The 71049-nt window shown below is 48.6% G+C and overlaps 1 long non-coding RNA gene across 1 annotated transcript; it reads left to right on the top strand.

Annotated features, from left to right (window-relative positions):
- Window positions 1-17225: 17225 nt before the first annotated feature.
- LOC144806224 (uncharacterized) lies at window positions 17226-49771 on the top strand. The gene is made up of 3 exons (XR_013605730.1): window positions 17226-17326; window positions 44954-45064; window positions 49669-49771. It is a non-coding gene; the product is annotated as an uncharacterized LOC144806224 (long non-coding RNA).
- Window positions 49772-71049: the final 21278 nt, after the last annotated feature.

Genomic DNA, 71049 nt, shown 5'->3' with positions numbered 1-71049 from the left:
ATGCACCCACCGAACAGCTCCACCGATGCACCCACCACACAGCTCCACCGAGGCACCCACCACACAGCTCCACCGATGCAGCCACCACACAGCTCCACCGACACAGCTCCAGCTATGCACCCACCACACAGCTCCATCGATGCACCCACCACACAGCTCCACCGAGGTACCCACCACACAGCTCCACCGATGCACCCACCCCACAGCTCCACCGACACAGCTCCACCGATGCACCCACCACCCAGCTCCACCGATGCACCCACCACACAGCTCCACCGATGCACCCACCACACAGCTCCACCGACACAGCTCCACCGATGCACCCACCACCCAGCTCCACCGATGCACCCACCACACAGGTCCACCGATGCACCCACCACACAGCTCCACCGATGCAGCCACCACTCAGCTCCACCGATACAGCTCCACTGATGCACCCACCACCCAGCTCCACCGATGCACCCACCACACAGCTCCACCGACACAGCTCCACCGATGCACCCACCACACAGCTCCACCGATGCACCCACCACACAGCTCCACCGAGGCACCCACCATACAGCTCCACCAAGGCACCCACCACACAGCTCCACCAATGCACCCACCACCACCACACAGCTCCACCGAGGCACCCACCACACAGCTCCACTGATGCACCCACCAGACAGCTCCACAAAGGCACCCACCACACAGCTCCACCGATACATCCACCACACAGCTCCACCGAGGCACCCACCACAGAGCTCCACAGATGCACCCACCACACAGCTCCACAAATGCACCCACCACACAGCTCCACCGAAGCACCCACCACACAGCTCCACCGATGCACCAACCGCTCTGCCGAGGCACCCACCACACAGCTCCACAGATGCACCCACCACACAGCTCCACAGATGCACCCACCACACAGCTCCACAGATGCACCCACCACCCAGCTCCACCGATGCACCCACCGCACAGCTCCACAGATGCACCCACCACACAGCTCCACTGATGCACCCACCACCCAGCTCCAACGATGCACCCATCACACAGCTCCACCGACACAGCTCCACCGATGCACCCACCACAGAGCTCCACAGATGCCCCCACCACACAGCTCCACCAATGCACCCAGCACACAGCTCCACTGAGGCACCCACCACACAGCTCCACCGAGGCACCTACCACACAGCTCCACCAATGCACCCACAACAGAGCTCCACCTATGCACCCACCACACAGCTCCACCAAGGCACCCACCACACAGCTCAAAAGATGCACCCACCACACAGCTCCACAGAGGCACCCACCACACAGCTCCACAGATGCACCCACCACACAGCTCAACCGAAGAACCCACCACACAGCTCCACTGATGCACCCACCACACAGCTCCACCGATGCACCCACCACACAGCTCCACCGATGCACCCAACACACAGCTCCACCGATGCACCCACCACACAGCTCCACCGAGGCACCCACCACACAGCTCCACCGATGCAGCCACCACACAGCTCCACCGACACAGCTCCACCGATGTACCCACCACCCAGCTCCACCGATGCACCCACCACACAACTCCACCGACACAGCACCACCGATGCACCCACCACACAGCTCCACCGATGCACCCACCACACAGCTCCACCGAGGCACCCACCACACAGCTCCACCTACACAGCTCCACCGATGCACCCACCACACAGCTCCACCGATGCACCCACCACACAGCTCCACCGAGGCACCCACCACACAGCTCCACCGATGCACCCACCACACAGCTCCACCGAGGCACCCACCACACAGCTCCACCGATGCGCCCACCACACAGCTCCACCGATGCACCCACCCCACAGCTCCACCGATTCAGCCACCACACAGCTCCACCGACACAGCTCCACCGATACATCCACCAAACAGCTCCACCGATGCACCCACCACATAATTCCACTGAGGCACCCACCATACAGCTCCACCGATGCAACCACCACACAGCTCCACCGATGCACCACCACACAGCTCCACCGAGGCACCCACCACACAGCTCCAAAGATGCACCCACCACACAGCTCCACAGATGCACCCACCACACAGCTCTACCGATGCACCCACCACAAAGCTCCACCGATGCACCCACAACACAGCTCCGCCGAGTCACCCACCACACAGCTCAACCGATGCACCCACCACACAGCTCTACCGATGCACCCACCACACAGCTCCACCGATGCACCAACTAAGCTCCACCGATGCACCCACCACACAGCTCCACCAATGCACCCACTAAGCTCCACGGATGCACCCACCACACAGCTCCACTGATGCACCCACCACCCAGCTCCACCGATGCACCCACCACACAGCTCCACCTACACAGCTCCACCGATGCACCCACCACCCAGCTCCACCGATGCAACCACCACACAGCTCCACCGACATAGCTCCACCGATGCACCCACCACACAGCTCCACTGATGCACCCACCACACAGCTCCACCGATGCACTCACCACACAGCTCCACCGATGCACCCACCACCCAGCTCTGCAGATGCACCCACCACCCAGCTCCACCGAAGCACCCACCACACAGCTCCACAGATACCACAGATGCACCCACCACACAGCCCCACAGATGCACCCACCACACAGCTCCACAGATACACCCACCACCCAGCTCCACTGATGCAACCACCACACAGCTCCACCGACACTGCTCCACCGATGCACCCACCACAGAGCTCCACAGATGCCCTCACCACACAGCTCCACCGATGCACCCACCACACAGCTCCACCGAGGCACCCACCACACAGCTCCACCGAGGCACCTACCACACAGCTCCACAGATGCAACCACCACACAGCTTCACCGACACAGCTCCACCGATGCACCCAGCTCCACTGATGCAACCACCACACAGCTCCATCGATGCACCCACCACCCAGCTCCACTGATGCAACCACCACACAGCTCCACCGACACTGCTCCACCGATGCACCCACCACAGAGCTCCACAGATGCCCTCACCACACAGCTCCACCGATGCACCCACCACACAGCTCCACCGAGGCACCCACCACACAGCTCCACCGAGGCACCTACCACACAGCTCCACCGATGCACCCACCACACAGCTCCACCTATGCACCCACCACACAGCTCCACCGAGGCACCCACCACACAGCTCAACAGATGCACCCACCACACAGCTCCACAGAGGCACCCACCACATAGCTCCACGGATGCACCCACCAAACAGCTCCACGGAAGCACCCACCACACAGCTCCACCGATGGACCCACCACACAGCTCCTCCGATGCACCCACCACATAGCTCCACCGAGGCACCCACCACACAGCTCCACCGATGCACCCACCACACAGCTCCACCATTGCACCCATCACACAGATCCACCGATGCAGCCACCACACAGCTCCGCCGACACAGCTCCACCGATGCACCTACCGCCCGGCTCCACCGATGCACCCACCACACAGCTCCGCCGACACAGCTCCACCGATGCACCCCCCACTCAGCTCCACCGATGCACCCACCACACATTTCCACCGAGGCACCCACCATACAGCTCCACCAAGGCACCCACTACACAGCTCCACCGATGCACCCACCACTCAGCTCCACCCAGGCACCCACCACACAGCTCCACAGATGCACCCACCACACAGCTCCACAGAGGCACCCACCACACAGCTCCACCGAAGCACCCACCACACAGATCCACCGAAGCACCCACCGCACAGCTCCACCAGTGCACCCACCACACAGCTCCACCGATGCACCCACCACACAGCTCCACCGAGGCACCGACCACACAGCTCCACCGATGCACCCACCACACAGCTCCACCGACACAGCTCCACCGATGCAACCACCACCCAGCTCCACCGATGTACCCACCACACAGCTCCACCGATGCACCCACCACACAGCTCCACCGAGGCACCCACCACACAGCTCCACCGATACAGCCACTACACAGCTCCACCGACACAGCTCCACCGATGCACCCACCACACAGCTCCATCGATGCACCCACCACACAGCTCCACCGCGGCACCCACCACACAGCTCCAACGATGCACGCACCACACAGCTCCACCGTTGCACCCACCACCCAGCTCCACCGATGCACCCACCACACAGCTCCACCGATGCACCCACCACTCAGCTCCACCGAGGCACCCACCACACAGCTCCACCGATGCAGCCACCACTCAGCTCCACCGACACAGCTCCACTGATGCACCCACCACCCAGCTCCACCAATGCATCCACCACACAGCTCCACCGACACAGCTCCACCGATGCACCCACCACACAGCTCCACCGATGCACCCACCACACAGCTCCACCGAGGCACCCACCATACAGCTCCACCAAGGCATCCACCACACAGCTCCACCGAGGCACCCACCACACAGCTCCACCGATGCAGCCACCACACAGCTCCACAGAGGCACCCACCCCACAGCTCCACCGATGCACCCACCACACAGCTCCACCGATGCAGTTACCACACAGCTCCACAGAGGCACCCACCACACAGCTCCACCGATGCACCCACCACACAGCTCCACCGAGGCACCAACCACACAGCTCCACAGATGCACCCACCACACAGCTCCACATATGCACCCACCACACAGCTCCACAGATGCACCCACCACACAGCTCCACCGAAGCACCCACCACACAGCTCCACCGATGCACCCACCGCTCTGCCGAGGCACCCACCACACAGCTGCACAGATGCACCCACCACACAGCTCCACAGATGCACCCACCACACAGCTCCACAGATGCACCCACCACCCAGCTCCACCGATGCACCCACCACACAGCTCCACAGATGCACCCACCACACAGCTCCACAGATGCACCCACCACCCAACTCCACCGATGCACCCACCACACAGCTCCACTGATGCACCCACCACCCAGCTCCAACGATGCACCCACCACACAGCTCCACCGATGCACCCACCACAGAGCTCCACAGATGCCCCCACCACACAGCTCCACCGATGCACCCACCACACAGCTCCACCTATGCACCCACCACACAGCTCCACCAAGGCACCCACCACACAGCTCAAAAGATGCACCCACCACACAGCTCCACAGAGGCACCCACCACACAGCTCCACAGATGCACCCACCACACAGCTCAACCGAAGCACCCACCACACAGCTCCACCGATGCACCCACCACACAGCTCCACCGATGCACCCACCACACAGCTCCACCGAGGCACCCACCACGCAGCTCCACCGATGCAACCACCACACAGCTCCACCGACACAGCTCCACCGATGCACCCACAACCCAGCTCCACCGATGCACCCATCACACAGCTCCACCGATGCACCCACCACACAGCTCCACCAAGGCACCCACCACACAGCTCCACCGATGCAGCCACCACACAGCTCCACCGACACAGCTCCACCGATGTACCCACCACCCAGCTCCACCGATGCACCCACCACACAACTCCACCGACACAGCTCCACCGATCCACCCACCACACAGCTCCACCAAGGCACCCACCACACAGCTCAAAAAATGCACCCACCACACAGCTCCACAGAGGCACCCACCACACAGCTCCACCGAAGCACCCACCAAACAGATCCACCGAAGCACCCACCGCACAGCTCCACCAGTGCACCCACCACACAGCTCCACCGATGCACCCACCACACAGCTCCACCGAGGCACCGACCACACAGCTCCACCGATGCACCCACCACACAGCTCCACCGACACAGCTCCACCGATGCAACCACCACCCAGCTCCACCGATGTACCCACCACACAGCTCCACCGATGCACCCACCACACAGCTCCACCGAGGCACCCACCACACAGCTCCACCGATACAGCCACTACACAGCTCCACCGACACAGCTCCACCGATGCACCCACCACACAGCTCCATCGATGCACCCACCACACAGCTCCACCGAGGCACCCACCACACAGCTCCACCGATGCACGCACCACACAGCTCCACCGATGCACCCACCACCCAGCTCCACCGATGCACCCACCACACAGCTCCACCAATGCACCCACCACTCAGCTCCACCGAGGCACCCACCACACAGCTCCACCGATGCAGCCACCACTCAGCTCCACCGACACAGCTCCACTGATGCACCCACCACCCAGCTCCACCAATGCACCCACCACACAGCTCCACCGACACAGCTCCACCGATGCACCCACCACACAGCTCCACCGATGCACCCACCACACAGCTCCACCGAGGCACCCACCATACAGCTCCACCAAGGCATCCACCACACAGCTCCACCGAGGCACCCACCACACAGCTCCACCGATGCAGCCACCACACAGCTCCACAGAGGCACCCACCCCACAGCTCCACCGATGCACCCACCACACAGCTCCACCGATGCAGTTACCACACAGCTCCACAGAGGCACCCACCACACAGCTCCACCGATGCACCCACCACACAGCTCCAACGAGGCACCAACCACACAGCTCCACAGATGCACCCACCACACAGCTCCACAGATGCACCCACCACACAGCTCCACAGATGCACCCACCACACAGCTCCACCGAAGCACCCACCACACAGCTCCACCGATGCACCCACCGCTCTGCCGAGGCACCCACCACACAGCTGCACAGATGCACCCACCACACAGCTCCACAGATGCACCCACCACACAGCTCCACAGATGCACCCACCACCCAGCTCCACCGATGCACCCACCACACAGCTCCACAGATGCACCCACCACACAGCTCCACAGATGCACCCACCACCCAACTCCACCGATGCACCCACCACACAGCTCCACTGATGCACCCACCACCCAGCTCCAACGATGCACCCACCACACAGCTCTACCGATGCACCCACCACAGAGCTCCACAGATGCCCCCACCACACAGCTCCACCGATGCACCAGGCACACATCTCCACTGAGGCACCCACCACACAGCTCCACCGAGGCACCTACCACACAGCTCCACCGATGCACCCACCACACAGCTCCACCTATGCACCCACCACACAGCTCCACCAAGGCACCCACCACACAGCTCAAAAGATGCACCCACCACACAGCTCCACAGAGGCACCCACCACACAGCTCCACAGATGCACCCACCACACAGCTCAACCGAAGCACCCACCACACAGCTCCACCGATGCACCCACCACACAGCTCCACCGATGCACCCACCACACAGCTCCACCGAGGCACCCACCACGCAGCTCCACCGATGCAACCACCACACAGCTCCACCGACACAGCTCCACCGATGCACCCACAACCCAGCTCCACCGATGCACCCATCACACAGCTCCACCGATGCACCCACCACACAGCTCCACCGAGGCACCCACCACACAGCTCCACCGATGCAGCCACCACACAGCTCCACCGACACAGCTCCACCGATGTACCCACCACCCAGCTCCACCGATGCACCCACCACACAACTCCACCGACACAGCTCCACCGATGCACCCACCACACAGCTCCACCGATGCACCCAACACACAGCTCCACCGAGACACCCACCATACAGCTCCACCAAGGCACCCACCACACAGCTCCACCGATGCCCCCACCACACAGCTCCACCGAGGCATCCACCACACAGCTCCACCGAGGCACCCACCACACAGCTCCACCGATGCAGCCACCACACAGCTCCACAGAGGCACCCACCCCACAGCTCCACCGATGCACCCACCACACAGCTCCACCGATGCAGTTACCACACAGCTCCACAGAGGCACCCACCACACAGCTCCACCGATGCACCCACCACACAGCTCCAACGAGGCACCAACCACACAGCTCCACAGATGCACCCACCACACAGCTCCACAGATGCACCCACCACACAGCTCCACAGATGCACCCACCACACAGCTCCACCGAAGCACCCACCACACAGCTCCACCGATGCACCCACCGCTCTGCCGAGGCACCCACCACACAGCTGCACAGATGCACCCACCACACAGCTCCACAGATGCACCCACCACACAGCTCCACAGATGCACCCACCACCCAGCTCCACCGATGCACCCACCACACAGCTCCACAGATGCACCCACCACACAGCTCCACAGATGCACCCACCACCCAACTCCACCGATGCACCCACCACACAGCTCCACTGATGCACCCACCACCCAGCTCCAACGATGCACCCACCACACAGCTCCACCGATGCACCCACCACAGAGCTCCACAGATGCCCCCACCACACAGCTCCACCGATGCACCAGGCACACATCTCCACTGAGGCACCCACCACACAGCTCCACCGAGGCACCTACCACACAGCTCCACCGATGCACCCACCACACAGCTCCACCTATGCACCCACCACACAGCTCCACCAAGGCACCCACCACACAGCTCAAAAGATGCACCCACCACACAGCTCCACAGAGGCACCCACCACACAGCTCCACAGATGCACCCACCACACAGCTCAACCGAAGCACCCACCACACAGCTCCACCGATGCACCCACCACACAGCTCCACCGATGCACCCACCACACAGCTCCACCGAGGCACCCACCACGCAGCTCCACCGATGCAACCACCACACAGCTCCACCGACACAGCTCCACCGATGCACCCACAACCCAGCTCCACCGATGCACCCATCACACAGCTCCACCGATGCACCCACCACACAGCTCCACCGAGGCACCCACCACACAGCTCCACCGATGCAGCCACCACACAGCTCCACCGACACAGCTCCACCGATGTACCCACCACCCAGCTCCACCGATGCACCCACCACACAACTCCACCGACACAGCTCCACCGATGCACCCACCACACAGCTCCACCGATGCACCCACCACACAGCTCCACCGAGACACCCACCATACAGCTCCACCAAGGCACCCACCACACAGCTCCACCGATGCCCCCACCACACAGCTCCACCGAGGCACCCACCACACAGCTCCACAGATGCACCCACCACACAGCTCCACAGATGCACCCACCACACAGCTCCACAGATGCACCCACCACACAGCTCCACCGAAGCACCCACCACACAGCTCCACCGATGCACCCACCACACAGCTCTGCCGATGCACCCACCACACAGCTCCGCCGGGGCACCCACCACACACCTCCACCGATGCTCCAACTAAGCTCCACCAATGCACCCACCACACAGCTCCACCAATGCACCCACTAAGCTCCACCGATGCACCTACCACACAGCTTCACCGATGCACCCACCACAGAGCTCCACCGAGACACCCACCACACAGCTCCACCGATGCACCCACCACACAGCTCCACCAATGCACCCACCACACAGCGCCACCGATGCACCCACCACACAGCTCCACCTACACAGCTCCACCGATGCACCCACCACACAGCTCCACCGATGCACCCACCACACAGCTCCACCGAGGCACCCACCACACAGCTCCACCGATGCACCCACCACACAGCTCCACCGATGCACCCACCACACAGCTCCACCGATTCAGCCACCACACAGCTCCACCGACACAGCTCCACCGATGCACCCACCACACAGCTCCACCAATGCACCCACCACACAGTTCCACTGAGGCACCCACCATACAGCTCCACCGATGCAACCACCACACAGCTCCACCGATGCACCACCACACAGCTCCACCGAGGCACCCACCACACAGCTCCAAAGATGCACCCACCACACAGCTCCACAGATGCACCCAACACACAGCTCTACCGATGCACCCACCACACAGCTCCACTGGTGCACCCACCACAAGTCAAGTCAAGTCAAGTCAAGTAGATTTATATAGCGCGCTACATACCCATAGGGTCTCAAGGCGCTTGAGGAAGGGTGAGGAGTTACTTGTCAAATAACCACGTTTTGAGTTGCTTTCTGAATGCTAGGTGGTTCTGAGTAAGGCGAAGGTCATTGGGAAGTGAGTTCCAGGTTTTAGCTGCCAGGTAGGAGAAGGATCTACCTCCCATGGTGGTTTTGTTGATGCGAGGTACAGTGGCAAGGGCTTGGTTGGAGGATCGTAGCTGGCGGGAGGGGGTGTAGAAGGAAAGTCGTGTGTTGAGGCATTCGGGTCCGATTTCGTAGAGTGCTTTGTGTGCGTGGGTTAGGAGCCGGAAAGTAATCCTCTTATTGATGGGGAGCCAGTGGAGGTTTTTCAGGTGACCAGAGATGTGTTCTTTACGCGGGATGTCTAATATGAGCCTGGCTGAGGCGTTCTGGATGCGTTGGAGTTTATTCTGGAGTTTTGCGGTGGTACCGGCGTAGAGGGTGTTTCCGTAGTCCAGTCGGCTCGTGACCAAAGCGTGGGTGACTGTTTTTCTAGTTTCGGTGGGGATCCAGCGAAATGTTTTTTTGAGCATGCGAAGGATGTTGAAGCAAGATGAAGAGACGGCGTTGACTTGTCTGTTCATCGAGAGTGAGGAATCCAGGATGATGCCCAGGTTCCGTGCGTGGTCCGTTGGAATGGGTGCTTTTCCGAGGGCCTCTGGCCACCAAGAGTCATCCCAGGCGGAGGGGGAGGTGCCTAGGATGAGGACTTCTGTTTTGTCTGAGTTCAGTTTCAGACGGCTGTGCTTCATCCATTCGGCTACTTCTTTCATTCCTTCATGCAGGTTGGTTTTGGCAGTGTTAGGGTCTCTGGTGAGTGATAGGATCAGTTGAGTGTCGTCGGCGTAGTAGATGATGTTGAGGTTGTGTTGGCGTGCAATGACCGCGAGGGGGCTCATGTATACGTTGAAGAGGGTGGGGCTGAGTGAAGATCCTTGTGGTACGCCGCAGATGACTTCAGTGGCTTCTGACTTGAATGGTGGAAGGCGGACTCTCTGGGTTCTTCCGGTGAGGAACGAGGTGATCCATTCCAGTGCTTTTCCTTGGATTCCGATGTTTCTGAGGCGTTGTAAAAGGGTGCTATGACAGACCGTGTCGAAGGCTGCGGAGAGGTCGAGGAGGATGAGGGCGACTGTGTCTCCATTGTCCAGAAGAGTTCGAATGTCGTCTGTTGCTGCGATGAGGGCGGTTTCAGTGCTGTACTTGGCTCGGAAGCCGGATTGTGAGGAGTCGAGGGATTTGTTGGTTTCGAGGAATGCGGCGAGCTGGTTATTGATCGCTTTCTCTATGACTTTGGCCGGGAATGGAAGGAGTGAGATAGGGCGGTAGTTTTTGAGTTCGGTGGGGTCAGCTGTGGGTTTCTTCAGGAGGGCGCTGAGTTCGGCATGTTTCCAGCTTTCTGGGAAGATTGCGGAGTTGAGGGAACAGTTGATGACGTCTCGGAGGTGCGGTGCAATAATGGAGTCTGCTTTGTTAAAGATGTGGTGAGGGCATGGGTCTGTGGGGGATCCTGAGTGGATAGAGTTCATCAGACGGATGGTGTCCTCAGTGGAGATTGGCTTCCAGTCATTGAGGATGTTCAGGGGGGTGGGGGTCCTGCAGGGGGTTGGGAGGGTTGGTCTTCGGGTCGGTTGTCGAAGCTGTTGTGGATGTCTGCAATTTTGTTGTGGAAGAATGAGGCTAGGGAGTCGCAGAGGGCTTGAGAGGGGGTGATGTCGTTGGAGTTGGCTGAAGGGTATGTAAATTCCTTGACGATGTTGAATAATTCCTTGCTGTTGTGGGTGTTGTTATCCAGTCTGTCCTTGAAAGCGGCTTTCTTGGCATTCCGAATTAGTTGGTGGTGTATGCGGGTGGCGTTTTTGAAGGCGTCCTTGGTGCTGGTGGTTGGGTCTTTTTTCCAGGCCTTCTCAAGGGAGCGACAGAGTTTCTTGGATTTCTTAAGGTCATCGTTGAACCAGGAGGCCTTCTTGCTGCTTACTTTGATTTGTCGTTTTTTCAGTGGTGCTAGGATGTCGGCGCTGTTGGATAGCCATTGGGTGAAGTTGGTGGCTGCTTGGTCTGGGTTTGAGGAGTGGGCTGGGGGGTTTTGAAGAAGCGAAGAGGAGATCTGGTCGATGGTGATTTTGTTCCAGTTTCTTTGCAGAGTAGGTTGAGGATGGTTGTTGGATGTGGGCTTGTTGTAGGTAACGTGAACACAGCTGTGGTCAGTCCAAAGGAGAGCTGTGGTGTGGCTGAAGGAGACATGTTTGCTGGAGGTGAAGATAGGGTCGAGTGTGTGACCTGCGATGTGGGTGGGGGTAGTGACAAGCTGTTTAAGTCCGAGGTTGGCGAGGTTGTCCGAGAGGGTGGTGGTGTTGCGGTCGTTGTTCTTTTCAAGGTGAAAGTTGAGGTCTCCCAAAAGGATGTAGTCCTTGGAGGGGAGCGCGTGTGGAGTGATGAAGTCCGTGATGTCTTCACTAAATTGTGCGCGGGGTCCTGGTGGCCTGTAGAGGAGGGTGCCTCTGAGTGTGGTCTTGGGGTCGATGTGGATTAGGAAGTGAAGGTGTTCAGAATTGACGAGATTGATGTCTGAGGTGGTTGAGATACGGAGGGATTTCTTATGGACGATAGCGATGCCTCCTCCTGTGTGGCCTGTACGATCCTTGCGAATGATCTTATATCCTTCCGGGATGGCAATGGTGATGTCTGGGGCTGATGCGGCGTTCATCCATGTTTCTGTTAGGAAGGCGACGTCCGGAGAGATGGTGTCTAGTAGATTCCAGAGGTCAATGGCGTGCCTGTGGACCGAGCGGGAGTTGAGCAGGATGCATTGTAGGTTGTTGGTGTCGGCTATCTGTTGTGAGTTCGTAGAAGAAGAGTTGTTCTTGGTGCTGTCGAACTTGCAGAAGTTACAGGAAAAGGGTCCATGGGTGTGTCCAGGGGCGGCTTGGACGCAGTTTGGGGAACGGCTGGGGTTGAGGGCTAGGAGGGTGGTGGCATCGTAAGTAATGCGGGGGTGGTGGATATTACGGGGACCAGGGGCTCTGACGCTGGGCGCGGTCCAGGCGCGGACAGGCGTAGACGGGCTTACCTTTGGCGTACCTTCGGCGCGGATTGGGCGCGAACGCTGCGCGTGGACGCTGCGCGCAAATGCAACGGTCATATATGGATGGTGAAGGGGGAGGGGCGAGGGCGGCTCAGCTGGGAGGCGGGGCGGGCTCAAGGGAACGGAGCACAACAACAACAAAAACAAAATGGAGGGGAGAGCAGAGCAGGGCGCCGGGGGATATCGCTGAAATAATGTGCAGGTCAATTTCAGAGCAAGCCAGCAAAGCAGCGACCAAGCAATCTAAACGCAAGTAAATTCCAGGCGCTATTAAAACAAACTTTGTCACAATGCAGCGTAACGATACCACGTCTCAGCACAGAGACAGGGGAGCGACCACTCAGGGCAGGAGCGAAGAATGTATCACAGCGCTACGAGGTCAGGGGACGCTGTATATTGATAGTGGGAGGGCGGCTCAGCTGGGAGGCGGGGCGGGCTCAAGGGAACGGAGCACAACAACAACAAAAACAAAATGGAGGGGAGAGCAGAGCAGGGCGCCGGGGGATATCGCTGAAATAATGTGCAGGTCAATTTCAGAGCAAGCCAGCAAAGCAGCGACCAAGCAATCTAAACGCAAGTAAATTCCAGGCGCTATTAAAACAAACTTTGTCACAATGCAGCGTAACGATACCACGTCTCAGCACAGATACAGGGGAGCGACCACTCAGGGCAGGAGCGAAGAATGGATCACAGCGCTACGAGGTCAGGGGACGCTGTATATTGATAGTGGGAGGGCGGCTCAGCTGGGAGGCGGGGCGGGCTCAAGGGAACGGAGCACAACAACAACAAAAACAAAATGGAGGGGAGAGCAGAGCAGGGCGCCGGGGGATATCGCTGAAATAATGTGCAGGTCAATTTCAGAGCAAGCCAGCAAAGCAGCGACCAAGCAATCTAAACGCAAGTAAATTCCAGGCGCTATTAAAACAAACATTGTCACAATGCAGCGTAACGATACCACGTCTCAGCACAGAGACAGGGGAGCGACCATTCAGGGCAGGAGCGAAGAATGGATCACAGCGCTACGAGGTCAGGGGACGCTGTATATTGATAGTGGGAGGGCGGCTCAGCTGGGAGGCGGGGCGGGCTCAAGGGAACGGAGCACAACAACAACAAAAACAAAATGGAGGGGAGAGCAGAGCAGGGCGCCGGGGGATATCGCTGAAATAATGTGCAGGTCAATTTCAGAGCAAGCCAGCAAAGCAGCGACCAAGCAATCTAAACGCAAGTAAATTCCAGGCGCTATTAAAACAAACTTTGTCACAATGCAGCGTAACGATACCACGTCTCAGCACAGAGACAGGGGAGCGACCACTCAGGGCAGGAGCGAAGAATGTATCACAGCGCTACGAGGTCAGGGGACGCTGTATATTGATAGTGGGAGGGCGGCTCAGCTGGGAGGCGGGGCGGGCTCAAGGGAACGGAGCACAACAACAACAAAAACAAAATGGAGGGGAGAGCAGAGCAGGGCGCCGGGGGATATCGCTGAAATAATGTGCAGGTCAATTTCAGAGCAAGCCAGCAAAGCAGCGACCAAGCAATCTAAACGCAAGTAAATTCCAGGCGCTATTAAAACAAACTTTGTCACAATGCAGCGTAACGATACCACGTCTCAGCACAGAGACAGGGGAGCGACCACTCAGGGCAGGAGCGAAGAATGGATCACAGCGCTACGAGGTCAGGGGACGCTGTATATTGATAGTGGGAGGGCGGCTCAGCTGGGAGGCGGGGCGGGCTCAAGGGAACGGAGCACAACAACAACAAAAACAAAATGGAGGGGAGAGCAGAGCAGGGCGCCGGGGGATATCGCTGAAATAATGTGCAGGTCAATTTCAGAGCAAGCCAGCAAAGCAGCGACCAAGCAATCTAAACGCAAGTAAATTCCAGGCGCTATTAAAACAAACTTTGTCACAATGCAGCGTAACGATACCACGTCTCAGCACAGAGACAGGGGAGCGACCACTCAGGGCAGGAGCGAAGAATGGATCACCACACAGCTCTGCCGAGTCACCCACCACACAGCTCAACCGATGCACCCACCACACAGCTCTACCGATGCACCCACCACACAGCTCCACCGATGCACCAACTAAGCTCCACCGATGCACCCACCACACAGCTCTACCAATGCACCCACTAAGCTCCATGGATGCACCCACCACACAGCTCCACCGATGCACCCACCACACAGCTCCACTGATGCACCCACCACCCAGCTCCACTGATGCACCCACCACACAGCTCCACCTACACAGCTCCACCGATGCACCCACCACCCAGCTCCACCGATGCAACCACCACACAGCTCCACTGACATAGCTCCACCGATGCACCCACCACACAGCTCCACTGATGCACCCACCACACAGCTCCACCGATGCACCCACCACACAGCTCCACCGATGCTCCAACTAAGCTCCACCAATGCACCCACCACACAGCTCCACCAATGCACCCACTAAGCTCCACCGATGCACCCACCACACAGCTTCACCGATGCACCCACCACAGAGCTCCACCGAGGCACCCACCACACAGCTCCACCGATGCACCCACCACAAAGCTCCACCAATGTACCCACCACACAGCTCCACCGATGCACCCACCACACAGCTCCACCTACACAGCTCCACCGATGCAACCACCACACAGCTCCACCGAGGCACCCACCACACAGCTCCACCGATGCACCCACCACACAGCTCCACCGATGCACCCACCACACAGCTCCACCGATGCAGCCACCACACAGCTCCACCGACACAGCTCCACAGATGCACCCACCACCCAGCTCCACCGATGCACCCACCACACAGCTCCGACACAGCTCCACCGATGCACCCACCACACAGCTCCACCGATGCACCCACCACACAGCTCCACCGAGGCACCCACCATACAGCTCCACCAAGGCACCCACCACACAGCTCCACCGATGCACCCACCACACAGCTCCACTGATGCACCCACCACACAGCTCCACCGCAGCACCCACCAAACAGCTCCACCGAAGCACCCACCACACAGCTCCACCGATGCACCCACCACACAGCTCCACAGATGCACCCACCACCCAGCTCCACCGATGCACCCACCACACAGCTCCGCCGAGGCACCCACCACACAGCTCCGCCGAGGCACCCACCACACAGCTCCACCGATGCACCCACCACACAGCTCCACCGATGCTCCAACTAAGCTCCACCAATGCACCCACCACACAGCTCTACCAATGCACCCACTAAGCTCCACTGATGCACACACCACTCAGCGTAACTACAGCATCACTCAGCGCAACCACAGCATCACTCAGCACCACCACTGCATCACTCAGCGCAACCACAGCATCACTCAGCGCAACCGCTGCATCACTGGTTCAAATATGTTCTTTCAGTGTTTCAAGCTGTTTTCAAGCTTTCACGCTTTATTACAAATCACAAAAAGATGTTAATATTTCACTTCTGTTCTTGGATTTTCATCACAATCTGTTCTTGGATTTTCGTCACAATAAAAAACACTGAACATAATCTTCACAAAAGTTATTTACAAAAGTTTAAGCTATTGCCATTACAAATTAAATAAATTATTTAAGTATTAATTATTTAAAAAAAATAAAAGCCATTGTTATTTGTAATATTAATACATCTAAGTCACGTAAATACAAAACATGTTGCATTACAAATGCTATAGGGTTCACATTTGCGAAAGTTATAACTATTGGCATTGTAAATGACAAAGGTATTAATTTAGCTATTTAAAAAAATAACATAAATAAAAAAAAAATCATTTATTAGACCAATAGCTCAAACTTTCCTAATGCGAGCCCTATTGCATTTCCAATGCTTGTTTCCTGTTTTTATCTCTTCCTTGAGTGACTTTACACCTTGTACATTTGCAATTATTTTCTGTTCGTATCTCTTATGTAACTCATGTAATCCAGCGTCCTTATGTAACGCAACTGGTTCTTTTGTAAAGTGCTCTGACACCTTCGGGTAATGTTCGCGCTATAGAAAATCGCATTAAATAAATAATAAATAAATAAATTACAGGACTTCTAAGGGAGTTAAATTCCAGAATAAAGTATGCTCAGCTTACAGCGCATGCGCAGGGAAAAGACACTTTAGCAGATCTGAGCATGCGCAGAGTAGTGAGGCCTGAGCTTGCGCAGCTACGAGATACTTTAGTACCTCCGCGCGTGCGTCAGAAGTGACACTTCATATTTCTACCGCGCGCTGGAAGGACTGCTTAGTGCGCCTGCGTAGGGGTCCGCCGTGTTCCTCGGTTTGGTGCTCAGCGCATCTGTATTACTGTGTCCCCTCTGTCCGAAGCCGCCTCCGCTGCTCGCGCTGGAGCCGCTCGTGTGAGTCGCTCACAGTTTTACAGTTGTTTTTTTTGCAGATTTACAGAGCTCGAGCCGGGGTGTTCTGGCGCGTCACACGCGCACGTGCATATGTGTGAGGCGCGCGACCCCCGGCGGGACTCGAACCCGGCCCCAGAGAGGTCGCTCGAGCCCCGGAAAAAAACTAAACGTCATCAGTTGTGACCTTTCACCCCCCGCCATGTCAGACCCTCCTCTCTGATCTCCCTGATCTACCTATGTCTTTTGAGAGATAACAGCTGAGCCATACCTGCCTTCACCCCGTCTCTCTGCTCCTCTCTTTCCTGACATTTTATTTTAACCATTGAAAAAGCGTGGATTCCGCTTTGGCTGTAAGAAAGTCCTGTAAAGAAATTGGTAATACATTTCAAAAGTACCTTGGATAGGAGGCATACTAATACAGTGCGCTTATCCACGTGAAAAGAACTTGACCTTATGAAATGAGACCCTTTAAGAGCAAAGTTCCCAAAAAATGAAAGTTCCCCCTTCTCTGCCTTTTGTTTGTTTTTCTCACAGGATTAAAACAACCACATACATTTACTAATAAGAAATGCAGAATACTGAAGACTGACCAGGGCAAAGTCGCCGTATAAGGGGACTGAAGTTGGTTGGAACAAAGGAGCGGTCTCTGTAGCTTTAGCCTGTACAGTGTCCCTTTGAGGCCTCATTTGGGGAGCTGCTACTACACCTCCCTGCACATTTCAACGGCCTCTGCCCGGTACATCACAGGCAGAGGTGGCTCCCCTCCCTTAGGCGTAACCAATATACACAGATCCCACAGCGCTGGCCAGCCTGGCCTCTACTGCATCAAGGGGCTCTTGGAGAATACCATGAAACGATGACCACATCGCTGGCCAGGCGACCTCTACTGCATCAAGGGGCTCTTCAAGAACACCAGTAATCGATGACCACATCGCTGGCCAGCCTGGCCTCTACTGCATTCAGGGGACTCTTGGATAATACCAGTAAACGATGACCACAGCGCTGGCCAGGCGACCTCTACTGCATCAAGGGGCTCTTCAAGAACACCAGTAATCGATGACCACATCGCTGGCCAGCCTGGCCTCTACTGCATCAGGGGACTCTTGGACAATACCAGTAAACGATGACCACAGCGCTGGCCAGGCGATCTCTACTGCATCAAGGGGCTCTTGGAGAATACCAGTAAACGATGATTGAGAGGGCATCAAGGGGCAGTAGGAGCAAGAGGGCTTAGGTCGAAGAAGACCCCAGGCTCCGGTCAAAGAGGACCACGGGCCGAGTCTGGACTGGGCATGTGTTTTGAGCATTCATTGGCGCTCCCACCTCTGGTGACTACTGTTTTAGCAGCTCACCTGGTTAGACTTGCTGGTAGGGTGATTAATCCACCTGAAAATGTTTCAACACTACTGTGGATAATCTGAGTTTTTTGAAGAAAATTTCACAGATCCAGTTGTTGACTCAAGGGAAAATATTATATTTTTGTCACACAAAATAACATCTTTTTTAGAGAGCAGCGGTATACATTTCACATGAATATTGTTGTTGAAAAAAGAGGTTTGTGGTAGGATGCTGGCCTTTAAGAGAAAGGGAAAGGAAATATAAGGAGAGGAGACAAGTACGACAAAGAGAGATGCAGTGCACTCAGTGTGGTGATGGAGCAATGGGTACATGTAAACATGGGTACTGAAGGGAATGCTAGCATTTCCAGACACCAGAAGAATGATTAAGGAAACTGATAAAGCTCTACAGTCACAAAACAGGGAGCAGTGTTGGATAATAGGATTGTTAATTCAGAGATCATGGTAGCGAAAACTAACTTTGGAGTAGGTAATATGGAAGGAAGTTCATCTGTGTTCTTGCCAGAATTGCATCTTCATTGGGACTTGTGCAACTTCAAGTACAGAAGAGGACTATAGCTAGCAGGGAAATGAGACAAGATATTCTGAAGTCTGTATAGAAAGGCACCGAGGTGCTGAAGGAAAGGGGATAAAATTAGAACAGAGACATAGAAGTCCTTTATGTGAAGATGTCTTGTAGAATAATAATAACAGTTCAATGACGACTGTATGTGTGAGAATTAGTATGTGATTTGGGAAGAGGAGCACAGTCAGTTGTATGTTTTATTTGTGTGTCTAAAGCAATTGTTGGTAAGCAATCACTCTTGAATATCTCAAGAGATATTGTTGGGTTCTGTTAAACGATGCCTCTGTTAAACACTCCTCATGTACCCACCCATGCCAGACCCAAGGCTGCTGTTAACCAATGAATATTCCTTTGCTTATCTTCCCACGTTTTGAGTTGGTTAGTCACCTTTTTGCACCCACTGGCTGCAGGTAGCCTCACAAATAAGGAAGCACTTTTATACAACATGAAGTCCCTATTATTACGACATCACAACAAATATTTTAACATGATCGACAGGTTAGCACCTTGGCAGCAATAGTCATTTCCTCCAATGAAGATATTTATATCATTTTAAATATCAAATTGTCTCTAATACCACATTTTATTTCAGTGAATTAACCCAGTTGAGTTGATTTCTGCAAATGTCAATAAAAATACAAGTTACTAATTGGTGACCTCACAACAAAATAACCGTAGTAATAAACAACAGGCCTCATTACGAGCCCCTGTATGTTTGGGGGATATCCGTGGCTGAAATCACACATTCCAGCTGGTGCACTCTGTAGAAAAGTGTAAGCTTCTTGCCAGAAAAGAAGAAATACACATCTAGTATTTCCAGGTAAACAAGCTCTTTATTTCATATCCAAGATCAAGCTTCTCCAGCCTCTGAATGCCGGCAAACCCCCAGCTCACCACCAACATCTTGTTGAACCTGCACGCTTGGAATTGCTTCTGGCAGCATTTTAAATCGTTTTCTAATTTTTAAATTGCCATTGCTTGGCTTTCGCTTTTTCTCACGCTAGCACTGTAATTTGCGCAGTCGCGCTTCTACCTGGGGGGGTGAATTAGTAAGGCTTACCTGCACGATAAATTGTGGAAAACTCACCCGCATTTGTGGGACTTAGTGAGTAGGGTTATCTGGGAGGATTACATCGCGGCGATAGCCGCCATCTTGGGTGAGTGGTTGGGAAAGCGGGCCGGTGACTAGGCGCCATCTTTTTTGGCGGGCTAGACGATCGCATAGGCGGTCTCCCGCGCCCTGCCCTCGCATCCTTGCATTTAAGGCGATCCTGTTCCTTGGCAGGTAGATCTTGTTGAACCTGCGCGCGTGAAATTGCTTCTGGCAGCATTTTAAACCGTTTTCTAATTTTTAAATTGCCATTGCTTGGCTTTCGCTTTTTCTCACGCTAGCACTGTAATTTGCGCAGTCGCGCTTCTACCTGGGGGGGTGAATTAGTAAGGCTTACCTGCACGATAAATTGTGGAAAACTCACCCGCATTTGTGGGACTTAGTGAGTAGGGCTATCTGGGAGGATTACATCGCGGCGATAGCCGTCATCTTGGGTGAGTGGTTGGGAAAGCGGGCCGGTGACTAGGCGCCATCTTTGTTGGCGGGCTAGACGATCGCATAGGCGGTCTCCCGCGCCCTGCTCTCGCATCCTTGCATTTAAGGCGATCCTGTTCCTTGGCAGGTAGATCTTGTTGAACCTGCGCGCGTGGAATTGCTTCTGGCAGCATTTTAAATCGTTTTCTAATTTTTAAATTGCCATTGCTTGGCTTTCGCTTTTTCTCACGCTAGCACTGTAATTTGTGCAGTCGCGCTTCTACCTGGGGGGGTGAATTATTAAGGCTTACCTGCACGATAAATTGTGGAAAACTCACCCGCATTTGTGGGACTTGGTGAGTAGGGCTATCTAGGAGGATTACATCGCAGCGATAGCCGCCATCTTGGGTGAGTGGTTGGGAAAGCGGGCCGGTGACTAGGCGCCATCTTTGTTGGCAGGCTAGACGATTGCATAGGCGGTCTCCCGCGCTCTACGGTGATAAATAGGATGGAGGGCCCAGCACACAGCGGGCGCGCCATGGGCGCGCCGGAGGTGCGCCAGAGGTAAGCCCGTTTGTGCCCGTTCGCACTCTGGACGCGCTGGTGCCTGGCCCGATCCCTCCTGGCTCTCCTACACCCTTAACCTACACGAGAGAAGAACTCCTAGGCCTTAATCCTGCTGTCTCGGGAGAACATCAGCCCAATACTACCGCTACTCATTCTAACTCTCTGGTTTGTGGCTTGCTAAATGTGAGATCTCTATGCAAGCACCACACAGAGATAGCGCTACTCATAGAACAACATTAGACGCCTTGTTCATGACAGAAACATGGACGAGGCTAGATAGCGGTATAGAACTGGAGCAAGCTTGCCCTCCAGGATATAGGATTAGACATAATCCTCGTGTTGGGGCTAGGGGGGGAGGGGTAGGACTGATCTATAGGGACTCGCTGGATTTTTTCCAGTTAGAAACTATGAAAATCAAGGACTACGAACTGATGGGCTTCTCCCTGAAGGGACAGGGGGGGGGCACTATTCACTGGGCTCTTGTGTTACAGACCTCCGGCTGGTGGCACATCTACTGTGTCCGACCTCACTGACTTGATTTACGGGCTATCCAGTTCCCATGCCAGATTGCTGGTTTTGGGAGATTTTAATCTATGGCCAGATGGACCAACGGATTCAGCCCTTGTATACCTTACTCAGGCCTGTCGCAGTATTAATCTGGAGCAATTGGTCCTCTCTAAGACTCATCAGAGGGGGCATGCTCTGGATTTGATTTTTGCTGACTCTAGTCAGGTAAGGGTTAATAACATCCTCCCGCAATGCTGGATGGACCACGCCCTAGTCCTTTTCTCCGTAGCTTTCCCGTTGGACCATCCTAAGACCGGTAGTACGGGACCGGTTAAAATCGGAAGACAATGGTCTAGGCTGCTGAAAGGTACAAATCTTCCAAATCTACTCTCTGAAGCCCTTCAGCTGGCAGACAATGTGGACGATAGTTACAATGCCATCATCCAACAAATTACGACTTCCTTGGATAGGTTGGCGCCGCTAAGAACAACGCGGGATAGAACAAAAATTGCCATGCCATGGTTTTCGAGGGAGCTGTTCCAACTTAAACACCAGTGCAAGAGAGCAGAGCGGAGATGGAGGAGACATTATCTGGAGTCAGATAAGGTTCTCTATAAACAGGAGTTGGCAGCTTACAAGTCACAGATCAAGTGTGCAAAAGCGAGGTTTTTGGAGGAGACTCTATTGTCAGCTTCGAACAAGGCACAGGCGTTGTTTAAAATGGCCAATGAGATGTCACGACCAGCCTGTGCTACTACAGCTATTCCGGCCTCGCAGTTACTTTGCGACTCATTGGCTACGGCCTTTGAAGATAAGATCGCGACCATCTTGAGTAACTTGGGCCCCATGACAACAGAGTCCGACCACTCACTTACATCTGAGTTGGAGACTGGGAAAGCTAGGCTGGATAGTTTTCCTCTTCCGTCCTTTGCAGAGTTTGGTGCTTTAGTGGATAGTGTTTCATCAGGCTCTCCACTCGATGTACTCCCGCACAAACTTTGGAAGGTTTTCAGGGAAGAGTTGTTCCCTCCTCTCCACGCAGTTTGCTGCCAATCTATCATACCTGACCAACAGACATCAGGTGGTCGCCTTGCCCCCCTTTAAATCTGCCATCAAAAGGGTTGGGCAGGGAGTTCCCCAGGGCTCGGCCATCAGCCCCATTCTTTCCAATCTTTACCTCCACCCCCTGGTCAAGCTAATTAAATCTTTTGGCATCTCAGTCACCAATTACGCTGACGACACCCAGCTCATCTTCTCCTTTGAGGGGGAGAATGCGGTGTCTCGAGAGACCTTTCACCATTGCATGGTCACCACGGCTACCTGGCTGAGTAACAACTCGCTGCAATTTAATAGCTCCAAGACGGAGGTGCTGCACTGCTCAGTGGACCGGGCCCCTCGACCATTACCTCAGGACTTTTGGCCCCCCTCCTTTCAAGGCACGCCAGCTGCAGCCACATCAGTTCGGAACTTGGGTGTAACAATGGAACCGAACCTTCAACTAGATGGTTTCATTGATAAAACAGTTTCCACCTGTATGGGTTTGCTGCGTACCCTGTGGAAGATTCTCCCTCTGCTTCCTGCCCATGCGAGACCAGAAGTAGTGCGCAGTGTCATCTTGAGCAGACTTGACTACTGCAACGCACTGCTTCTGGGGGCACCTTCCACAGCAATAGGCAAGCTACAACGAGTGCAGAACTTCGCGACCAAGTTAGCACTTTCCCGTCGACGTTCTGACTCGTCTTCCATGGCACTCAGAGACTTGCACTGGCTTCCCGTCCCTAAGCGGATTGAGTTCAAAGCTTTATGCCTGGTCTTCCGGGCTTTGCATGGATTGGGGCCTCTACCTTTACAGGAGTTGTTCTCCTGGTATACCCCCACCAGAGCCCTTCGATCAGCTTCTGCTTATTTGGCTGTTGTTCCCAAAGTTCGGAGAAAGCGAATGGGTGGCCGCTCCTTTGGCTTCACGGCATCCAAACTGTGGAATGACTTGCCACTGGCGCTCAGGGGCTCAGAAAACCTTTTGTCTTTTAAAAAAGAATTAAAAACACACCTGTTCCCTAGACTAGTATAGATTCTCCTTTTGCTGATAAGGCTCTAACTGTGTTTGGGGATCTGCTTGATCACAGCGCCAGGATGCCCGTCGGGTGACAGTAGCGCTTTATAAGTGGGTAAAAAAAAACAAAAACAAAAAAAAACAACATCCATTCGCTCCCTTTCAAAACATAATAACCCACGCGACCCACCGCATCCTTCACACACGCGCCAGCATTTTAAATGGCAACACATCACAAGAGTATTATTCGTAGTTGACGCGCACGCGAAGCACACGCGTCAACAACGAATAATAACATACAACAGACCTCCCTCTTTTTTTTTTTGTAAGTCAGTACAAAATTCTTGAATTAGTTGTAACATCCAAGAATATGTTTGAAGAATCATCAACAGAAATATTTTTCCCATTACTGAACTTAGACACTCTGCTGAAGTTCCAAACACTTCCATTGCCCTTACTGCATTCCTGAATACTTCAATTACTTCTATAGGATCAGACCATTTTGCTAACCCCTTGTGTACAAAATTACCTTTTTTCAATCGCACAAAATCTCCCACTTGAACAGAAACCTCCCTACTTGTCTTCCTCTTTAACAAATTATTTTTCATTTTCATTTCATATGCATCAACTTTCCTACGAATTTCCTTCAAATCAACCTCAGCAAAATCAATACGACCTTTATCCTTGTTTTTCAACCACCAGGGTACTAACTGTGTACTAGGTTTACGCCCTCTTAATAGCTCAAAAGTAGATAGAAGTGTAACAGCATTTGGAGTTGTTCTATATGACAATAACATGGATTGGATAGTTTTGTTCCAACATAATCCCCCTTTAACAGCTAATTGAATTGCTTCTTTGACTACTCTGGTAAATCTCTCTATCTGACCATTCACTTCCGGATGGAACAGTGCAATCCTTTTATGAGAAATACCACATCTTGAAAAATAATTCTCCATCTGCTTGCTAACGAATTGAGGCCCATTATCCGTTACAACCTCATGGGGAATACCTTCTCTACAAAAACTGTCATCCATAAATTGTATAATAGCATCAGTGGTAACTTCCTTGACCATTTTAATTTCTGGCCATTTCGAAAAATAATCCATAAGTACTATTCCAAATGAATATTGTTGTGGTAAAATGCTAAAAGGCACAATAATGTCAATACCAAGTTTATTCCAGGGCGAGACAGGTAATTCCACAGGTTGTGGAATAGTAGACAAAGCCTTGGCCGATTTATCACTATTCGCACACAATTCACATGACCTCACTTGGTGTTCAACATATGAATCAATTCCTGGCCACCAAAAATTGTCTTTCAACCGTCTTCTAGTAAGCGATATTCCAAAATGCCCTTCATGAGCCAGATCAAGAAATTTCTTCCTAAGGCCAAAAGGTGGGATAATTGTATCCCCTCTTAACATAATACCATTCTCCACAGCTAGTTCATCTTTAATTTTATGATAACTCATCAAACCTCCTTCAAGTGCTTTCCCTTATGGCCAGCTACCTAATATATATTTCTTTACTTCCTTAAGTTCTAAATCTCTATCCATTTCCTCATTCCACGTTTGTTCCTGTATTACTGAGTCCTCACCAAATACTAAATTCACATCACCTACAACATAAGCTACTTCACATTCATCCTTATCAACATTGTCTGAATCCTTACATGATAAGGGAAGTCTTGACATGCAATCAGCATGAATATTAGATTTTCCAGGAATATATTCTAAAGAGTACTGAAAGTTTTGTAACCTGGAAGAAAGTCTAGCTAATCTTGATGAAAGCGTACGTCAACCACCCGGTGATAATATGTGCACCAAAGGCTTATGGTCTGACTTAATAATAAATTTAGTTCCCCACAAGAATGGTCTAAAATATTCAGCTCCCCAAACACACGCCAAAAGCTCCCCCTCAATCACAGAATAATGACGATCAGACTCCCTTAATGTCCTAGACGCATACGCTACAATCCATTCTTTACCCCATTCTTCTTGAATCAAAACGGCCCCTAAACCACAATCACTTGCATCAACCATCACAATACATGTTTTCCCAATGACAAATGGTTTAAGACAAGGAGCCTTGACAATCATTTCCTTTACAGCTTCCCTTCGTTTATTATGGCATATAACACGCTGAAGAATGTGTGCGTGTCACAGTAGTTTACTTACAGTTTTTCTTGTAGTCCACAGCGCTGGCATAGGAATTGGGTGAGTATTCGTCACTTTGTGATTCAGATTGAGTTTACCCAATTTAGCGCTAGAAAAAAAACACTGAAAACAATCCAAGTTGGCCCAGAATGTAAGAAGAATGATGAATAGTCTTTTTGAAGTGACAAGATTGGATGATGAACCTTTATCCAATGAGATGTGCATAAATCATCCAATGAAAAGCAGTGAAAAGCACTGTTTATGTTGTTTATCCAATGGCGTTCGTGCACTGTGTCCAATAGCAAGGAGCAAGGTAAACTACTTCCGAAGGTATCCAATGAAAATAAGCCACATAAATGAATCCTCAAAGAATTGCTTTTCAATCACCAATTATTAGAAATCCAACGCAGGAGTGCGTTCCCGATTGTCGCCAGTGTAGAAAAGTGTAAGCTTCTTGCCAGAAAAGAAGAAATACACAGATCCAGTATTTCCAGGTAAACGAGCTCTTTATTTCATATCCAAGATCAAACTTCTCCAGCCTCTGAATGCCGGTAAACCCCCAGCTCACCACCAACATCCATTCGCTCCCTTTCAAAACATAACAACCCACGCGACTCACCGCATCCTTCACACACGCGGCAGCATTTTAAATGGCAACACATCACAAGAGTATTATTCGTAGTTGACGCACACGCGAAGCACACGCGTCTACAAATAATAACATACAACACACTCACACAAAAAAACAAAATTAAGATTTATTTTAGTCAGAATGTGAAAAACGCCAGAAATACCACTCCCAATGCCATGTGTTTTTCTCATTACAAGCAAAATAATCCCAAATCCACATTACTTTACCAACTGCTTCAAGCAGGTGGTCAGTGGATGCTGGAGCTTGGAGCTATGTTTTGGCCTACAGTGTGTGTGTGGCGGGGGCAGTAAAAGGGCAGAACTGCTTGGAGTAGAGATGGTAGAAGCATATGCAGCTCCGTTATCTGTTCAAGAGAGGTTAGACTGGGGCAGTGGGCAGCATAATCAAGCCGGCTTAGCAGCTCTGCACGTTAGACACTGTCCGGTGTGTCCTGGCCTGGGATCACTGTATCTAATATTTTCAGACCCAGTAATCTCAGGTCTGGAGACACCAGACTACTCTCAATGTCCGGGAGAATTATCCATCTAGGGACACCGCTACAGACACTTGTGATGACTGCCTACATATCTTAAACACCAGTCAGTATTTACTCTGAATACTAAATCTCAACAAAGTCAAGGTTGTGATATCTACATCTATTTCCAACTATGTTGCTGGTTTGTAAAATACCTTACAGTGGTGCTCTAATTTAATTCTCGATTATTTAGTTATATTGTAGTGTGTTTTCAAAGAATTATAGTGCCTTCTGAAACTGATTTGTGTAACGAAAAATGGCGATGCCTTAAGGAGATGGGTAATTAGTATTTCCAGTATACATTTTTCCCACTTTGTTTTACCAGTGTTTATTTAATTTGAGGTACCTCTTTAATGCTTTAGTTTTGTCGTTTACCTTCGTGGGTTGCTGGATGCTGATGCTTTATCTTCTTTATCTTTTTTTTTTTTTTTTTTTTTCAGAGAGTCTTTGACATCTTGACTGCTTCTGGGGGTGCCTCGTCGAGACTTTCAAAGCTGTTCAATTTGGGTTACTCTAGAAGAATCACCATTTTCTCATCTGTTTGAACTTGAGTTTGCAGTTGCATTCCCCTCCAAAAAAGTGTGGTGACTTCTTCTGCTCCAGACCACCAAAGCCTTCCTTCTGAGAAAGATGGGGATGCTTGAAAAGAATAAGCAATGGTGATTTTGTCATCATCATATGACCAGTTGTATTCTTGAGCATATTTGTATGTCTCACCGGGATTGGGACCTCTTCCAGTTGTCCATAGCATCTTCAGGTTTCTTCCAATTTTTACTTCATTCAATCCTTTAGTGGAGGAAAACTTTTGGGAACAACTAATCCCTAGGATGATCTTGACAGCAGCTCTCCATCTCATGCTGCCTCCGTAAAAGTTGTCAAACCCTTGAAGGACTCTCCTTAGATTTCTGATGGAAATTGGTTGATCACTATATAATTTAATTGTGAGATCAATGCGGAGATCTCTGGATACCACCTCCACACTAGGTGAGAGAGGTGGCGCTGTGGGCTTTAAAGTCGCAAATAAATTGTCCCAGGAGCAGGAGGGAAGGGGGTCCCCAGACTCACCGGAGCTTGGGCCTTGGACAGGACCTTGAACATAAGGCGGGGGATTCTTGTCTTTTGACATCCTTTTTCTCCAAAAAGTCATTCCACAGAAATTATTTTGGCAATGAAAAGGAGTGTTGTATCTTTATCTTTTAAGGCCTCCAAGTAACCAGCACTAGTCTATGTTAATTCTTCCCTACTGATCCCTGATCTCCAGTGTTTGTCTGCTCGGTTTCTGCCCCCAGCCCCTCCCGGATACTGACAGCCCCCTGCAGGTAAGAGAAACACAACCTCCTTTAGGGCTTTCTTACAAAGTATCTTGGTTTCAATTCAATTCAAAAATACTTTATTCGGATTTCAACAAATCCATAAAAGCAGCACATTAAAAGGAAAATGCATAAAAAAATTACAAGTTTACAGAAGTAGTCAAAGACTACAAAAGGAACATACAGACATAGATGTAAACAGTCGGTGTAATCCAATTACTAAAGTGCAAAAGCATTGGGAGCTATAAGCATAGAAACAGTTCAGGGGGATTCCATCGTTTTGCGTTCAGGGGGATTCCATCGTTTTGCGTGTATGGGAGATAACTTTCAGAAATGAACTTACTCGGAAAATCAGTTCATCATTTTCAAGTTTTAAAAGCATAGCATAAGATTGAGTCAGGGAAACTGGTCTGTGCTTTTTAAAATATGGGGCTAAAAACCATTTGATATATTTCATATAAAATTTACAATTAAAAAAGAAATGTAAGTCATTTTGCCTACTAAGTCCATCGCAAGGGCAGGGGCGAAACACATTTCCAGAGTTCATCATACTGTGGCCCATAGGAAAACAGAGTGAAAATTTTATATTCCCTGCTCTCAGGCGAAATAATAACGATCTCTCCCAATTCGTCATTGGGAGTCTCGAGTACAAAGGAATTTGTTGTGGAGATGGGCCATTGCTTACGTTATTCACATATGACCTAACAGTTTGTTTTTGTAGTTCTTCCTCCAACCTCTTTTCCCTATAAAGGGCATAAAGTTCTGATTGTACATCCTTTTTGTCTGTGCTCTGAATCTGGGAGGGATCGTTAAAAAGGTGAATTTTGCTTATACTGTTCAGGCTTTCCTGTGTCGCCCGAAGCCACGGGATACACATTCCTTTGTCGCAATCTATACACTCCTTCAAAATTTCCTGTGTTAAAGTAGCACGGTCATTGACCCAGGTAGCCAACCAAAATAGGGCGGGTCTTGTAGCGATGAAGTCAGTTATATAGGGCAAGTTGAGTTCAGCGTGACAAATGTACCCGGAAGAGGAAATTGGGGCTCCCAGTAGTTTCCTGCAAAGCCGGTTCTCTTCTGTCTGCAGGCTTGGTGTTTTCACTATCCCCCAAATCTCAGCACCATAAGTTGCTACCGGGGCACACTGCAGTCTGTATATCTTCAAAATTGCATTTGTTGCTTCAGTCCTCTTTGGCCGAGGGAGAGAAAGGATTGAGTTTATGGCCTTTGAGAACTTGCCTGTGGCGTGGGCTAAGTGCCCACTCCACAGGCCGTTCGCAGCAAAGGCCACACCCAAGTAAGAAAATGTTTTTGTGGAGTACAACTTATCTTGTCCTATAGAAATGGAATTAAGTTGTTTGGCCCCTGGCCCGCAGGACATAATAAAAGATTTTTTTAAATTCACTTTAAGATCCAGGTTCCCCATATAGTGTGCAAAGTTCTTAACCAAAGCACGTAGGGCGTTTGGTGTCAAGCCCATAATCACCGCGTCATCGGCGTACAGAAGTGCGGGTAGCAATCTTCCTTGGATTCTCGGGGCATCAATGGTCGCCTTTTTCAGAGAGTCACTCAGTCCGTTTATGTAAATGATAAACAGCAGGGGTGCTAAAACGCACCCCTGTCGCACACCTCTTTCAACCTTGATTGCCCCCGAGATCTCACCCTCCATACCAATCCGTACCTGTGCTTTTGTATCTGCGTGTAGATAAGCCAGGAAATGCACCAAAGGTTCATCTAAGCCATAGGACAGAAGAGTCGCCCACAATTTTGACCTGTTTACCAAGTCAAATGCGGACGATAAGTCCATGAATGCTAAATAGATAGGTGAGACCCTAGCTATGGTGTATTTGCCGATTATAAGGTTTAGGTTCAGACATTGTTCAATTCTCCCAACCTTACTTCTGAAGCCCATTTGGCATCTATCCACCACCCCTGCTTCCTCAGCCCAATCATTCACTCTATTATACAGCACCCGGCCCAGGATTTTCAGGGTATTGTCCAAGAGCGAAATGGGCCTATAATTTGCAGGGTCAGATCTTTCACCCTTTTTATAGATAAGAACTATTATGCTGGTTGACCAGGTGTCAGGAATAGGGGCCAGCGGTAAACAGTTAAAAACATTAACCAGAATGGGTCCCCAGAATTCCGGCTTATATTTGATTAGGTCAATTGGGAAGCCATCCGGCCCAGGCGCTTTGTTCCCAAGACTTTGGTTAATGGCCACGATGACCTCCCCCTGGGTTATGCCCAATAATTCCAGTTTTCCAGGGCTATAATCTTCTGTAGAAGCAACAGGGTTGGCATATATTGTAGAGAAGTGTTGTTCCCATTGCTGGCTTGAGATGGTGCAGCTTATTGGTGATAACTGCTTTCCCATGTCCCGCATCTTCCTTACTGCAGGCCAGAAGGTAGCACTATTTCCCACGGCAGCAGAAACAGTTAGTTCCTGCCAGTGTTCTTCCATTATGGCAGCCTTCCTTACCCCTATAGTTGTTTTATAGGTTTGTCTAGCGGTCCGTACTTCTGTTTGGCTTCTAGGTTTGGAATTTAAAGCCCTACGGAGTGCCTTATTTGCCTCTGAACAGCGACTATCGAACCACCTAGGCTCATAATTGTATTTTTTGTTGGGAATAGTTAAGAGAGTTTTTATGACGTTACAAAGGTTAACAAAGTCTTTAACTATCCTTTGATGATTTCCATCTGCGAGTAAACACGAATCAACTATCGGTTGGTGGTTATTTGTAATTGTGTTCATAACGCGTCCACTGTCCACCCCTTTCCACTTCAGCCTTAAGTTGTTAGTTGAGGGCATGATATCCCTAGCTCCAAGAGTGCGAGCTGGGACTTGGGAAGGTCCTAATTTAATGGTGACTTCCAGTGCGTTATGATCGCCAAAGGCTGTTTCTAGGACTCTGGCCAGAATGACTCTATCTATAAGTTCTACAGACATGAAAATATAGTCCACCGTGCTTGAAAAGTCTCTGCCTCTAAAGGTTGGTATGTATGTAGATCCATTAGTTTTGCTTGTATCCATAATGTCCATTAGGGTGTGTGCGTTTATAAAGCTTTCTAGTTCCTTTCCGCGTTCAGTGGCCCTATCTAATTGAGTGGCAACTTCTTTGGTTTTGGCCAATTTGGCATTAAAATCCCCGGCTAAAATGATCCTATTGTTCGCACAGTTAATAGGGGATTCAGCTATACTTGCTATGTTCCCAAATAATTCTATATAGTTCTTATTAGGAGTCGAATGAAAGTCATTGTTATAGAAATTAATCAAATATAGAGGGAACCTGCGTGTGAACTCAATTATTTGAATGTTTGGGCTTTTAGTAGGTATTAATTTAATGGTCCCCCCCAGTGTTATCCTGAGTCCAATCAAGAGACCTCCCATAGGGCGTCCAAACACTGGTTTCTGTGCTTTAATGCTGTGACAATCAAAGCCTTCTATGGCTACTGCAGAGGTAGCCCATGTTTCTTGTAACATTATTATGTCTTTATCGGATATAAATTTTAACCATTCCAAGTTCGTCGCCTTCTGTTGGAGTCCGGCGACATTCCAACTAATGATCTTTAGATCGTGTTTAGATTGCTTATTCGGGTATTGTTTCCCGTGAATCGTATGTATATCAGGAACTTTATTGGGACTACATAGGTCTTGGGGTTCGAATGCTACGGGCTCATTAGTATTACCACCTACTTGCTCTTCTCTTATCGGTGTCATCCTTAAACTGATTTGAGCTGGGTGTATGCTGGGGACCTCCTTGGTACACGCCTCTTTAATATTTGTAGTCTCAATGTGACTACCCTGTTTGTCTCCCTCCGATTCAGTATTTAGCGGCCAGGATGGTGATGGAAGTCAATCAACCATCTCTAGGCCGCTGAATCTGTTAAAAACTGGAATTCCCCAATGGGCATCCCTGCTTGTTGTATTTCTCTGGGAATATCTGTAGTTGTCTCGCCCCCACTCACCCCAGTTATTCCCCGTGTCCCTCCGCCCCACCTGACACCAGCCTCCATCGAAGGTCTGGTCGTAGTGATCAAACCTATCATGATTCCTAGATGGGTAGAAAAAAGAGAGATGTCTTGTCTCTATGCCTTCACTATACCCCTCACTTCTCCAGGAACAGATGAAGTCTACCGTGCGAGGGTCCTCGAAATTAATAATCACACAGTCACCGTGTGTTTTCTTTCTCTCGTGGCCCACCCACGGTACTCTCCTAACTGTTAAAATTTTACTCCTGTTGTTCGGGGGTAAAGGTCTATTGTTGTTTAGCCAGTGATTGACTTTGTTTAGTAAGGACCAAGTAGGTTCGTCAATGTTATCTGGTGTCTCGGGAACTCCCGTCATCACCACTACGTAGGGGCTTGATCCAGGGGGCAGGTTGGCAGCAAATCTCTCTTGATTTCCTTTGTTCCTATCCTTATAATTTGTAGTCCTTCCTCCCTTCAATTGTGACGGGTTTGATTGTTTCCCTTGCGGGTTTGTATTTGTATTTATGGTGGGAGGGGTCGGTTTTTTCACAGCATCCTTAGAGGGTGGAATTAGTTTGGGTGTGATATTAGGAGCTGCAGCGAGTTTTTTCGCGGGTGGGCCCAGGGGTTGTTGTGTACATGGTCTGGCTGTCACTAGAGTGGATGTTCCTTTTATGGGGGGAGTTTTGACTAAGGTGCTTAGTTCATTTAATTGTTTTTCAATGTTCCCTAGTCTCACGTCTATAGTGACCAAGTGGGCACTTATTAGTTCCCCCACCTTCATTATCAGTTGATTGTTTGAGGAACAGTCTTTGCCGGGTGATTCCATAGTGGACGAGTCCCCTTTATAATCCAGCCCTATGTTAGCTTTCTTATTGCCCTTTTTTGAGATGTTAGATTGGCCTTTCCCCTGCTTTCTCTGAGGTAGAGGCTTCCCCTTATCTGTAAATATATTTATGCCTTTAGGCTGTTTCTGTATGGCTCCTTCCCTTAAGCCTCGCAATGCTCTCGAATTTGGGGTTGACTCCTCCAATGGCGGTGTAGTAGCCGTCTCTGGGGGAGGGGTCGAATTAACGGCCATCGAGTCAGAATCTATAATCAAAATCGAGTCAATAACAGGAGGACATATGGTATCTATTGTCGAGGTAGGGGGTAACTGGGACTCCGTTATGGGGAAAGTAACCAAATTCTCAGCGAAGCTCACAGCTGGAATCAAGTTGGTGGCAAATTCAAGTTGTGTGTTAAAGTTATCAGTTACATCTAGGTTTGGAGATTTTTCCAGACTCCGTAATGAATCTGATAATAACTGTGTTGCTGATAAATCCACTGTATTGGGCATAGTATGAATCTCTGCGCTAGCTCTAACTGCGCGAGTGCCGTCATTGGGGTTGTCCCTAATTGGGGTATTGGCTGAGGCAAGTAGTCCCAGCGAAGAACGTTTGGCTTGTTTGACAGATCCAGGGAGACTCTACGCTCCAAGAGTGATATTCCGTGATCAATAGCTTCATTGGCCCTGAAGATAAAGTTATCAATTGGGCCGGTGACTTTACCTACTCCAGCTGCAGTCTTGCTCCGACTGCCCCTTGTGGACATGGCGTGAAGTATCTAGGGTGAACACCTGGTGTAGGCGAGGTGGCAATGAGTAGATCGTGTAGAGAGATCTTACCGGCAATTTTTGGGATAACGTGGGGATATATAGAGTGGCCCGTCCTCCGTCGTCCTCGGACGGCCTCAGACGGCCCGCCCTTTGCCCGGGCTTCGCCTGGGCGTCCCGCGAAGCTGAGGGCTTGCTGTTTTTAACGCCCCTCCTGGCGCCTTGATCTGGCGTCAGGGAACGCGCCTCCGCCGCAAAGGCTGCCGGGATTTGGAGTCCCGGAGCGGCGGTGGCGTGCCTGGTGAAAGCGGTCGCTGGTTGCTGCTGATGAAGCTGTGTGTCGTGGCGTGGGTTCACAGGGCTCCTCAGTCGTCTCTTGCCCTTCTGCAGTCTCCGCCAGGTATGAACTGATTTTTTACTCCCCCCGCTCCACCGAGGGCTTGCTGTTTTTAACGCCCCTCCTGGCGCCTTGATCTGGCGTCAGGGAACGCGCCTCCGCCGCAAAGGCTGCCGGGATTTGGAGTCCCGGAGCGGCGGTGGCGTGCCTGGTGAAAGCGGTTGCTGGTTGCTGCTGATGAAGCTGTGTGTCGTGGCGTGGGTTCACAGGGCTCCTCAGTCGTCTCTTGCCCTTCCGCAGTCTCCGCCAGGTATGAACTGATTTTTTACTCCCCCGCTCCACCGAGGGCTTGCTGTTTTTAACGCCCCTCCTGGCGCCTTGATCTGGCGTCAGGGAACGCGCCTCCGCCGCAAAGGCTGCCGGGATTTGGAGTCCCGGAGCGGCGGTGGCGTGCCTGGTGAAAGCGGTCGCTGGTTGCTGCTGATGAAGCTGTGTGTCGTGGCGTGGGTTCACAGGGCTCCTCAGTCGTCTCTTGCCCTTCTGCAGTCTCCGCCAGGTATGAACTGATTTTTTACTCCCCCCGCTCCACCGAGGGCTTGCTGTTTTTAACGCCCCTCCTGGCGCCTTGATCTGGCGTCAGGGAACGCGCCTCCGCCGCAAAGGCTGCCGGGATTTGGAGTCCCGGAGCGGCGGTGGCGTGCCTGGTGAAAGCGGTCGCTGGTTGCTGCTGATGAAGCTGTGTGTCGTGGCGTGGGTTCACAGGGCTCCTCAGTCGTCTCTTGCCCTTCTGCAGTCTCCGCCAGGTATGAACTGATTTTTTACTCCCCCCGCTCCACCGAGGGCTTGCTGTTTTTAACGCCCCTCCTGGCGCCTTGATCTGGCGTCAGGGAACGCGCCTCCGCCGCAAAGGCTGCCGGGATTTGGAGTCCCGGAGCGGCGGTGGCGTGCCTGGTGAAAGCGGTCGCTGGTTGCTGCTGATGAAGCTGTGTGTCGTGGCGTGGGTTCACAGGGCTCCTCAGTCGTCTCTTGCCCTTCTGCAGTCTCCTCCAGGTATGAACTGATTTTTTACTCCCCCTTGGTTTCAATCTGCTGCCCTCTCCAGCGTAAGATCCACAGACCTTGGCTGATGCCCATCAGCCTGGGGCAGTGATGCCTGAGGGGATCCATGTTTTATCCGTGGAAGTGAGGCTTGAAGGCACAGCTTATTCTAAATTCAAGCAGAGGCAGGCTCCATATTTCAGCACAGTAATGGAGTGTGTCAGAAAGCAATGCTGGTGTATGTCACAAAGTATGTGTGTCCCTTCACCTATACAAAGCATGACCTTTACAGCCATCTTTGGGCCTCCTTTCAAAAGTGATCTGCTTCTGGGACTTCGAGACTCCAAACTTTGTGCATGATTCTCATTAGCATGCAAGTGGTGTCATTTTTCGGTTACATCCTACATCAGAGGTTGCAACCGAAAACATCATGAGAACATTCGGAAAGTTGACCTAGGAGTGCATTCTGCCCATTACTTACCATTGACTCTGTGGTTTATAACTCACATTTTCTGGCTTTCTATTTGCTGACTTTATTTGCTTTATGATGTCCAGCTTGAGTTCTTCCCTCTTGTTGCTTGAACCTTGTTTATTGTATTCTTCAACAAACTCTCTTTATGTTAACAGGCCTTTAAATTTTGTCTTATTTTGTCACTGGAGGTTGATATTGGTGAATAGAAAGGGCATGTACAGCCTTCCCTTCAGCAGTGCGGGATAAACTGATTTAGAAAACACAAGTTGGGTCGAAGACCAGGATAGGATGTTGCATTGGACCATGCCACACACATGCTTGGTCGCAAAAACAGTGGGCGACTCACGAAGCTATGAAGCTTTGGCTGGCAGATGGTATGTGGAAGTTATACCCATCAGCATTCCCATAATGTATACATGACCACTAAACCACATGAACATTGCCCTGCACCACGGTTAAGCAAAACCTGAGAAGTCTGTGCCTCTCCTCTTACCGCTAAGCTCACCAGTCACAGTTTACCAGAAACTGAGGTCATGTCACTAGGAATTTTAAAGGTAGGTCAAGTGAATGTCAGTCACCTCCTATGGCTTAGTAATGGGTTTAAAGGCCTTTGTATCTTGCCTGACATAGCCACAAGAGAGCAAGGTGGTGAAGAAATCTTCACATTGCCACAGAGCAGGTTGTTACCGCCCTCTTCCAACTTTGAGCTACCCGGGCGAGAAGCTGGAAAGGAACTGAAGAGCAAATCCAATGACTAAACAGGAGACATCTGAGAAGGCTCTAGCCACCACCCCAAGAGGGAGGGGCAGACCCCAACTGTTAGTACCATTGTGCTAGCAACAAGGCTCCCCGGCCTCCAGAGGGTGCTGATGAGGCATCATGTGGCCCTTCACTCGTCTTCCAGGGATTTTCTCATAGCTATAGCTATAGTCTCCTCCAGACTGCAAGGGGAAGCTGGGCGAGGTCACCCATCTCGTTGGTCTGGTCACCCATAGTAAAAGTCAACTTGTACCGGAGACACACCTTCGCCTTCTGTATGTTTGCCAGCAGCAGGCCCTGAAGGATAGCAGAGGAAGGCTCAAGGGGGCCGAAGGCTGGAAGTTCAGTTCCTGAGAGAGGCTGAAGCTTCACCTTCATCACCTTTGGGACAGCAGCCTGAAACACAGTGTTCTTCTGATAATCATGGAGATAACAACCACCAGCACGTTCAGCCTGCCCGACGGAGAGTCCCGTGCAAAGTGGAAGAGAACGCAGAAATTGCTGTTGTCATACACTGTGACAGGAAGGATACTACTTGGTTTGATGGATTTTAGAGGCGCAGTCACAGTTGCCAGATACATCTCTCCGTGCACTGAAGGTGTGCCAATTTCTGGTAACTCTGTTCTGGGCGCAGGCAGCTGGTTTGAAGGGTTTCTTGGCCCCAAATTGGGTACTGTGGCGGTGCGCCCAGGGGAGGAGGAGCTGTGAAATGGGGTCACCCCTATGGTGATAGGTGGTGTGCCTGAGTTTGTTTTGTACTGGAGGTCACGTAGTGTTGGTGTTGCCTGCTGTTTGTCCCACCACATTTGCTGGGAATCTGGTGGCAAGGATTGTGGATAAGGGTCTTCCCTAGAAGGTATAGATCATGGGTAGTCACAAACTTTCTCTCGGGGGCTAAATTTACAGTATGGTTTGTGGCCGAGGGCCGCACAGGTGAGGGCGGGGTCAGTGGGGGGGGGGGCTAGAGCAAGAAAAAAACTGGGAACATGAGGTAGAACACAGCCCCTGCAGCAGGCGCATTCGTCCACTGAGCCACTTATTATTATTATTAGTGAGTTTTGTATCGCGCGTGGTTACCCTTGGGCATCCCAGCGCTGGTCCAGAAAGAGCAACCCTAACAGAGACGGCTCATTAGGCAGGGAACAGGTAAGTCTTTAAAAATTTACGAAATCGTAAAGTGCCGGTTTCAGAACGCAAGGCAAGCGGAAGGGAATTCCACAGAGCTGCCACATTAACAGAGAATCTTCTACCACCAGACCTGGCCTTTCTTACTCTCGCGACTTGCAGGAGATGTTGGTGGTCTGAGCGAAGGGCGCGGGGGGCCTTGTAGGGTTGAACCATACCACGAAGGATGGGTGGCCCTTTCCCCTACAGGATTTTGTGGGCCATGCAGAGTGCCTTAAACTTCACCCTCTCTCTGACTGGAAGCCAGTGAAGCGCCTTCAGCGCCGGACGGGCTGATTGCCACCTGGGAAGGACTGTCAGAAGCCTGGCAGCGGCGTTTTGTACTTGCTGCAGTTTGTTCAGAGTAGATTCTGGCACCCCCAGGAACAGCGCGTTACTATAATCCAGCCGGGAGATGATGAGCCCCTGAATTAATAGCCTCCTGGTGGCCGTCGGGAGGAAGGGTAAGATCTTCCGGGCTGATCGGAGCAGGCCAAAGCACACGCCTGCGGTCTCCTGTTTAGGGGTAGGTGGCACTCCCAGACAGCTGGGCCAGCTGCTTAGGGGCAGGGAAGGAGAAGAGTTCCCCAACATCATCAGTTCGGTTTTAGAACCATTGAGTTTAAGGGCTGAGTTGCCCATCCAGGTGAAGATCTTAACCAGGCATGCATGCAGCTGATCGGGCTGGTTCGCCGACTGGGGAAGCCCTACCACCAACTGGGTATCATCGGCATAGCTGATGATCTTAATTCCCAGTGGAAGTACCACACTCTCCAGCGGGGCCATATAGATGTTGAACAATGTAGGGCTCAACGATGAGCCCTGTGGCACACCACACTGGAGAGGGAACGATGTTGACTTCTCGTGGCCTTCCCAAACCTCGAAAGTGCGCTCTTCTAAAAAGGACGCGAGCCATTTCAGCGCCGTCCCGGAGACCCCCACCCCCGACAGTCGCTGGAGTAGCACCTGATGTTTTACGGTGTCAAATGCCGCACTGAGGTCCAGGAGGATCACTGCCACCGATCCCCCTGAATCCAAAATGCTCCTGGCATTCTCCACGACTGCCAGCAAGGCGGTGTCCGTCCCCTGACCGGGGCGGAAACCCGTCTGCGAGTCACCCAGTAGGGAGTGGGATTCCAGAAAGCCCGATAGGCGCCTATTCACAAGTTTTTCCGCCACCTTACTAAGGCCAGGGAGTAAAGAAATGGGCCTAAAATTCGCAAGGTCGGCGGGGTCCAGGCTGGGCTTCTTCAGGAGGGCCTTGACTACCGATCCTTTCCAACTGGGGGGCACCACACCTTGAGTGAGGGATAAGTTTAGAAGATCCGTCACTGGGCCGCCGATGGTAGGGGCTACCTGCTTCAGATATTTCATCGGGGCCGGGTCTCTCGGGGACCCACTCTTCACGGAAGCCAAAGCCCCGAGAACTTCGTCCACAGTGACTGGTCCAAAGGAGGCCAGCTCTGCTGTCCTCACCCCGGGCCAAGACCCTAGGAGGATGGCTCCTGGGCTAACCGAGGGAGGGATGACAAGATATTTTCAATCTTAAGTTTGAAATAAGAGGCTAGTTCTAAGCATTTCTCACGTGGGTTATCATGCGAGACCGGAGGTTCGGGGGTTTTCAAGATTTCTCTGATGACCTTAAAAGACTCTTTTGATGAGTTGGAAGAGAGGCCTATCCTCTCCTCATAGAACCCAGATTTCGCTGCCCGGATGGCAGATTTATAAGCAGCGAGAGCCACCCGATATGCTCTCCGGCTCTCTTCGCCCCAGTCCTTCCTCCAGATCGTCTCCCGCCTCTTGCAGCCCTTCCTCAGTATTCTGATCTCTGGCGTATACCAGGGCGCTGATCTAACTCTCCTGCCCCTAGTAAGTCTTCTTTTCTTAGGGAGGATGGTATCCAGTGAGTTGGTCAGCCAAGCATTTACCTTCTCATCGACTACTAACGGGTCAGTCCCGAAAACGGGGCGGGACGCCTCCAGGTGTACCGCCCAGGTATCCACTGGCAGCCTAGACCAGGCTCTTTCAACCGTGAATACCCTAGGTGTAGATACCACTGGGGCATCGTACTGCCACCGAGCCGGAATCATAAAATGGTCTGTCCAGGGCAGAGGCAATGCAGGCAGAACTTGGAGGCGGTCTGAGTTAGAGAAAATGGGATCGAGCAAGTGTCCCTTTCCATGCGTTGCACCCGAATTGACCAAGTTGATCTCAAATGCTTTGAGATCATGCTGCAGATCAACTCCCAGGGGGTTGTGAGGGTCGTCGAAATGGATGTTAAAATCACCCAATGCCACAAAGTTGGCAGTGGAAGAGGCAAGGAGTGCAACCGTTTCAAGAAAGGAATTAGAAAAGTTGCCCGTAGTCCCCGGTGGACGATAAACGAGAAGGCCTGCCAGGGACGCGGTGGGCGACAAGCGTAGAGAGAACTGACAGCTCTCGCAATCGTTTATCCCACCGTCCTGGGCCTTGCACGTTAATGTATCCCTGTAAATGATGGCGATTCCGCCTCCCCGCCCCAATGGTCTATCTAGATGGAATATGAGGAACCCCGGTGGAAGTGCCCTAACCATATCCGGCCCGGCGACTAGAAACGGCATACACACATCTCTCTCTCTCTCTCTCTCTCTCTCTCTCTCTCTCTCTCTCTCTCTCTCTCTCTCTCTCTCTCTCTCTCTCTCTCTCTCTGCCTCCCCCTGTCTCCCTCCCACTCTCTCTCCCTCTGTCTGTCTCCCTCGGTCTCCCTCCCTCTGTCTCCCTCCATTTCTGTCTCCCTCCCTCTGTGTGTCCCTCCCTGCCTCCGTCTCCCTCTGTCTCCCTCTGTCTGTTTCCTTCCTCCCTCAATCTCCCTCCTCCCTCTGTCTCCCTCCCTCTGTTTCCCTCCCTCTCTTTGTCCCTCCCTGCGTCGTCTCCCTCCCTCTGTCTCCCTCCCTCTGTCTCCCTCCCTCTGTCTCCCTCCCTTTCTGTCTCCCTCCCTCTCTGTGTTCCTCCCTGCGTCAGTCTCCCTCTGTCTGTCTCCCTCCATCTGTCTCCCTCCTCCCTCAATCTCCCTCCTCCCTCTGTCTCCCTTCCTCTGTCTCCCTCCATTTCTGTCTCCCTCCCTCTCTGTGTTCCTCCCTGCGTCTGTCTCCCTCCTCCCTCTGTCTCCCCCCTTCCTTTGTCTCCCTCCCTCTGTCCCCCTCTCTGTCTCCCTCCCTCTGTCTCCCTGTGTCCGTTTCCCTTTGTCTCCCTCTCCTCTGTCTCCCTCTCTCTTTCTCTTCCTCTCTCTCTCTGTCTCTCTCTCTCTCTCTCTCCCTCTGTCTCCCTCCCTCTGTCTCCCCCTCTCTGTTTCCCTCCTCCCTCTGTCTCCCTCCCTCTGTCTCCCTCCCTCTCAGTGCCCTCCCTGTGTCCGTCCCATCTCCCTCTGTCTCCCTCCTCCTTCTGTCTCCCTCCTTCTGTCTCCCTCCCTCTGTCCCCCTCTGTCTGTCTCCCTCCCTCAGTCTCACTCCCTGTGTCCGTCTCCCTCCTCCGTCTGTCTACCTCCTGCTGTCTATCTCTATCTCTGTCTCCCTCTCTCTCTATCCCTGTCTCCCTCTCTCTCTCCCTCTGTCACCCCCTCTCTCTCTCCCTCTGTCTGTCTCCCTCCTCCCTCTGTCAGTCTCTCTCTGTCTCCCTCCCTCTGACCCCCTCTGTCTGTCTCCCTCCCTCTGTCTCCCTGCGTCCGTCTCCCTCCTCCCTCTATCTGTCTCCCTCTCTCTCTCTCTCCCTCTGCCTGTCTCCCTGTCTCCCTCTGTCTCCCTCCCCCTCTGTCTGTCTCCCTCCCTCTGTCCCCCTCTGTCTGTCTCCCTCCCTCTGTCTCCCTGCATCCGTCTCCCTCTGCCTGTCTCCCTCTATCTCTGCCTCTATCTCTGCCTGCATCTTTTGCTGCCTCTATCTCTATCTCCCTCCATCTCTGTCTCCCTCCCTCTCTGTGTCCCGCCCTGTGTCCGTCTCCCTCTGTCTCCATCTGTCTATCTCCCTCCTCCCTCTGTCTCTCTCCCTCTGTCCCCCTCTGTCTGTCTCCCCCCACTGTCTCTCTGTATCCGTCTCCCTCTGTCTCACTCTCTCTGTGTCTTCCTCCTTCCCTCTCTCTCTCTCTCTGTCTCTCTTCCCCTCTCCCTCCTTCCCTCTCTCTCCCTCTGTCTTTCTCCTTCTCTCTGTCCCCCTCTGTCTGTCTCTCTCCCTCTGTCGCCCTGCATCCATCTCTATCGGTCTCCCTCCTCCCTCTGGCAACCTCCCTTTGTTTCCCTCCCTCTCTGTGTCCTTCCTTCTGTCTCACTCCCCCTGTCTCCCTCCATCTCTGTCTCCCTCCCTCTCTATGTCCCTTCCTGAGTTCAGCTCCCTCTGTCTCCCTCTGTCTGTCTCCCTCCTCCCTCTGTCTTCCTCCTCCCTCTGTCTGTCTCCCTCTGTCCCCCTCTGTCTGTCTCCCTCCCTCTGTCTTCGGGCGTCCGTCTCCCTCTGTTTCCATCTGTCTGTCTCCCTTCTCCCTCTGACTCCCTCCTCCCACTGTCTCTCTCTATCTCTCCCTCTGTCACCCTCTCCCTCTCTCTCTCTCTCCCCCTCTGTCACTCTCTCTCCCTCTCTCTGTCTCCCTCCCTCTGTCTACCTCTGTCTGTCTCCCTCACCCTCTGTCTGTCTCCCTCCCTCTGCCCCCCCTGTCTGTCTCCCTCCCTCTGTCTCCCTGCATCTGTCTCCCTCTGGCTGTCTCCCTCCTCCCTTTGTCGGTCTCCCTCCATCTGTCTCCCTCCGTCTGTCTCCCTTCGTCTGTCTCCCTCTGTCTGTCTCCCTCTTTCTGTCTCCCTCTGTCTGTCTTTCTCCCTCTGTCTCCCTCCATCTGTCACCCTCCGTCCTTCTCCCTCTGTATGTCTGCCTCTCCATCTCCCGGTCTCTGTCTGTCTCTATCTGTCTCTGCCTCTATCTTTCTGTCCCTGCCTCAATCTGTCCCTGCCTCTATCTCTGTCTCTCAGTCTGTCCCTGTCTCAGTCTGTCCCTGTCTCTATCTGTCTATGCCTCTACCTGTCTCTGCCTCTACCTTTCTCTATCTGTCTCTATCTGTCATTGTCTCTACCTGTCTCTGCCTCTGTCTCTCTGTCCCTGTCTCTATCTGGTTCTGTCTCTGTCTGTCCCTGTCTCTATCTGTCCCTGTCTCTGTCTGTCCCTGTCTCTACCTTGGTCTGCCTCTGTCTATTTCTGTCCCTATCTGTCTCTGTGTCTCTATCTTTATTTGTGACTCTATCTGGCTCTGTCCAAACAGGAAGCTTCCCAAAACGCCCTTTTAAAAGTCAGCTGGGAAAGCGCTTACTGCTGACTTTTAAAGGGCCTTTTGGGAAGCTTCCTGAAGGTGCCCTTATGTCACAGAGGCGGGCAGTAAACACAGAAGATGGCCACAGGAGCATACATAGTGAATACCTATTTAATACGTATTCACTACGTGTGCTCCTGTGTTCATCTTCTGTGTTTACTGCTGGCCCTGGAAACTGCAAGGCAAGGTCCGTGGGCTGCCAGTGAAGGCGTGTCGAGCCACTGGCGGCCCGCGGGCCGTACCATGAGTACCAGTGCTTTAGATCCTTCCGACCAGCACAGCCTCCTATAGTTTACAGTTAGTAACTCCCCAGGAAGTGACTTTACCTTTTTTTGTCTTGAACATTGGATCTTAAGTTCCATGATTTGTTGTCCATAATCACTTTCAGTTTTTTTTTGTAATCCGAAAGAAAGATATTTTAAATAAAGGTAAAGATATTATGGTATAATCAATGCTGGATTTCTGACCTGATAAGTCCATGAGGTGGTGAATCTTGTTGGTGCCTACTATTTAAGGGACAATCAAAAAGGAGTTAAAGTGGGAAGAACTATATACAGGGGAGGCCGGCCCCCACTCAAACAGATTCCAACAATAGAAGGCCCCACCTGAATTGCACCTGTCTAGACTCATACGTAGGATCTGACAATAATATTTTCGCCTTGTCCTCTTAGTGTGTTGATTTCCACTACTATGCTTCGTCGTGGTGCCCTTCCAATACTTAAAAAACTGTCATCACAGGTCTATACTAACTTGTGAAAAAATTTGTTTTGTCTATCAAGAGTGAAGAATACTCTTATTCTTCACTCTTGATAGACACAACACATTTTTTCACGAGTGCAATTCAGGTGGGGCCTTCTATTGTTGGAGCCTTCCATTTAAGACCATTTCAAATCTTTAACTAGATTTGTTCCCACCATGACTTTCAACCCGCTACTCTCTGGGGTTACAGACCGTTTCGAGATAGCCCATAGATGATCTTGTTGGAATATAGTATCGTCTTGGGCAAATGACCAAAGCAGATTCATGTTAAAGTCTCCTGTAATCTCCAGGTGTGTTTCTTCTTATAACTGTTGTAATAAAATATTTATGAGATTAGCAGACTGACTTTCTGGTCATTCTGGTGGGGTGAATGTACACATGAGTTAATACCAGAAGGTTAGTAGTATTTTTATACCTACTTCGCAATTTTACTTTTAAAATATCATTATAATCTATGCCTACCTGTTTGTTTTCCATCTTTAGGTCAATTGCTATGAATGTTGCAAGGCCACTGCTTGGGTGCCCATATCTCTTAGTTTTAGTGGCTGGAGCAAAGTACCAAGTGAATCCTTCCAACGTGAATGATTGCGTTGCCCATGTTTCTTGAAGCAATACAATTTAAAAATGTCTGATGGTGGTAGTCAAATAAGTATTTTTAATCTTAGTTTGCACACCATTTGTGTTCCATGAACATAGATTTATTGTTTCCTTTGGGTAAACAAGTAACTGTTGCTGGATACACTTTATTGCTTCCTGTGAGGCCTGAGGTCCACCGTGTAGGGCTGCTGTCAACTAGCCTTGGTTTATTTGGAGACCCCTCTGTAAATGCAGCTTAGTATATAAGCTTGGTAAAAAGACAGCCGTTTTACCAATCGGATTTTTAAGAATTGAGTATAATTGATTATTAACATGTTTGCTCCGTGGGTAATCAAGTTTTTCGGGTAAATCGAATGGACTTGAATAAAGAATTTGCTGAGGTCTGATGATTTTTATTTTCCTGTTTAGGAAAAGACGATTTTTCCTGAAGGATTTGTCTAGCTCCGTGGTATTCATTGTACCTCCTGCGGGCTGCTAACGGCCCGGCAGGCCTTTCTTGGCGGCCTGCGGACCTTGCAGGTAATGTACCCATTTCCTCCCCCCCCAGAGAGAGAGAGTGAGAGGAGAGAGTGAGAGGAGAGAGTGTGGGGAGAGAGTGGAGAGAGAGAGAAAGTGGAGAGTTGCGAGAGAGAGAGTGAGTGGAGAGAGAGTGAGTGGAGAGAGAAAGAGTAGAGAGAGGGAGAGAGTGGAGAGAGAGTGAGTGGAGAGAGAAAGAGTAGAGAGAGGGAGAGAGTAGAGAGAGAAAGACAGTGGAGAGAGAAAGAGTGGAGAGAGAAAGAGTAGAGAGAGAGAGGAAGAGAGTGGGGACAGAAAGACAGTGGAGAGAGAAAGACAGTGGAGAAAGAGTGGAGAGAGAAAGACAGTGGAGAGAGAAAGACAGTGGGGATAGAGTGGAGAGAGAAAGTCAGTGGAGAGAGAAAGTCAGTGGAGAGGAGACTGACTGACAGAGAGAGAGAGAGACTGCCTGACAGAGAGACTGACTGACAGAGAGAGACTGACTGAAAGAGAGAGAGAGAGAGACTGACTGACTGACTGAGGGAGAGGAAGACTGTCTGATAGAGACTGACTGACTGACAGAGAGAGAGAGAGACTGTGATGGAATTGGGGTCAAAATATGTATGAAGCTATACAATGCCTCTTAAGATTGCTATTGCCCGCTAATAAAAATGTGCTCTTTGTAGTTACATCTATTTTATAAATACAGCATTGTCGCATTGTCTAAAGTTTTGAAACGGGATTGATTATTTTTTACTATAGCCGCGCTCCCTCACTTACCTCAGCCCTACCGGTGCGGCTGTCGTCCACAAACCACACTGTAATTTTGGCCCTTGACAGAAAGTTTGTGAGTACCCATGATCTAAAGTCTCAATTAGGAAATCAGCTCTAATATTGGTCGAGCATTGTTTTTAGTGGATTCCCTCACTGTAACAGTGCAATAGAGACTTCATTACAGAGAAATTAATGGCCTCCTACGCATTGAAAAATAACCATAACACTCAGCAACCTAACAGTCAAGCTAAAAATCTAAATAGGTTTAGAGTCGTATTCTGAAAAGGAATTTTACCAGAATATTTAGACAAACAAAGAAGTGGCCAGGGAATCATGAGTTTCACACCAAACTAAAGAAGATAAACAGATTTTCGGAGGTTAATTTGGGAAGAAAAAGCAAAAGCAAAACAAACAATCTGGGCAAAAGCACTGTATAACAGTAAAAACAAAAACTCAAGAGACTTCTGGAAGATGATCAATAGTATGAATAGAGCCTCACCGACGAGTACAATATCTACATTAACAGAAGCTGGCTGAATAGGTTTTTTTAAACTAAACATTTTAATCAAGCCTCTGACACCAACTGGGTACAACGGCAAAGCAGAACAAATCAAGGTGAAAGTAAACTGATTATTACAGAAGACCAGGTATGCACATTCATCCAGAAACAAAGACAAGATGGAGCACACTGTCCAAATGGAATCCCACTTGCTCTGTACAAGGATAACCCTACGGTTTGGGCAGGATACCTGATGAAAGTCTTTAACCATGCTCTTCAGTCTGCGATTATTCCGGAGTCATGAAAGGCTCTATAATAACTCCCATCTTCACGAGTGGTGATTGGGAACAACCAGCACATTATCGATTAATTATGCTGCAAGATACACTAAATTCTTTGCAGGAATCAGAACTATCGCAGTGGCAGCGCAAAGAAGATCATTCCGCCAAACCAATCCAGTTTCATGCAAGGATTAGTACAGCGTCCAGTATTTTTGCACTTTCAATAATAATGGACAAATACAAATCCAGGAAGCAACCAATATATCTGTGCTTTGTAAATTTTAAATCAGAGTTTGATTGTGTACAGCGGCAAATCCTTTGGCAAAAGTTGGTTAAACAAGGAATCCCTGCTAGTCTTCTATAGGCAATTCAGTTGTGGTCCTCTGACACGTAGGTAAGGGTGATGGTTCATACTGATCTAGAAAGGGCGGGGCGTAGCTACAGCGCTGAGCAAGTTGGCAGCTCTCACCTAAGCGCCGTTGTATCGCGGGTCGCCGTCGGAGGATTTTGACCACATTTGGACCCTGCCTTGCAGTCGTTGGCAATTGTTCGCCTCCCTCTTCATGGCGGCTCGCGTTTACTGCATCCTGAAGTAACGCTTCTTCTGCTTTCAGCCGCTTTTGCAGCAAATTGGTTTTTCAGACGCAGGCGGCCGCCATTTTGTTTGCGTGGCGCCCGTGTCTCCTGAGAAGAAAACCAACGTGTTCAAGCAAGTTGCTGTAGTGGACCTGTCAACTCGGTATTTACACCTCAATTACCATACCCCTCTCTGTTATTACACAGCTTCTCTATAATGGGGGATAACTAAATAGTAAAGGCATTCCTATGTGGAGAAGTGTGGCTCAATGGTTAAAGCGGCAGACCCTGATGCAGAGGTCTGGCCCGGGACCAGGTTTCAATTCCCGCCTTGGCGGGTCTTGGGCTCAATTTCCCCGGACTTGATCATTCTCGCCTCGGTGCCTATTCTAATCATGGGTCCCACTCTGCAACTCTGGGCAATAGCTTGCTTAATCTCCACAACGGCCCCAACAGCACTAGGATGCCTGGCTTCACCTTGGGCGTGCCCAGGAGTGGGAACTTCACAGGGAAAGGCCAGGAAGGGTTCCACAGCGGTATGTGTACAGCGCCTTGAGACCCCTTCGGGGGTGATTCGTGCGCTATATAAGCACTACATTTACATTTTTGCCTTTTCCTCAACATTGCCATACTTTATTTACTCAGGAAAATGCTCCCTGACATCTTTTTTCCTTTTGCATTTGAGCCTCATGCCTTTACAGCCAGCTGAACCTGTTCTTATTTCTCCTGCTCATATGACTCTGTGACTAATTTTGAGTGTGGGGATTCTATTGTATAGAACAGTCCTTCACATGTCATGGTGTGAGGGAACAAAGGATACCTTCAAGTCGCCTCTCCTTGTAGCAACAGATATTTGGTGCTGTGGCAAGTTCTCTGGACTGGTCTTGTTTACCCCATCCGCATGTTGCCTCCAACTCTACTGCCTGGTTTTTGCTGGGGCTGACTGGCATCGAATTCTCTTACAAGTAATCTACTCCTGGATGGTCGTGGATGGTTAGTCATTGATTGTAAACCTACTATACTCAACAACCTCCATCATCTGATTTTACCTGATATCTCTATCAATACTGCGTCTGAAATAGCTTCATTCCCTCGTTGGGTACTACATTGAGAATCTTATTTATGGGCAGGATCTCTACTTTTAAAAATCTTTCTCATCCTCGTCTTCAAGTTTATCTTGTCAAGACGGCCAACAACTCCATTTCTCTCAAAGTCATCTTCGTCTGGCACCAAACCCAAGAGAGTCAAAATGATCCTCCTTCTCCTGTTCATTCTTTTTCCATCCTGGTTTTAGATTCTATTTTGTATGAACTACGAGCATTAAAACCGTTCTTGAGTGCCACCAATAAAAAATGTGACTGATTGAAGACAGATGGATCAGTAAGGAGGGTAAAATGTCTGAAATGGAACAACTTATAAGCAATCTTCAAGATGTGTCTCCTAAAGTACCTTTACAGGAACAAGAAATCCATAAACTTAAACTCCACACTGAGGACTTAGAAAACCGTAACAGAAGGAATAATCTTCGACTTTATGGTCTGCCCGAAAATATTGAAGGTCCGGATCTCCTTTCTTTTTTGAAAAAATTCTTGGCTGCCTCCTCTATCTTCGACACCCTTCAACATCCAACGAGCTCATCGTCTTGGTCGACCGCAACCTCACTCTAACAAGCCATGTGGCATAATTCTGCTTTTTCTTGAATTCACAGACTTAATGCATGTCCTATAAATTGCCAGAGAAAAACGTTGTCTTGCTTGGTCGGGTCATAACATTTTTAACTCACAGTATCTCTCTAATGCTGCCAATGCTAGGCATAAAGAATTCCTAGCCCTCCGACTACAAATAAAATCTATGAACATCCGTTATGGCATCTTACATCCTTGTCTCTGCAAAATCACCCATGAAGGTGTATCCTGCTCTTTTGAAGATCCTTTCAAGTTAAAACAGTTTTTGCATTCTATCACCAGAATGCTTATGGACACAAATGTTCAATGTCCTTGTAATGTTCTATGCAACTACATCATTAGACTGCTACTGTGTTACTATCATTAGTACTCCTTGTTTTGGTCTGTAATGTTCCTCATCTATTTATGATGATTTAAGCTGTTCAAATTATTTCTCTTGCACTATCTCACTCATTCTAAAACTTCATATTATCTTCTCTATACTCTTCTTATCCTCTTCCTCTACACCTCTCTACATTGTATAGCTTGTCCTTGAGTGCGCACATGCTCGGTTTTTGTCTCTTTCTCTGCTTCTTACAGATCTGGCTTTCTTTCCTTGATCTGTCTCTCCTTCCTTTTTCTGTTTCTATTCTTTTTTTCATTTTCTCTTCCTGTTTTGCCTCCCTTCCTTTACTCTCCCTCTCTTTGCTTATCTTCCCTTTCTTCTGCTTACATTTGTTTGAGTATTTCTTTTATGTGCTTTTGTACAATCTTGTTAATTTTATCCTGTTGTCTACTGTTTATGATCAACGTTTTTATTGTTGTTTTTTGCAGTTCGTCACCGTTGTGAGTATCCCCTTGTTTCTTAAACATCAACATGTTTAATGTTGTATCGTGGAACGTTCGTGGTCTGGTTCATCCGGTTAAGCGCCAAAAGGTACTTTCCCATTTATCAAAACTTAACTCTGATTGTTTTTTTTACAAGAAACTCCTTGTAATGACGTAGAGTCTCTCAAACTCTGGTGTTAATGGGTGTGCCAGGTTGTTTTCCCCCCTGCTGTTAACCGTGAAGGTGGTGTTGCCATCCTTTGCCATAAATATATGAACTTACAAATTGTATATACTGAAAATGATGCGAGTGGACGATGGGTAATACTTGTTACTTTTTTCACATTTATGGGCCGGTTAAATCTGACCCTGATTTTTGGAACAGTATTAAATTAAAATTATCCTCAATTACTAACTCTAATATTATTGTTGCTGGCGATTTCAATAATTGGCTTGACCCGTTCTCAGACAGGAAGTCTGATTGTAAATTTATACCAGATAAATCTCATAAATCGTTTTAATCTGCTATTGCCTCTCGTATCATAGAGTGGACGAGGATTGATTGTGAATTCACGTTTTACTCTATTGTTCATCATACTATGTCCCACATTAATTATGTTTTAATTTCTAAACCTTTACTTCACTCGCTCCAATCCTCTGAGATTGGCTCCATTTTTATTTCTGACCATGCCCCTGTTTCAGTTTCTTTTGATTTGTCCCTTACTACCTCCAAACATGCTAGATGGTGATTTAATAACTCCCTATTATCAGATCAAACTTTTATTTTAAAGGCTACTTCCTTTATACAAGATTTTTTTCACTTCAATAAGTCAGGTGAAACCTCTGTACGTAATAACTGAGATGCCTTCAAGGCCTCGTTCAGAGCCTTTATGACCGCATATACTGCTAGAAAGGAAAAAAAATCACTGAACTCACAGTACCTCTCTTTACTTAATCATATTAAAACCCTTGAACATTCTTATTATACTTCTAAATCCTCTGTCAATCTTCGTGACCTAATCAAGGCTAAATCCGATCTAAACAAATTGGCTACCTATGATGCTTGTAACATTCTACTTAAAATTGTTTTATCATGGGGGACAAAACAAAGCTGGAAAATTATTGGCCAATTATTTAAAAGTCAAATCAGAAAGAAAAAACATTGGTCCCATTCGCAGTTCCCTTAATAACACTCTACTACATTCGGATCCTGATATAGTTTTAGCATTTCAGACTTTTTACACTGTATAAGGAAAATACTCATCCTACTGCAACCGACACTCAATTATTTTTTGACGGTCTACCTTCTCCTTGCCCATTCCGGACGCAATGGCTCTCTCGGAAAAGGATATTACTCTTTTGGAAATTTCTGATGCAATTAAATATTTAAAAAGAGCAAAGGCTTCTGGTCCTGATGGGTTTTCAATTGAACTTGTATCTTCTTTTTCATCTATTTTCACTTCACATTTACTTGCACCTTTTAATTCCTTTTTACTCCACTCTAAACCTGTAGGTTCTTTTCTTGATGCCCTATCGCAATTCTCCCTAAACCTGACAAAGACCTCTCCCTTTGCCAAAACTACCGCCCAATCTCCCTAATCAATTATGATTGCAAAATATTTGCAAAAATCCTTGCTTCTAGATTGGAGGGTGTTATCCCCTTACTTATCAAATCTGATCAATCTGGCTTCATTAAGCGTAGGCTTTCCCCAGACAATGCTGGAATGTTCTCTAATGTATTCACTGTGGGGAAAAGTTATCCTGATTGTTAGAAGTGGGATCTCTGGTTGGCTAAGGCTTGCGCCAAAGCCAGGCAGAGACCAACACTCTACTTAGGGCAAGGGAGGTACAAGCCAAAGATATCCCCTGCTCACCCCCTTGACAGCTTGGCACGAGCAGTCAGGCTTATCCTGTGGCAATGTGTAAAGCGTTTGTGCAACACACAGCAACAACATCCCAGGCACACCACAAAAGGAAAACCACACAAGGTTATATCAAAAATAGTCTTTGTATTCTCATAACACATTAGAATAGTACTCACGAAATATACATCGTGCCACTTGGCACTAGGTCATATTTACAAGGGATTATTTACACCTGGTCCACTGGACCACGGTCAGAACCATCACAAACTGAACTTAGTAAAAGTAAGACATATCATAAACGTACAACCAGTAATTACTGCCAAACACTATACTCAGCATTATCCTAACATAAAGCATATTATGCACAGTATCACATTTAGGCGTGAAATATATTCTGCGCCAATCTCATGAGCCTAAACACATTAGAACATAATTCCTAAGCATAACTCACAGTAGAAAAATAATCTCACTAGCATAAACCACACTAGAGAGTAACTCAAACATAAACACAATATGCAAAACCTCACAATCATAAAACCACATTTAGAGGCATAAATCACATTTCCTAGCACCACATAAATTACATAAGGGCCTGGCGTCCAACAAACCTAATAGTCCCCCTGGCTAACTGGCCTTCTCAAAGGGGCTAAAATGCCCCATGTCCCAAAGTCAGGACATGCTGCCAATGCAGCAGAAGTCAAGAGTGCACAATTGCGCAGACCTAAACGTTGCAGCTGACACTAAGTGCTGTGCAGCTGTGAATGTACTGGGGCAGAGGAGTGTATCTCACTCCTATCTCATAAGACGTACCCCCAAAGAATGAATGGCCTAAACATTGCAGCTGGCACTATGTGCTGCGCAGCTGAGGGTCACACCTGAAGGTCTGGCACTCACTGTGCCCTTAGAACAAATATGCACAACGTTGCAGCTGCCCGCGCTGGTGCGGTGCAGCTGAGAATCATGCGAATGAATCATATCTGGCACCACTGTGCTGCCTGAGTCCCTCTCTCATCCCACTCAACAACTTCTAAAACATGTGGGCCAAACGTTGCAGTTGCTGGCTACGGCGAAATCACCAGGCCCTGCTCTGGGGCTCTCTACTCAAATAGCCCCCATCGGTGCAACTGCCCCCTTGCAGGCGGGTCAGCTGTAAAAATGGCCAAAACTGATAAGGGCACAGGACCCCCTAGGCCCCTGCAGGCTCGCAAAAACAACAGGACCAATGTTGGAGCGGCCCGCAAAAGGCCAGCCGCTCAGGCACTGACAATGTGCCTCAGAATGCACCGCAAAGGCACCCATGGAGTCCCCACTCACCGGGACTCTGCAGGCGCTCCTCGAGGAGGATCTTCCTCCTTTCACTGTGCTCTCGGTGTGCGCGGTGCTTCCCTCAGCTACACAGGAGCGACGCAGTTTCTGTCTTCTGGGCCACCTTCCCCCCTCATTCAGCTACCGGGGTAAGGCAGAAATGGAGCCCACGAGGTTCCGGAAGCTCCGCCCTACCTCAGGCAGCTTCGCCTGACTTCCGGGTTGCGTCAAGAGTGGCCCGGGGAGGAATTCCTCAACGGCTCGGGCTGCGGTGGTGAAACGCGTGGTGGGCTCCCGCTTCAGTCAAAGATCATGGCAGGTTAGGCACCCGCCAAAACAAACCTATAGGCCATGTGGGGTGGGCACCCACGGATTAAAATTAAAAGAAGCGGGGTGGGCACCAGCCAGGATCGGCATCATAGGGGAATCCGTACACTGAGGATTCCACCTCAAAGGGCTGCAGCACCGCGCTGCAAAGCCTATTCTCCCCCGCAGCAGCAAAGAGCCAGGTGCTCTTAAAAGTGAAAGCGAAGCGCTCCCATGGCACAGGAGGTAGCATAAAGTCCTTAAGGATAAAACATTAGGTAAAAGGTCCCAGGGGCATAGCTGGATCCAGGGAGGCAGCCCTCCTGGCAGGTCCTCCTGGGCCCAGCAGCAGCACGCGCCGCAGGTTTAGGACCAGGTTCAGAATATTTTCATGGGGTCACAGCCCATATATTTATATACAATTTCCCTTTGTGTCACAACACAGGGCTTGGGGATACCATTTAGAACTGGTTTAGGGGGATTTGGAGCACTTTGTTTGCCAAGCTCCTCTTCCCCTTTTGTCAGGTGGGGGCTCAGTGACACACCACAGGGGGCGGAGCCAACATTGTGCAGACTGGGCACAGTCCTATTCAGAGTCAGGGGATTTCTCCTCCCACCACTGTCAGCTCAGGTGTCCCATTCAGCCTAGCGCTGACTCATCCTGCCCCTCCTTGAGCCACCCTCAGCTCCTGTCACTCACAAGCCAGACATGCAAATCACACCAGTCAGGCAGATACATAGCACACAGAAATGCCAACTTTTAAAAGTGGCATTTCTAAAATAACCACAATAAATCTGCGCACACCATTGTGCAGCATTTATTCACACAATTTCAGACATACCAGACTTGACCACACTGCTCCTCTCATAACAGGAATTACCACTGACACACACTGATCAGGGAATCCCCAATGCATTCCTATGGGATGGCAGGCCAACCTCACAAGTGTAACACAGAGAGCGCACACACTTTACACTGGGCCACAGTGCTAAAGTGCCCAGAGGCCTAAAACCACCAATAACATGTCAGAGAAAAGGCAAAAAGTTCAGGGGTGAACCTGCCAAAAAGGGCCAAGTCTAACACTGATCCTTTAAGCATCTATCCCTCGATGCTGAGAAGGCATCGAGGGATAGATTGCATAAATTGGCAATTCATGTTTAGAAAATTCATTGGTTTGGCTTCGGCCCCAAATTGATGTCTTTATTCAAATTGTTGTACTCTAACCCCTGCACATGTGTTTCGGTTAATGGTTTATTATCCCCTTACTTCAATCTATATAGAGGTACATGGCAAAGTTGTCCCCTTTCTCCTCTTTTATTTCTTTTGTGTCTCGAACCCTTTCTTGAGCATATTCGTCCTAATCCTTTGATTACAGGCTTCTCTCACAACTTTTGTGAAACTAAACTTTCTGCTTATGCAGATGATATTCTTGTTTATCTCTCCAAACCCCTAACCTACTTACCTCCCTTTTTGCAGGAAATTGACCTATATTCTAAAATATCTGGCTATAAATAAAATGTTTCTAAAACTGAAATATTGCCCCTTAATTCAATTTGGTATCAATTCGTGTTCGTTGATACCAACTTTAAATGGTTTCCATCTAAAATTAAGCATCTTGGCGTGTGGTTTTCCTCTACCATCCCTCAAACTTTATCCCATAATTTTACTGTCTTAAAACTTAAAATTAAACGTTTACTTTCCTCATGGTCTCCATCATATTTATCTTGGTGGGGCCGGTTGGATACCATTAATATGATGATTGTACCAATTATTCTCATCCTACTATCTATGTTACCCTTCAAAATTCCTAACTACTATTTTAATCAAATCAATTCCATTTGCGTTAAATTCCTTTGGAATAATAAACCGGCCCGTATTGCTTTGTCTAAATTAGTCAAATGAAAAAACAAAGGAGGTGTACGATTTCCTAACTTTAAACTAAATCCCACTGCTTTTTTAATTAGACAGGCTTATCCTTTGAACAGACAACACCAAGATGTTCCGATTCCCAGTTGGATCAGTTTTGAACGCTCACTTTTACATGACTTCTCCTTTTATGATATCTGTTTTATGTCTAATTACACCTTTATATTTAAGCATCCTCTTCTAAAATACTCACAGCACTTGTTACATTCATTGTATATAAATGTTTCTAACTTTTATCACGCTTTCCTTGCATCTTCTATTTGGTACAATAAATGTATTAAGTTCCGACACAAATCCTTCTATTTTAAACATTGGAAAGAAAAGAATATTCACCAACTTGTATCTAATAATTCTGTTATTCCTTTTAGTACATTACGACAATGTAATGATCAACCCTCCTCCTGTATCTCTCAATATAATCAACTATGACAAGCACTTCCATCATCTATCGCAACCAAAAACTTTCTGATCAATAGTGCTCCATTTACTTCCCTAACTCCTTTACATAACATATCCTCTGACTCCAACACTAAAGCTGCCTTTATATATACACTTTTATCCACTCATACCTCTGAAAGATCCAAATCCCCAATTGAACTTGCTTGGGAACTAGATTTCCCCATCAATCTCTTACCAACAAATTGGGATAGTTTATAGTTAAAAAAAAAAACAAATTCCACCTCTAGAGCTGCTAATATTACCCTATCTCTATTATTTCTATACAATAGAGGTGTTATGACACCAGTGTTTATACATACATTTGACCCTTCTTCCTCTCCTCTCTATTGGTCCTGTTGTTCCTTCCATGGCACTCTATCCCATTTGATATATTATTTTCCCAATGTTAAAAGAAATTGGAAATCTCTCTGGGCTAAATGTTACCCCTCTATCAATTCCTAATGTATTCCTTGGCTCCTTATCTGTTCATTTTCCTGATACTTTGCTGAAATTGAAGTTGCTTGATCTTTTTAGTGCTCTGGAATTAAAAGTAATTTTTACCAGTTGGAAGGGTAACTCCAAAATGTGTATGATAAAATGGTGCAATCTTATTCGTGACAAACAGATTATCTACTGTTTCAGCTCTATCTTTACCCCAAAAAATTAAGTCTGATTTACTTTGGTTAACTTTCACTACTTTACAATAATACTCATATGACAATTATTCTGTCTTCCCTTCCTTTCTCTCTCTTTTTCCTTTCCTCCCCCTCCTCTCTCTCTTTGTATTATAAAATTGTTCAATTAATTATATTCCAGATGGTACCCTAATCTTCCTACTTTCTTATTTTTGTTTATTGCACATAGTTGTAATTCATAGTTTTTCTAATACAAAATTCATATTTTTTCTTTGCTTTCTCTTATTATTTATTCTAACAAGACACTCTGTTTTCTTGTGCCTAAATTATATTCTTGGTACCTGTTTACTTACTCAATAAAAATGATTTTAAAAAAAAAAGTTTGAAAAAAATACGAATCTAGAAACATTTAAACCTCCCAGTGGCTAAAGCAAGAGTGCGTACTTGCTTCATACTTATTAAATTTGTTTTTGTCGGACTTAATACAGGCACTGGACGAAGTAAATGCACATCTTCACAAGTTAACAGAAAAGTATGTATCAAACTTACTATATGCTGACGATGTCATTTTGTTTAGTCAAAGATCGGATTACAACGCCTCATAAACATAATATCAAACTACTCTCTGGCTAATGGCATGGTTATATATGAGAAAAAGACAAAGTGATGGAAGCAAGTTACAGGATACAGAAAGAATATAAGTTGTATTTACAGGAGCACTTACGGTCAACTGGAGCGGGTGGAAACATACAGTTATCTGGGAGTTCTTCTTGACGACACATGCTCCTTTTAGCACCACAAGACGAACTTACGAAGGAGAGGCAATACCTTACTTATAGCATTCCATACTTTACAGAGGTCTTTAAATGTAACTTTCTTTTTCATCTCCCTTATGCCTCTATGACCCAGATAAGGCTAGAATTTGCGTAAACAAATCAATTTGGATGAACAAATCAGCTTATTGCTAGGAAAGGAGACTATATGAAGGTTTGGAAGAGAATAAAATCTAACACCTCTAATCCAATGTCTAAATCTCTCTGACAAGAAGTTCAAACAAATCGAAATTCACAGTTTTGGAAGTATCTTCAAACCGCTTTTGATACATTTTCCTCTCACATTCTGTATGGAACATGTCACTCCCTCCTGCGTATTTTAAACAAGCCATCAACGGATTAACAAAACGATCCTCGATGCTGAAAGATAAAAGATTATTTTTGCAAAGATCACATGCTTGGATGATATTGAACGAATATAAATCTTTCAAATCACAGTCCTATTTAGAAACAGGTTGGGCCATAAAGCAAAAAAATGTATTTATTAGAACAAGATTTTGGCTTCTCAGAGGCTTTTCTCATGAGATGCTGTGGCTGTGTACAACAAAAATCACATGCGGCAGATTATGTAAAAATAGAGAAGAAAACATTATTCAAGTAGTCTGTGTATGCCCGGAATTACTGTAAGAAAGAAGGGGGCTACTAAAAAATGCCTTTTAATAAACGGGGAATACATGCATGCAGGCAAGCAGTAACAGCATGATTTAAAACATCAGAGAGAGCCTTGAATTAGATGTTTTCTAAAATTTTGATACATGCAGCTAAGGAACTGAAATTTTGCAATCCTATTTCAGTTTAACTTTATTGCTCGTATACGCCTTTAATGCAGCGCCAACATTGTTTACAATGAAGAGCTAATTTGCACTTTAAGACTTGAACTACAAAATCTACTCACTGGAGATAACAAAGAGGACCAGTGTAATATTTTGACTCATTGCAGGAACTGCAGGTGGCCACTCTAGGAATTTTACATTTGTTTTTTGTAACTGTAATTTTAAAGTATTTTTATGTGTTTAACGCGATTGTAAAATTAGTTTTATTGTGTAGTATGTTATTTTTATTGTGTAGTATGTTATCTTTTAATGACCATATGTTGTATGATTTTACCTAATCAATCAATAAACATTTACTTACACTGTACGCCACTGCATTCTACGCCACTCTACTGTGCATCGCTTTACTCTATGCCGCTGCACTCTACACCAATCCATTCTAAGCCACTCCAAACCACTCTGCACCACTGCACTCTACAACAGTCTACTTTAAAGCAGTGCACTGTACGCTACTTCACTATACTCTGAAGTAATCTACCATTTCCCACTGCTGTCTACTACACTCTATTCCAATTGCACAGAAAGGTATTAGTGTTCCTAACTTGGGAGAAACCACACATCAAAAGAGAACAAATATCCTAAGAATCAAGTCAGTGACGTGATAAGTAAGCGGTTGCTGTATGTACAGCGGGGTGCTAAGAAAGCTGAAAGAACTTACTACCCCGAAGTGCCGTTAGTAAGTTGAGAAATCAACCTGCCAATTCCACCCTGCGCCATTCCACTCCACTGTACGCCACTTCACACTATGCCACTCTATTCTACACTGCTGCACTCTACAGGACTTCACTCTACATCAATGAGCACTATACCACTTTACTCCAAATCAATATACTCTTCTAGTGCACTGCACTCTATGCCAATCTACTTTGCACCACTGCTCTGTAAGCCACTATATTCTACTCTAAGCCACCTTACTCAACACCATTGCACTCTGTCACTTTACTCTGCACCACTCTACGCCTCTGCACTCGACACCAATGTACTCTTTGCCACTCTTCGCCACTCTACACCATTGCCCTTTACAACAGTCTAATATGCAGCACTACATCCTCTGCCTCTGCACTCTCTGCCACTGACATCTGTCACTCTACTCCATGTCACTCTACTCCATGTTACTCCACACTACGTCACTCTGTTATACATCACTTCCTTTTATGCCAATGCACTTCACGAACGAGCACTACACCACTTTACTCAGAACCAATACACTCTACGACACTGCACTCTATGCCAATCTACTCTGCACCAATGCACTCTACACCACTGCACAATATGACAATCAACTATGCAGCACTGTACTCTGCCACTAAACTCTATGCCACTGAACTGTCACTCTAGTCTGCACCCATAACTCTTGCCACAGCACTCTACTGTGCACCACTCTACTGCACTTTATACCAATGTACTCCACGCCACTACACTCTATGCCACTCTATCTACTGTGCACCACTGCACCCTGACACTGCATTCTACACCATGCCAGTGTAGGCCACTCCACTCTACGCTACTCCACGTTACTCTGCAACACCACTCTATGCCAGTGCACCCTTTGTCTCTACTCTATGCCACTCCACACTACCCCACTTCACTCTACATACGTCTGGTACACAACGCTATGACACTGGCTTTGGTACTGGGACGACCTGCTGCCATACTACTTGCTGACATTGATAAGGCCTTTGACTCCCTTAGTTGGGAGTATCTTTTTAACTACTTGAGGCAGTCAATTTCAGCACGCGCTTTTTAGCATATACCCGCCTATTATATACAGAACCAGTTGCCTCAGTGCGCATTGCGGGACACAGTTCAGCCCCCTTCCCTGTCTGTCGGGGTATGAGACAGAGCTGCCCCTTGTCTCCCCTGCTGTTTGCCCTCGCAATCGAGCCTTTGGCGGTATGGGTCCGTAGAGATCCGGGGCTTCGAGTGGCCATGGTCTCGGCCTGAACGGATCGCAATTTATGCAGACGATGTCCTTTTCTTTATGACGAACCCGTGAATTTCGGGGCCACAGATCCTACAGATTCTCCAGGCATTTGGCCAAACCTCGGGGCTCCATACCGACCCCTCCAAGTCAGTATTGTTCACAGTCTGTGGTAGCCAGGGTAGGAATAAGTGGGTGGCCAAGCTGACGAATGTGACAAAAGGCATTAAATATCTAGGGATTTTCATGTTCCTATGCCCAAAGATCTCATGGGCGCATAACATAAACCCCCTAGTAGCTGGCCTTCGTGACCAGACTAATATTTGGTCAGCCCTCCCCCTTTCGTTGTGTGGGCGCTCAGCGATTTTCAAGATGGTCTCTCTCCCTAGAATTCTATACAGACCATATCCCACAGTTGTGGTTTGCACAAATTAACCCTATACAAAATTAATTCCTCTGGTACGGAAGGGATGTTTGGGTGACGTTGCAAACCTGTGCACAATCTACATTCTGTGGGGGCATTGCAGCAGCAGATGTCTACGCCTACTATGCGGACTTTCACCTTTTAATCGTCAACGAATGGTGGTATAGTACACACTCAGATCCAGCGTTCGCCTTGGAACATACAGTGATGGAGGGGGTCCCTCTCCTCCGGTTGTTGTACAGTAATCATAAGCTTGACTTCCTACCACACACCAGTAGTACAGCGATCCGGCTTTGGAGGTACACTGTTGGGCGGATGGGGTGGCGAGGGCGCCTGACTCAGACGACTCTCCTATGGCATTGCACAACCTTGCGTCAAGTTGCGGCTTTAGCAGGATTACATAAATGGGACTGATAGGTATTTCCACTCTTGGCGATGTGATGAAGGGCACCACACTGAAGTCTTTCCAGCATCTTCAGACGGATTCCCACCTGCATAAAATACAATTCTATACGTACCTACAGCTACGTTATGCTCTCACTCCCGCAATTCGCACCCTAAGATACACTTCCGAAGTTTCACCATCTTGAAGGCCACCTCCTTATGGGGGATTTAGGAACACATAAAGACAGACAGATATATCAGACTTTGACGACTCATGCCAAAGCGACCCTACATAAAACCAGAGGCGGATATTCGGTACTTAACTGATGATGACTGGGCTGAGGCCGTGCCAGCCCTCAGAGTGCGTTCATGTCCTCACGATTCCCTCTCATTCAATTTAAATATATACACCGAGTATATCATACCCAGCTTCGCCTCTGGAAGATGGGGGTCAATCAATCTCCCCAGTGCCTGCGTTGTGGGGACGAGGGAACGTTTTTACACACGGTTTAGGACTGTACCTTATTACAGCCCTTCTGGCATAGAGATCTCCGCCTGTCTGGGTAGAGTGTTGGTCTGGAATCTTCCACATGACCCCAAATTATTTCTATTACACAGCACTGAGGGTATAGGAGGAAACCGGTACAAACAGCCCCTCCTATTTCTGGCCCTCACCATAGCCAAGTGCGACATTGCTCTATTGTGGAAGGGAACTTCAACCCCCGACGCAGTGGAAATGGCGTGCATAACTAGATAAATGCATGGGAGCAGAGATTGCGGTCTTCCAGGCGAGAGTGTGTCCCCTTAAACACAGGAAAATATGGTCAAGATGGGCAGCCTACCAGTCTATTGATCTTCCCCCTCTGCCCTCTCAGTCCCCCTGATACAATCGCTTTCACAGGCGTATTGAACCATGATGTACCCCCCTCAATGATTTACTCCAGGCGATGCAAGAATTCTAACATATATACTACATTATAAGGGTAATGGGATTGTCTGCGCAAAGTTTGTATTGTTTTATGTGTTACTGTTGCTAATCTCATATACAAATCTGGAAAAATCCAATGTTTCTCTGTGATTATACTGGGCCGCTGCCCGAATGGTACCATGTAAATTTGATAAAATATGTTTTTTTTAAAAAGGGGGGGCCAATATGGCGGTTTGTTGGAAAAATATGATAGAAGCCATTGAAACAAAAAACATAAAAAAGTTTTGGCAGCTAGTACAACACTGTTGAGGAAAGGAGAAGAGCTCCTTAAGATGTGCAATGGGAGAAGAAGAATGGGTCAATGATATAAAGGAATTGTATGGAGCAGACCAGAAGGAAGAGTATAGGATAGTTTGGTCAGATAGAGAGGAGATTAAAGAATTGTTCCCTGTACAAAAGATTAAAGATACCACAGCGTCTTTGAAACTAACTAGAGCGGGTGGCCAGGCAATGTACCCGTCAATATATTTAAAAACCAAATCGGTTGGTGGGTGAAATTCTTCCATTACGCATTTCAGGGGTTTCTGTCCACCAGCAAGTTCCTTGATACATGGTGAGGCTCCTTCATCAGACCGATGCATAAAAAAGATGACACAAAAAATCCTAAAAATATTAGATCAACCTTCTTGATGTGGGCGAAAAATTGTTTACAAAGATCATTGTAGGCAGCCTCAAGGAGTGGGAAGAAATCCATAACACTGTCCCACCAGAACAGGGGGCGAACTGTTTAGGAAGGCTATTTAACGGTGGACCACTTTTTTAGCCTGTGGTCATGCTCAAAGAAGACAGTAGAAGAAAGGGAAAATCTATTCTTTTGCAATATTGACTTTGGCCCCTCACCTGTCTCCTCATCCTTCAGCTCTTCCACTGCCTGCTCTTTTTTTCTACCCCTTAATGTGGGATCCTGAACACACCGGTCTCTTCTTCTGTACGCATCCTCACCTCTATCCCTCACTCCTCTGCTCTCCCCTGCCCTCTCTCTACTCTGTTCCTTCCCTACCTATCTTCAAATACATTACATTTGTAGCCATCTACCCCTTTCTTCTGTCCTCCTGTGGTAAATAAATAAATTACCGGTACTATTTTTCTATGCATTAAATGAAAAGGATAGCTCAATAAATAAGAGGCAGAGTCCGTGGTATCTGAGTCATACGGGCTTTAATTAAGTGGCTCGAGCCAATGGATATCGGGTTCCGTCACCTACTAAGGTTCAGGAAGGGACATTCAACATTTCATTAACATCATACAATATATATAGTAGAACTGTACAGTTGCATTGAATACAGTAGGCGTAACAAGTGACAAACGAAAGATAAAAACATATGGGCGTGAAAAGAAGGCGTGCACAGGGCGTGCACGGAGGTGTGTGATGTAGACGTCACAGAAGTGTCGTAAGTGGGTGGACACATGGAGGGGCTACATGAGCAGCTGGAACCTTTAACCTACTGGTGCGCGCAAAACGAGTCATGACGTGTAACTGGGGAGAGCTGGGGGCGCTGACTCCTAGTACTAGTAGAGGAGACTGAAGTCTGGGATGTCAGAACGACCTGTACCTATAGCGTATCTGATATCTTGTGTTTGGAGTACATGTTGCTTGATTCTAAAAGTCATCAGGGCAAAGGCTACTTGTCACTAAAGGCTAGTGTGTGCATATATTTCTTCATGTATTGCGTGAGCTATGGATCTTCTATGGATACTAATTCAGTAAATTACTTGCATGGAGACAGAAAGACTAGACTGTCTTAGCTAGGAATGTGAAGCCGGGGAGCTGAACAGATAACTGTAGGCATAACATATTCTTGGCAGGCAGGCCAGGCCTAGCCGGGCACCGCGTTGCTTGGCAGGAAGTAAGTGAAGGGTCAGGGATGCGGGCGGGGCTGCTTCTCTCGGAGTGGTTCAGGAGGCTTGAGGCCTGAATCTCATGTCCGGGCCCTGTGGAGCCTTAAGAACGGGTGTATCTCGATGATTTAACGTGCACCATGTAAAGACGTTGGCAACATAGGCCTGAAAGCCTAATTCACGTTGCTTTCACGGAGGACTGGATAACTGACATATTAACGTTGGACGCAACTGCGAATGCGTCTAGATTATCGGCCATAGAGGGGAAATGCATAGCGATCATGCACATATATTACATGTTGGGGAACACGTAGGGACACAAAACAGAGCAAAATTCAGTTTTCCTCATTCCCTCCTTGTTCCCTACGTTCCCTTCAGGAAACATCAATATTCATGAGACCATCTATCTGTTCATACAGCATCATTTGCTCGTCTTTTCTCATTTGGGAATGGGATTGAGGACGTGGAATACAAGATGTGGCGCACAAACCGCAAATCGCCGGGCCACATTGTAAACAGAGACAACAACTGAATATGATCATTACTACTACTCCCAGGAATGACAGTACTTTCCATCCCCATGCAGATATTATACTCCAGAGCCAGCCGGACCAAGTCCAGGTGCCTGGATTCTGGTGTAGCTGATGAGCTATTTTATGAAGTCTTGTTATTGCTGAATACACAGACGGTGCGTTATTAGGAATGAAAACGCAACAACTAGATCCGATGACTCTACAAGCTCCGCCCCTATCGGCCAGGATGACGTCAAGGACAAGGCGGTTCTGAAGAACAACAAATCTCATAGCAGACTGTTCTTCTGTTAAGTTACCTAGGGCGGAAGTAGTCTCATTCACTACTGCTTCAAGGGTTCTGGTTAACTTGCGTATTAATTTACTATTCTTGACGGGACCTATGAAAAAAAAGAAACCTTTATTGAAATCCGTATACTGTTCCAATGCAGTTTCAGTCTGATCGACAATTGGGGACTCGATCTCCCTTCTATGTCTGACGTGTACTAGATGGGTATTTCGGTGATAATCAGATGGGGCTAGGAAAACTGGTGGCAGTAGGAATGCAATGTAACACGTTCCATCCCAATCTAGGGGCAAACGTACATAAGCGGTCTGACCACATATAAAATAGGAATGACGTGAAGCTTTGAAAGTAGACTTCCCACTGTCACTGTACTCGACCATAGTAGTACAATCACTGTGTCCTAGATGTACTGAACCATTCTTTCTAACACATAATTCGCCTTTCACTGGTAGAACTGTTATAGAAGGCAAGTCTGAATTGGTCTCGGACTGAACATTCAAAACCATGAGGTTAGAGGAAAAATTGCCTAGATCATATACTTCATTTTCTAAATCTATCCCTGTCCTATGGGAAAGACCGTCCTTGTCTGGGAAACAGGTTGCATTCATGACTGTATTCAGAAGGGAAGCTGTGGACTTGTCGTCTAAAGATGACGTTAATGTAAACCATGCTCCACACGAACCATTGTGTGAAAACGGATAGGGAAAGAGTGGCAAAACTCCCTTCACTGTCTGGAAAGGGGGAAGTCGACCACATACCCAGCAATTAGTGGCATTGCTGGTCTGATGCGAATAGTGTAACATGCGAATAAAAGTATTGTTGCGCATTGCAAGTCGATAGGACAACTCGTGAGGGGGTAGTTCACTAAATGTGTGTTCTACAGTATCATTAGAGGAAAGGTGTGAATGTGAACCAAGAGGAGGAAAAAATACATGTAGCATATAACTTATACATGTGATCGTAAGACTCAGAATAAACATAAACAATAATGTAACGATACATCTGCTTCGTAGACTTTTACAATATTTCGTTTTCTTGACGTTTCGTCTATCTCTCTCACTATGTGGGTCTATCTCATACATGTCAGAAACCTGTCTAACCGCTTCACCCGAGGGGGACTTAAACAATTAAACGCTGTCTGACTTACTAGAACTTAGTTTCAGTTTATACTCCTGCTGCGGAGTTTTCTCTAACAGGGGAAGTTTAGAGTCAGTATCGGGGCAGTCCTTGAAAAAAGTCTTTGGACACGGTCCATGGAAACGCTTGATGTGACTGGAATGGAGCCAGCCTTTTCTTCCTTCTAGCTTTACGGCGGTCCTTGTGGTCATCAGAACGAGTTTTGGCTCCTTCCAGCGGGGCTCCAGAGGACTTGAACGGTCAAAATTCCGAACCAGAACTAGATCTCCTGGAACGACCTCGTGCGGTTTCAGCTGGGTGTTGTCTGGAAAGGCAGCCGCGACCTGTGAATGACAAGAGAGTAGTGCAGACATCAAGGAAGCTAGGTAATCTGTCAGCATGTTACTGTCAACATCGGTGATTTTACGAGGCATAGGTGTACCCCACATGTTTAGGGGACGACCAAAAACTACTTCATAGGGTGACAATCCAGATCTGGAGTGAGCGACCATACGCATATAGAAGAGGGCAACCGGCAGGGCTACCATCCAATCTACACCTTTTTCTGCACAGACCTTCGCTATTCGTATTTTCAGAGTTTGATTGTGGCGCTCGACGAGGCCAGCTGCCTCGGGGTGTCGTACACAGTGGAATTTCCACTGGTACCCTAACAGAAGTGATACCTGTTTCATGAGTTCGGACGAGAATGGCTGTCCATTATCTGAATACACGACACGGGGTAAACCGTATCGAGGGAAAAACTCACGTACCAACTGTTTGGCAGTGGTCACGGCAGTATAATCTGAGACTGGATATGCTTCTGTCCATCTGGACAGAGCGCATACAACTACGAGGACATACTTGAATCCTCGACATCGATCCATCTGGATATAATCCATCTGGAGGACTTCAAAAGGATGGTCAGGAGGATGAAATCCACCTTGTTCCACGGGGACACCTTTACCTGGATTGAACTGACAACAGATCATGCAGGTACGCACTTTCTGCTTTGCTGCTGCTCGTAAATGCTTATTAAACCAGAGGTTCTGGATGCTGTCTAACATGGCTTTTTCTCCTAAGTGTGCTGGACTATGTGCTATATTAATAATGACTTGAACCATAGAGTCGGGGAGAAACCATGTGGCTTTTCCCTTCGTCAACCATCCCTGATCTGTCTGGACCCCTCCTTGTTCAGACCATTTCTTGATTTCGTCTGGAGTAGCATGTGTCTGTATGTCTAGTACATCTTGTGTAGGATCCTTGACTGTCATGCAAGTTGTCGGGACTGACATGTCTGTCTTTGTCGTGTCAGCTGGAATGTCTGGAGTCTGAGCTGTAAGCTTGGCTGTTCGATCTGCCAGGTCGTTACCCTGGGAAATGGTGTCAGTGACACTTGTATGTGCCTTGCACTTCATAATCGCTATAGCTGTAGGTAAATGTATTGCTTCTAACAGAGCTTGAATGAGGGGGCCATGCTGGATCTTGGCTCCATGAGAGGTCATAAAACCTCTTTCTTGCCAGAGGACTCCAAAGTCGTGAACGACTCCGAATGCATAACGTGAATCTGTATATATATTTACTTTCAGGTTCTTGGCTCGTATGCAGGCTTGGGTCAGAGCGATGAGCTCTGCTGCTTGAGCAGACAGGGTGTCAATACGATATGTTTCTATAACTTCAGTTTCAGTAGTTACTGCATATGCTGCTACTAACTCTCCTGTACTTGTTCTCATACATGAACCGTCCACATAAAGTGTCAGGTCTGGGTCTGGTAATGCAATGTCCGTCAAGTCTTGTCTTGGCTTTGTCATGGTGTTATTAACTTCCACACAGTCATGTGTTGCAGGGTTTGAGGTAATCGAGGGTAACAGTGTAGCAGGATTTAATATGTTACAACGTCTGATCTCTATGTGTGGCTGAAACAGTGTCAGTTCATATCCTGTCAATCGTGCTATTGTCAAGTGCTGAGTCTGTGTTCGGTTTAAAAGAACTTCCACGGAGTGTGGAACCTGTACTGTCAGGGAGTGTCCTAACACTATGGAATCTGATAGCTAAAGCTGTGGCGGCAACTGATCTGAGGCACGCAGGCAAAGCCTGGGCTACTGGATCTAATGTGCTAGAAAAATAAGCACAAGGCTTGTGTTGTCCTGCTTGATCTTGTGTGAGAACAGATAATGCTGTACCATCGCGTTCAGTGACAAAAAGTGTAAAAGGTTTACTGTAGTTTGGTGTCGCTAAAACAGGTGCTTGACATAAAGCTTTCTTTAATTCTTCGAAAACAAGTGTGTGTTCCTGGGTCCAAGGGAGGACAGTCGATGTCGCTGCCTCCTGTGTTGTCAACTGTATCAGTGGCTTGGCTAGATATGCGTACTGAGGGATCCATTGTCTGCAGTAAGAAGTGAGGCCGATAAAAGCTCGTACCTCCTTCTGTGTCTTGGGCTGTGGAAGATGTGCAATTAACTGGATGCGGTCAGGTGTCAACTGTCTACCCCTCTTGGACAGCAAGTGTCCAAGGTATACCACTTGCTGGACACAGAATTGCAGCTTCGAAGGGGACACCTTGTGCCCCATTTCAGCCAGAAAATACAAGACTGTCAGTGACGCACGTTCGCAGTCACGTTCTGTACGGGCAGTGATCAATAGATCATCGACATACTGGAGCAGGGCAGTGTCAGTTGGCATGTGAATACTATCTAGTTGTCGTTTCAGTGCTTGACTGTAAATACTGGGACTTTCTGTGAACCCTTGAGGTGCACGTGTAAATTTATAGCTTCTTCCATTTAAACAGAATCCGAAAAGGAACTGGCTGTCTGGATGGATGGGTACACTAAAGAAGGCGTTCTTGAGATCGATAACAGTAAAGAACGCTGCTTCGGAATCAATGGCAGTCAATAGGGAAGAGATATCTGGAACCACTGGGTACTGGGGTATAATACATTTATTAAGTTCTCGAAGGTCAATCACTAGTCGATAAACTGGAGGTGCATTTGGGTCAGTACGTTTAAGGATCGGAATGATAGGGGAATTACATACATTGGAGTCAGTTTCTACAACCACTCCTTGAGCAATGAGCTCGTCAATGATTTTTGATAAGGCTGCTACAGCCTCAGGTGGCAACTTGTATTGTCGGATTCGTGGTAGTACAACTCCTTGTTTCAGAGTGACACGGTATGGTGTAATGTGCATACAACCTACATCAGTTGGACCTTGCGCCCGTAAATGCTGTGGTACATTCAATAATCTTGGATCAAAATCTCTTAACACATAATGTCCTTTAAAATCACGTTAAAAACAATCTCACTCCTTCCTAGTTCTTTCAATGTTTTAATACCAAGTAAGTTTTCTGGACATGATTTCGTAAGTAACAAGTCTGTAGTTCGGGACAATGGACCGACTTCTAGGGAAACTGGTTTCGATATTTCATTTACAATAGGCTTTCCTGAAAATCCCAGGGAAACATTTCTTGAGCCTGAGAGAGGGGCCCCTGGAACCTCGTCATGACTGATGGTAGTCCTACTTGCCCCTGTATCAATCAGAAACTTTCTGTCTTTCCCTAATACTTGGCTGTGTACATAGGGACCTTCTTGATCTACAGGAACCTCGATGAGAGGCAAGCCAACCTCTCTCTCTAGGCTGTTTCATGAATACTGCTGATATTCTGGATAATCTGACTGTGCGTACTGGTACATCTGCTGTGTAACGTGTTGTGTGGCAGCTATAGGCTGCGGTACTGTTACTGTCTGTTGTGCGTTCTGCGGTGGTTGCGTGTTTTGTGGAACATGTTCCTGTCTAGGAGGACGCGGTCTCTCTTTCGTCTTACCAGTAGCTATGTTGTGTTTCAGAACTGCACATTCGTTTATATAGTGACCTGGCTGTTTACAGTAATTGCATGTCCCTTTAACGGGAGCTGCAGAATGACTGGTCTGAGTCGTACCCCTCTTCTGACTATCAACTGGAACAGACTGTGCCACCAGTACTTTCATTTTCGTGTCTTTCATACGTCTCCTTTCGTGTTCTTGTTCTTCTCTGATTCGGTTCTGGTGGTACTGTAACATTTGTAACATTTGGGACGGGGTATTAGCTTGCCAGGTACTCTCAACTTTCAGTACTCGATTTTTAACTTGTGGTAAAGAATTCTCTACTAATTTGGTAACAAAAAGATGTGGATACGACTCACTACTTGTTTTCAAGCCGCTGTTAATAATGAAACATTTCTCAAATCTAGAATAAAAATCACTAGTGTCTTCGTCTTGTTTCTGCTTACAGGCTGAGATGGCATCCCAGTCTTCCTTTTTCGTGGTTAATAATCTTGGCAAAACTTGTATTAACAATTCGGGCAATGCTTTGGCTTTTTCCCCGAGACCAGTACCAGGAACTCGTGTGTTATCTTCGTTCTCTAATTCTGCCCAGTCAATCTTTTTCTCTCCCACCTCCCATTCCTTTTCTTTAAGTTTTTCGTATATGCCCGCAGGCAACAGGACCTTTAACATTTTAATGATATCGGGATACGTGTATTCTCCCATGCGGAGCATGTCTTTTAATTCACGATGGAACCCTGCTGGATCTTTATCGTGACAGGGCACTAACTTTTTCATTTCCAGTAGTTCTATTTTCGTTAAAGGGGTGTAAACAAATACTCGTTCGAGCGTACCTCCCGTTCCCTTAACAGGGTGGACTTCTCGCAAGGGATTCTGTCTGTCTATGTAAAATGTCTTCCTTACTGGGGGTGGAACAGGAACAAAATGTGGAGTCAGGAACGTTCTGTATTTGTGGCGTTGTTCTAGAATGACATTAATCAAATCGGTACCTAGACCTTTCCATCTGTTTAGGAGTAACTCGTCCAATACATTATATAGGGGACCTGGATCAGAATGCTGACTTTCGTACAGTGTAATGAGGTGCTGGATCATGTACATACCCACCAGTCGCTGTTCGTCTGGGGATAGTTTCATAAATGTTTGGGCCACTACTTCGTCTGAAAATGTACTAGGATCACTAGTCCATTGAACTGCTGATCGGGCTAGTTCCTGTTCATGTATGGTACTAAGCTCACTGTAACCTATTCGTAGTTTCAAAACTCTATCGGTAGCTTGGAATAAATGCTCAAGAGAACACTGTTCTGGTACGGGAGGTAGAAAAGTTTTCTTACATTCTAGGCGTGTGTGTCTGTCAAAAGGTCTCGTCCTACCGACATACGCTATTCTGTCTGGGTTCTCTATGTCTACATCTTCGTCTGAAGTGTCATTCTCTTTCTCGGTTCCTCTTGTTGCTTTCTCCCTTTCGTGTATGCTTAGAATTTCTTTACGAATCTTTCGGTACATGGTTTCTATACAACTTTGTTTACTGTGTTTTCCGTCTGCTAAGTTGTCACTCCATCTTGTCAAGACCTTCATCTCGTCTTTATCTTTACCAGGCTGGTCTTGTTCTCTTATTAAACAGTTTATCAAAAACTGCAAGATCATGTTTTGAGTCTCTACTTTCCTGTGTGCCATAGCTTCGTGAATACTTTCTGGTCCTTGTCCTGTTCTGATGAAATGATATATTCTGTCTAAATGTTCCCTCATTTCTGGCATGATAGCCAAATAACTTGCAACTCGTCATAGACGTACGGAATATAATATCATGTGATCTTCGCCTGGCACTGGGTCATATCTACAATCAGTAAGGTATTGTTTGAGGGCTGCGTATGTAGCCATTTTTGGCGTGCGCTGTAATGCTGCATCTCTCAGCGTCATTCGTTTTACTTGAGGCGGGGTGATA

Source organism: Lissotriton helveticus, chromosome 1_2 (assembly GCF_964261635.1).
Source record: "Lissotriton helveticus chromosome 1_2, aLisHel1.1, whole genome shotgun sequence".
NCBI classification, from domain to species: domain Eukaryota; kingdom Metazoa; phylum Chordata; class Amphibia; order Caudata; family Salamandridae; genus Lissotriton; species Lissotriton helveticus.
Note: the sequence above shows the minus strand (reverse complement) of the source record. Positions and strands in the feature narration are given on the sequence as shown.